Source organism: Schistocerca gregaria, unplaced genomic scaffold (assembly GCF_023897955.1).
Source record: "Schistocerca gregaria isolate iqSchGreg1 unplaced genomic scaffold, iqSchGreg1.2 ptg000178l, whole genome shotgun sequence".
In the NCBI taxonomy this organism is placed as follows: Eukaryota; Metazoa; Arthropoda; class Insecta; order Orthoptera; family Acrididae; genus Schistocerca; species Schistocerca gregaria.
In genome coordinates, this window is record NW_026061728.1 from 18,448,067 (window position 1) to 18,520,155 (window position 72,089).

Below are 72,089 nucleotides of genomic sequence, written 5' to 3' on the forward strand. Positions count from 1 at the left end.
TATGAAGGCCAAATACAGTTCGGAAATTGTGATCTTTTCACAACAGTCCCATAAAATGGTCGTCAGCAGGCAAAAATGCATACGAAGGAACAGCGACATCTTACAAGGAAATAAGCACTACAGGCAGTGCCAGAGATTGTGTAACAGTCCTACAGTTTACCATTGCCCCTTGTAACCTTCCTCTTGCACACTGAAGTCATGGTCCGATTTTAGGTTGTATTGCTCATGTGCACGATAATATTGCCATCTCCGCTATTAAGGTGTCTTTATGTAGCGCCATTCTACCACCCTCATCCAGAATATGCAGTCCTATTGATTTCGCTAACTTCATATCTCATGGCATTCTTCTCTAATTTTGTATATTTAACTAGTTTTTCGCGATTTTACGTATTTTATCGCTTTTCCCTCAATTTCAACGTATTTCACATCAGTATTTCGTGATGAAATCGGTAAAATTCGAGAAAAACCTCGTATAATGCGTTATTCAATTTTTCGTCAAAGTTTCCCATAGGTGTGGTCGTAGTGCTGACATCCCATGTACTGTCTGATATTCTACAAGAATATTTGCGTTTATTGTACACCAAACTATTAAAAATCCAAAGACTTGCCCTCTCCCTTATGGTCCACATGCATGAATTTTGGATACGCCTATCATTAAAAATATAGTAGCAGTCGATTAGTACCTGTATGAGACTCCACTACATCCATCATCTGCGCCAGCCGTTGAAAAACAATTCCGTGTGCTGATATGATCCATGAGAGAGGCTGTCTGCAGACTCATGTAGTGCAGCTCCCGTGGCTTTAGATATTGACTTGTCTTGTGCAACAAATCGCCTCCTTTGCTTTTTCTAATGTTTAGAATTAGCATTCAGTGTAATAGATAGTCTGAACACAAATCAAATGTGCTAATCAGACCCCTACTGCAAGTATCGAGTCTCAACATCTGCATCTCTTGTATATGCCCTGTGACACCGTTTGACGCTGATCCAAATCATCAACCTCCCTTCACTGGATATTTGTCTGCCGGCATTTACTTCTCACCATTCATAACTTTTAGACTGACCTTAAACCCCTGTCTTCCCTTCATCCTCTGTTAGGACACGACAACACTTAAATTCGTGCTGCTAAAGATCATACCACGTTCGATATAATTTATATTACCAATATTTGTGCAAGACATTTCCAGGGGCAGATTTGGACTCTGGCCACAATCTATTGGTTATGAAATGAAGATTAAAGCTAAAGAAATTGCAAAAAGGTGGGAATTTAAGGACATGAGACCTGGATAAACTGAAAGAACCAGAGGTTGTACAGAGTTTCAGGGAGAGCATAACAGAACAATTGACAGGAATGGGGGAAAGAAATACAGTAGAAGAAGAATGGGTAGCTTTGAGGGATGAAATAGTCAAGGCAGCAGAGGATCAAGTAGGTAAAAACACGAGGGCTAGTAGAAATCCTTGGGTAACAGAAGAAATACTCAATTTAACTGATGAAAGGAGAAAATATAAATGAAACAGGCAAAAAGGAATACAAACGTCTCAAAAATGAGATCGACAGCAAGTGGAAAATGACTAAGCAGGGATGGCTAGACGATAAATGTAAGGATATAGAGGCTTATCTCACTAGGGGTATGATAGATACTGTCTACATGCAGATTAAAGATACCTTTGGAGAAAGGAGAACCAATTGCATGGATATCAAGAGCTCAGATGGAATCCCAGTTCTAAGCATAGAAGGCAAAGCAGAAATGTGGTAGGAGTATATAGAGGGTCTATACAAGGGCAATGTACTTGAGGATAATATTATCGAAATCGAAGAGGATGTACGTGAAGTTGAAATAGGAGATATGATACTGCGTGAAGAGTTTGACAGAGCACTGAAAGACCTGAGTCGAAACAAGGCCCCGGGAGTAGACAAGATTCCATTAGAACTACTGACAGCCTTGGGAGAGTCAGTTCTGACAAAATTCTAGCATTTGGTATGAGACAGGCGAAATACCCTCATACTTCAAGAAAAATATAATAATTCCAGTCACAAAGAAATCAGGCGTGGACAGATGTGAAAATTAATTAACTATCCGTTTAATAAGTCACAGCTGTAAAATACTAACGCGCATTCTTTACAGACGAATGGAAAAACTTATAGAAGACGACCTCGGGGAAGATCACCTTGGATTCCATAGTAATGTTGGAACACGTGAGGCAATACCTACCCTACGACTTATCTTAGAAGAAAGATTAAGGAAAGGCAAATCTACGATTCTAGTATTTGTAGACTTAGAGAAAGCTTTTGACAATGTTGGTTGTAATACTCTCTTTCAAATTCTGGAGGTGGCAGGGGTAAAATACAGGGAGCGAAAGGCTATTTACAATCTGTACAGAAAGCAGTTGGCAGTTATAAGAGTCGGGGGGTATCAAAGGGATGCAGTGGTTGGGAAGGGAGTGAGACAGGGTTGTAGCCTGTCCCCGTTGTTATTCAATCTGCATATTGAGCAAGCAATGAAGGAAACAAAAGAAAAGTTCGGAGTAGATATTAAAATCCATGGAGAAGAAATAAAAACTTTGACAGAATTACAATGTCATCGGCGAACGTCAGAGACAGCAAAGGACTTGGAATAGCAGTTGAACAAAATGGACAGTGTCTTGAAAGGAGGGTATAAGATGAACATCAACAAAAGCAAAACGAGGCTGATGCTGAGGGATTTTGATTAGGAAATGAGACACTTAAAGTTGTAAAGAAGTTTTGCTATTTGGGGAGCAAAATAACTGATGATGGCCGAAGTAGAGAGGATATAAAATATAGAATGGCAATGGCAAGGAAAGCGTTTGTGAAGAAGAAAATTTTGTTAACATCGAGTATAGATTTAAATGTCAGGAAGTGGTTTCTTAAAATATTTCTATGGGGTGTAGCCATGTATGGAAGTGAAACATGGACGATAAATAGCTTAGACAAGAAGAGAATAGAAGCTTTCGAAATGAGGTTCTACAGAAGAGTGCTGAAGATTAGATGGGTAGATCACATACTTAATGAGGAGGTATTGAATAGAATTGGGGAGAAGAGGAGCCTGTGGCACAACTTGACTAGAAGAAGGGATCGGTTGGTAGGACATGTTCTGAGACACCGAGGGATCACCAATTTAGTATCGGAGGGCAGCTTTGAGGGTAAAAAACGTCGAGGGAGACCAAGAGATGAATACACTAAGCAGATTCAGAAGGATGTAGGTTGCAGTAGGTACTGGCAGATGATGAAGCTTGCACAGGATAGAGTAGCATGGAGAGCTGCATCAGACCAGTCTCAGGACTGAAGACCAAAACAACAACCAATATTGTCTAGATTCTCCAGTAATAATAAACATGCAAGGTGTACGATTGCTCCTATCACACCTCCTTTTATACTCTAAAAATCCACAGTGATGGCACATGATCACCCCAATGAAACTATTTTGTGAGCTGGATGTCCATTGTACTAATGCACCAATATCGCCAAGGAGGATGAAGCATTTTATGTGTTAATCTGTACCCAGTTATAAGGGGGATATTTCCAGAGTTAGTGTCGAATGTTATGAGATTAGGGCTGCAAGTGTAATATTTAATTCTAATTACAGCGATAAATAAATTTTGCTGGTTTCCTAGGACGACGCGGTTTCGAATGTGAGGCGTGTGCCAGAGGAGGCATGTGGCCAGAACAAATGGGCTTTTCTGGCAATCCGTGGTTACAACGAAAAGTTCCAGTAGGCCAGCTAGTCGGTTATTGCACACAGCTACAGGAGTAAGTCCCAGCCACAGTGCCCTTTCGATAGCTAAACAGTAAACTAATACACAGTGTGCATTGGGCTGTCTCTGTGATCGTATGTGTTGCATGTATTCCCCTTGGAAAATTGAGTCATTCAATATCGATAACTGCCAAGTGTTGGCAATGAACGTGTTGATAACATGCTAATTCCTACCACTCCCATCACTTCCAGACGCCCTCCACGTCAGGGTGGTGCACTCTGGCGGACACACGCGTCCACCAAACTGGCTACGGCCGTCCGACCTCTGAGCGTTGGCGCTGGTTGTTCATGAGGAGATTGTCGAGTGACGTGTGGACACTGGGCATGTGCATTTAAGCGATATCCAACATCTAGCCATGACAACTACTGCTACGGCCTGGATTGTGGTATTTTCTGTGTCTTTGTCCTATCCCCTAACACACCCTTTCTCCTTCTCCTCCTCCTCCTCCTTCCGAATGTAGTGGAGAGAACCAATTTAGGAATTCTATAAAGGTTTAAAAATCCAATCGCAATATCCAATCCCCGTTTAATCAATTTATTGTTGTTGCTTTATTGCGAGCACACATACCAGTCCAAAATCTCCACAGATTTTCTATGGACACAGCATGCAGCTGAGCTGAAATTTGAAATTTTCAGCTACCTCCAGCTTAATGGACTTTCTATAAATGACTTAACTGTATCAGTATACACCAATAGGAGGCAACGGGAATAAATAACAGTAGGGTTCGGAAATTGGGAAGCTGTAGGATCGAATCCCATCAAATATTCTAATCCTAGTAATCCACCAATAGAAAGCAACGGAAAACTGTCCCACACGAAGGGCATCGATTTAATTAATTAGACAATCAATCTGATGGAGATATTACCTCACTCTAAGAAATGCACAGGTGGGGTTTACTAGGTAAATGCTGCTTTGTGTGTGATTCGATCCGACCATGGCCAATGGTGCATGCAGTCCTAGCAGGGTTACACTACAGGACATGACCGGTTGTGAGGAGGGGGCGGTGGAGGGAGAGAGAGGGGGATAGGGGAAAGAGAGAGAGCGCATGTGCTTGAACAGGAATTTCTCAGCAATCAAATAATAAAGGACAGCCACCATCAGAAGCTCTTTTGTTTGGGGAATACTGCAACGTCTGCTCTCATAGTGGCCAGTCACGGACCTGAGCAGGGGTAGCGTGGCCTCCACATATAGTAATACGTGGAATGACAAGCCCAATGAAGTGATTGGGCGGGTGGGCTAAAAAAAAATTTCGAAGTTGTTTAATATTCCAAGTATCTTCTCACCCTCAAAGAATTTGTAGGGAATGGAATTTTGTCTATTTAAATATTTAAAGTAAATAAATGAACTATATGATATACACTGCCTTGTATCCCTTAAATTGTTTAAATAAAGAATCTTTCACACATTGTCTTGTGTATGAGAAACTTTTTAACCCTTTATTTGGCAAATGGTGAAAATTAAAAAAAATTAAGTGCTTATATCTATTTATTATACTTAAAGAAATACAATTCAGTCAGTTTTAGAAATTTTTGACAAAAATTATGAAAATTATGAAACGTTGCTTACAAGCAACATTGCCAGCAGTAGATCACACTTATACATATTATAGGAAAAAGGAGTTTGCCGATAACCTGAAGCAAAATGTTTGCCGTACGTGAATAATTTAATTTATAAACACATTTATGCATTCCTGCTGTGTAATAGAACTGTTTCATTTTCCCTTCTTGTTCTTCTTGCAATGGAATTTTTGGAAACAGTTCCTCTTTGGATCGAAGTACAATACTAGATTGCAATTGGAACACATGACTGTAGAATACTCAGACGGACAATAACGACAACGACCTTTGGGACCGTATACAGGCCAATGCTCCATATTATCAAATCGGACATCTTGTGTAACAGTCGGAGCTGTTGCCTTCCTCCTATTCTTTTATGGTGGTGGTTTGTCTGTTGAAGGTCTTCCTACTTTACTTTTACCTGAAAATATCAAACCATTGGCAGTATCTGCCCTAAATGACTTTGATGAGGTCTTCTTGTCCAGAGATTCTCTTCGAAAAATGCAGGAAAGCATTTAAAACACTCAGATCTAGAATAAATCCAAACCATCTCATGTACCATCGCCTAGTTTTCATTGGTACTCTGTAGAGCTCTATCAGCATACCAGCAAGATCAACTCCTCCCATGTGCTTGTTGTACTGACGTACAATACTGGGACAGGGCACATCAATTCTTTTTTGATTGCTGTCCCATCGTTTTCCTGTTGAGAGTAGTTGGACACCAAAAAACGAGCTTGCAAGTGTCACGATTTTATAGCCTGCCCACCTTACTAAAATGAGGTCTGAGTGACTGTCCTTCCTGTAGTCATAGCTGACTCGTCATTCAGTAACCGCTTCTCGTCATGTAGAGGACAGTTGTTTATTCAGTTCTTCCTTATGGTGCCCATGGACTCATTGTTTGATGTTTTGTAAGTATGTTTTAAGTTCAAGGCTGCAAAATAAATTGTCAAAATAAAAGTATTCCAATTCCATTATTTTCTCGTCATCAGCAAGATCAGTTATCATCCCCTTGCCAGTATAGGGAAGAAAATCATAGACAACTCTAGACACACCAGCACGAACAAAAATCTTAAAACGCCACTTGTGTGGCTTATTTGAATATCTTGACGCAAATTACCTGCTCTTGTACCTTTATATGCAACCATCTTCTCATCTGTAGAAAATGCCGACTCTTGTTTCTGCTCACGGCAGTTCTATACAATTGACTCAAGAACAGGTCTTATTTTCAAAAGTCTGTCAGAACAGTTCACAGCATTCTCATTGCTCGTAAAATGCAGGTATCGGCGGAGTTTCTGAAAGCGCTTCAAACTGAAAATGCTGGTGAATTTTTCACAGTTCATTGACTGAGACCAATAGTCAGTCTACTAAGACATAGAAACAAGACCCATGTATATCAGAACACCGAAAAATTGTTCTATTTAAATTAAATTGCTGTTTACTGACGTGTAGTTCGTTGGTCAGAGTTTAAGTTCGTTTCCTGCACAATTAGTTCTGAATCAAAGAATCTTCTGAAATAACCCAGTGGTGTATTGCCTTCATCAGAAAACACAGGAGAGAGACTTTCTGCCCTAGCAGTTGTATCTTCCTTTACCCACATGTAAGTGACTGCTTTTGTAATTTACTTTTTCACTTGACTGCCACTTTCATTAGAAGGATTCACTGCAGAAGGTCCTTGCACATGTTCAGCTTCTGAGATTTCACTTCCTAAATCAGAATCAGTGTCTGGTATAACTTGGTTATGGAACTGAGATTGACGCTCTGGAATATAGTCTGGATCATCATCACTACAGCCTGCAAAAACTTCGAGTGCAGTGTCTTCAGATTCACTTAGATCAGACAAAGTCGGGTTTTCTAGTGGAACTACTATTCCTCTAGCTTTTTTAATTCCATAAAATATTCTGGAATCCATTGCTAAAAAGCCCCTAAAAATAAAAACATCTTCTTTGTCACGCCGTAAACATGTGTAATATACTAATGTCACATGTCCTAACTATAGGCAATGTTGCTCACAGGCAACATAAAAGTTTTATACTACTTACGTATTTCAAAACAAAGATTGAAATATTACTGCTCTAAACACACCTCTGGGTATATCTTGCCAGTAATCATAGCAGTTTTTCTTCAATCTATTTAAATCCACTCTTTTAGAACCAAAATAAGACACCCCTGTTGCTCACACGAGGAGATCTCTGTAACACCACTGCACAAACTGCTATCTCGTGTGGAAAACCTTAAGCTATTACAAAAACTGGCGTTCGCAGTGTGTAAAGGAATGTTGCCTGGAGGCAGTAATGCCAGTGAAATGCACTGGGAAGAGTTTGTTGTCCCATAAGGCCAAGGTAAATTTGATGTTGCTTGAAAGCAACACTGCCAAATAAAGGGTTAAACAATATTCCGTACACTGAAATCAATTTTCCACCTGCTAGCCAATCAATTGAGTCTTTTTCCAGACAAATTCCTGGAGGGGGAGGGGAGGGGAGCTGCCGGGGGTGTCCCCGATAGGGAGGGGTTAATTAATTGGTCGATTTAATTAATTAGTCAAATAGGTCCATATCATAAGTGTGCTTGTATTGAGAGACAATTTCCAGAGTGGTGGTGGAGAAGGAGGAGAAGTGGGGAGTAGGAGAGGGAAGGGAGGAGTGTGGAGGGTTTCTTGGAATGACGGATTATCCTCAGATGGTCATAATCCACTTAGCAAAATAGTAAGTTAAGGACTCGTCAATCAAAAGAGTACAATAGGTTTTCCACTGAATGTATGCTTGCTCCTGATGTAGGCAACCTGCGCTAACAAAATGTGCGGATCCTTTCCTTACCCAACTGCTCCTGTTCACAGACAAATGTGAGTTCACTGGGGAGGGACTGTGTTCTGAATTCGCTAAACAGCCATGTCTGGCAGCCAAAAAGCCCCATGCGAAGCACATTCCGAGGCTTCGGTGCCTGTTGGATATTTGTTTGTTGGCAGGCATTCCAGACTGTCGTGTAACTGGGCCGTACCTCCTTCCACTCTAACTGGTCTTGCATATCTTATGTTTCTACAAAAGATATTGGGGCCGTTCTTGAAAGTTGTGCCACTGATTGCCCATCAGGAAATGTGGTTTAAGCATGATGATGCACCAACTCGCTTGTATCGTGCAGTTCGCAGACATCTGAACAAACGATATGGTGACAGATGGACAGGGCGAGGAGTCTTAACACAAACAAATGTGCTTAAGTGATAAACAGGTGTTCCGTTATGTTTCATTTCGAATTGTTTTGTATTGCCTTATGCGTAATTTAATCCCTCAAACAGAAGTGGATGAGTTAAAAATCGAAGTTGAAACCATTGTAGAACTGAAACGGTACATTCCTGGGCATGGGTTTGTACTCAAAATATTCTTTCCTGTCTCCCTTCTAAAAGTCCTAGAAGTTTGTCCGAACACCCAGCATTCAGATTTTTAGTTCGACTATCGATCGTTTATATGCTTGGACAGCGTTTTGTGTTTGTTCTTAGTTTTGACAATTATTAGCGAAAAGTGTTTTACCGTGGAACACACTTCAGACTTTCACACTTTAATAGACCTTTACTCCAGTTTGTTATTCTATTTTGAAATGACAGCATTCACTTTAGGAGTGGTGCACTTTCTTTCTGAAATTACAATTACTCTGGAAAAGTAAGATTTTTGACAAATGAGAGACTGTTCCAAGATACAACATGGTCATGTACCTAGGTACAAATATCAGTTCAGATCGTTGCAATCGAGAAAAAATTTTGTCAGTAGTCTATTTCTCTATGAGAAATGTCTTACGTTATTACTCTACTACACAAGAATAATCAGCAAGCGAAATCAATCGTTTTATCAAAAACCAGTTAGAAGTTAACAACGATCTGAAATAGAAGCTGTTGCAGCTATCACAAATTTCCCTTTTCGAGACAGGTAACTTCGTTAATACATTACATAAACTTACTTCTTTTGCAAATCTCATATACTCCATGGTGCAAGGTCTTCCGTTTGAAGGTACGAGATGGTTTGTGACTCACGAACTATAACTTATTCATCCACACGTTATGTAACTAGTCAAAATTTAACAATATTTTATTCACCACAAAATTCTTTAACCATAGAACAGACAGTATCCTCCAAATATCTTTAATATATTACACAACACTAAATATGTAGAACTCGTTATATTTGCAAACCCTGCAGAAAACAAAACCTCAGGCCCCACAACAGCAGCAGTCGAAAATGCCAGGAACTACTTACCGCGTCCTCTAGTACGCGTTGCTTCATATAGTTCTAAAATCGGTGACTAACTGAAACACCGACCAAGAAAGAAGATGTGTTTGTAGGTACACTATCCTATGCCCCCCCCCCCCCCCCCTATTCTCATATTGTCATAAATGGAGCACCAGAAACCGATATTGCTTACATACAGTTGTAGTCAGTTTCGTATTCTAGGATCCCAGTCACATTTCTTTGGAATAGTAAATAGCGTTTTCAGGAGCTCTTAATTTTAGTCTCTGAAAGTAGCGGTTCACATGCGATTAACTTTAATCTTCAGCATATACTCGACAAATGAAGATCAAGTACTTTCAACTAAATTCAGTCCTTCATACAATAAAGCAGCCGCCACAGTGGTATGGAATCAGCTCCCGTGGTCTCACTTCACCCCAATAGACCCCGTCAGACCTTTTTCGTTTTCGATTATAGTGCTTTGCGAAACTCCGGGTCAAAGTAACTTTCACATGTTGTGTCACTGTCAAGCAAAATAGAAATAATTGTTGCTGCATGGTACAGATGGTAACAAAGAAACATGCAATGATACGAACATAACTGACGTTTTTGTTCAAAGACAGTAGTCACATTGCAAAAGGCAGAACGTGTTCTCCATAAAGCATGTGATCACCAAACACAGCTATGCGTGCTCTGTAACCAGCTCCCAAGCTGGGCACGAGGTTGGTAAGGAAATGTGGTAGAGCGTTCCATTCCTCAACAAGTTTGACTGAGAACTCTGGATGGTCGGTGGAACATGTAGGCGAGCTGCGGTATGCATCCCCAATGCATAACGACGTGGCCCACGGGGTTTAAGTTTGCCGAACATCCACTCATTCAAAGACCTCCTACACCAGTGCTTTCGATGCGATCACGCATTGTCGTCCTTAAAAGTACAGTGACGGTCGCATACAGCCTGAAAAGATACGCATTGGAAACGAATGCAGTGTCACAATGCCGCTGACCTGCGAGTGTACCATGATCAATTTGCCCAACCAACGGTATGCCTCTCCAAAACATAACACGTGAGCGCATCGGAACGATTATATGGAGAATTCTCGTCGTACCCTCATATGGCCAGAAGTGGGAGCACGTAATGCACCCAGGAACGTCGCCGAATTTCAAGATCACTTACTGCCCTCCAGTTTTTGAGGGGCAAGACGACCCGCAAATAATAATTATAACCTCTTCTATTCGTAAGCTGTTCATCGCAAGGAGACGGTATTTTCGTTGTGCACAGCGATGAACGATCAGTTACTTAACACATTTCGCTCGTCTTGTATGATTATAGAGATCGTTTATTTATTGGCGGGAGATAGTAATTTCGATTTTCCCTTGGTTTGTATTGTTTCAAGATACAGAGATCACAGCTTCCGCAGCAAAAGGAGCAAAAAAGGTCATGGGGACATATGGCCGGAAATGCGTTCCCAGTGAGGTAGGCCATTTTGATGGCGAAGGTAAGAGATCATTATCAGAGAAGGTATCAATGACACTTGAGAGCGCACCAGACGAATGGGAATGTTCTGCCTCTATCAGTGTTCCAGCTGCACACTCTAGGGGGCGCAATGTTATCCACGAGGGCGGTGCACTCGCACTTTGTTATCAGGGGCAACGGCCGTGCACCGCAAAGTTATGTGCAGACTATGAACGTAACTATACAGCCGATTTTGGTAGGCTTTACGTTAGTCAAATATTCGAATCAGTTACATTTTTTGAAAATTTGAAGCAAGCCATGTTAATAAGCCAGTATCTTTCACTACTACCTCATTTATCGCTTTCGCCGGCCGTTGTGGCAAATCGTTTCTAGGCGCTTCAGTCCGGAACCGCGCTGCTGCTACGGTCGCAGGTTCGAATCCTGTCTCGGGCATGGATGTGTGTGCTGTCCTTAGAACTACTTAAACCTAACTACCCTAGGTCTATGGGACTGATGACCTCAGATGTTAAGTCCCATAGTACTCAGAGCTATTTGAACCATTTATCACTATCTCTGTTGGTGTCTCGTTGTTTACATTGACAATAATTCATTAAGATCTTAAGAAAGAACTAATTCATTGACCGGAGACTGTTGAATGACGGAAGTCTGTCACCTGTCATAATGTTTTTATTGTACACTAGCTGACAGCCGGCACTGCCGGTCGGGGTGTTCACTTTGCCAGTTTTCCACAACGAGGAACCTTGCACGCACACCTGCCAGTAGGCTCGGCGTGGGATGATGCGCTTGGCACAGCTACTTGGAGTATCTGCACGCCTCTGTGGCGAGGCCTACAACCGTTTGCGCCTCATAGTTGAAAGCTGCCAAAAGCGCTGCCTGGAGTCACTTTACTCGACTGCACGAGTGGCTCGGCAGTAAAGAGTCCTACAACGATGCATTCATGTAGGCGCATTCAGCGGCGTATGTCGATACCGTCAGCAAAATATGTTGCTAACAAAGTGAGCAGCAAGGATAAATATAAACATTAGGCACACTCCAGCAGTTCTTCACACATCTTGGTGTTCATGACGTCGGATCTCCCGAATTATGTGTGGCATCATGATATAATTTTGTATGTGCCTTTCGCTGCGAATGTCTGCGAAATTTGTTACGAATAGAGTTAGTAGTGCAGAAGCAAATTTCAACATCAGGCATGGTGCGGCTGATTTTCATGCATCTCATTGTTTATGATGCCGCACCTCCTGAATTATGATTGTTACCTGTCAGTAAGGGGTATGTGCACAAACTTTGGTCCATATCAGTCCAGTGGTCTAGGGGGAGATGTGCCACATACGTACATACATCAATTTTTTGTAATATGTGTGGGTTCTTTCCACGTAAACAGTGCAGTTACAATCGTCTACTGTGTGTATCTGAATAACCCAATTCCTTCTGTCCTTCACTTGAGACAGTTCCACACCACCAGTCAGAGACGTTAATCTCACCCACCGTTATCTAAGATTAACACAGCTATTTCATGGAGACTACGAAAATATTCAGATTTCGTAAGTCCCCCAAATAAAAAATAATAGTAGTCATAACAGTTATGAGAGAACTAGTTCTGTATTTGTTTTTCGCATTTACCACTACATATTTCCCGTGTGTCTTTCCTAAAATAAGCTCGTATAGCATATTGAAATAGTACTGTGTTTACGACACAATAAATTCTTTTAAAGCTGAGGGCCTCCTGAGCTAAATGAAGAAGAGAGTTTCAACTACAGGGTGAGGCATAATAAAGAGCGATTTTTGAAAAGCTGTTAAATAAAGACACTTTTTCTATTTCATAATCTTAAAATATACGAAAAAGTGTTTTCTGTAACAGTAAAACGTCAGTTACTTTTTCACCGAGCGAGGTGGCGCAGTGGTTACCACACTGGACTCGCATTCGGGAGGACGACGGTTCAATCCCGTCTCCGGCCGTCCAGCTTTAGGTTTTCCGTGATTTCCCTAAATCGCTTCAGGCAAATGTCGGGATGGTTCCTTTGAAGGGCACGGCCGATTTCCTTCTCCATACTTCCCTCACCCGAGCTGGCGCTCCGTCTCTAATGACCTCGTTGTCGACGCGACGTTAAACACTAATGTCCTCCTCCTCCTCAGTTACTTTTTCAAGATAACTGTCTTATTATGGCGTCCGCTTAGAAGCACGCATTCCTCCAGCCAGACCTTGTACTGGCTCATCACACTTCCTGTCGCATCCACTCTTTCAGGGCTTCAGTTGTTCGAGGTGGGTTATCTTGCTAAACTTTCCGCTTCAGACAACCCCAAAGAAAATGTCACAAACATGTGTCGTCCAGTGAACGAGAGGGCCATGCAATGTACCCATTTCGGGAGGCCATATCTTTGGAAAAAAACGACTGACTATATTCATGATTACTAGCGTATCTCTGCGAAGTCAGTGTTACAACTTAAAAATCGTTTGGCCTTATGATCCCTAATTGAAGACATTACGAACCACACAGTAACTTTTGCCCAGTGCAGTGGTTGCTGATGCAGTTCTCTAGTATTAACGTCACTGCAAAATCGAAAGTTCTGCTTGTTCACATAACTGGAGAGACGGAAGTGAGCTTCATCCCTCATCCACAAACGGTTTACAATGTCCTGGTCCCGAATAATCATGAAAAAACTTTTAATCAGAAGCGGCTGCGGATCACATAATCTATTCCCTTAAGGACCTGTACCGTTTAGATTTTGTAGGGGTGAAAGTGCAAATCCTGGGGTAAAATCCTTCCTACCGTTCTCTTTGAAATCCCAAGTTTAGCGCGCGTTTTTGCAACTTCACAGGTTCAAATGGGACCGCGCAAACTGCGACGCGACGCGACTGGGACGCGACACGCGCCTGCGCCAGGTCGCGCGGCTTTGTGGTAGCGGCGCAGTTTCTCGCGCCGCGCGTCACGCGGGTACTGACGGATGTGTGGGGCGGGGAGCGGGAGGGCAGTTCTGCCATATACTCACTTCGGCATGGCGCATACGGACAGTGGAAGTATTGTCCATCCGAAGAGTACGGCCTGTAATGTAAACTGAAGTTTTCTATCACTGAGCATTATTCTTTTTTTCGCTGTTTAAGCGCTCCGTCCATTTTCGTTAGCACGTAATTGTTTTCATTTACATACATATGTACAGTTCTTTTGTTTTGTTTATTCTTTGTCAAAAAACCCAATGCACAGTTCAATAACCGGTGAGCCATTAGCCACTGAAAGTATATCGTCTGCCTCCACAATTTTTTCACAACGTAAGAAGGGACAGACGATTTACCGTGAGGGTAGTGAATAAGGAAGTAAGGAATATTATAAAATCGTGTCATCTAGAAGCAAGACAGGAAAGTAAAACAAGGTTACCTACTTGCTGCCTCTTATGCTGAAGTATCTCTGCGATCCATTACAAAAAGTCGGGAAGGCATAATTTCCACAGGTATGACCCCTTTGCGCTCCTGGTAAAAAGCGTCCGTGATAGTAAAACTTACGTACTTCATATCATCATGTGGATATGGGTCTAATAAGAGACGTTAAACTTCGTACATGTGGACGTGACATTTCCATTGCAAGCCCGAAATAGTCGAGAAGCCCTCGTAAATAACGATGTTTTAATCGGCTCGTCGTGACGAGGAAAAGTATTTCAGTGGTTGCATACACGCTATCAGCATTAATAAACTAATTACACAACAGGCTACACAAAGGAATTAGTGGTCGGTACTATTATAAAAGTAGGAATATCCTGAAAGAGTGTGGTGATATGTAGAAATGTAATGGTGACAATGTTTTCGGAACGATGTGAACTCTTCCTCTCACAAAGCATACTTTCTGGCTTCCGCATTCCTGTCGCGCGATTTATTCCCAGCTGCTGACGATACACTGGCCATTGTGTTGTGCCACGTATCAGTTGTTTACTTTTCTCAGTAACAACTATTTTATTCGCGAACCACGGACTGTCAGTTTGGCAAGGCGTTGGTGAGGAACCGGCATCAGTAGTGTGCGTGGTATCCCTCCTGAAGACCACGCTCTTCATTACTTTGCTATTGCTCAGATGAAGGAAAGGAATAAAACTCTTTGGTAAGTTTCCATTTCAGTCGCTCGGTGTTAAAAATAAAATGGGTTGTGAGATTCAACAAAAATTCCAACAGAATTAGCGATTTATTTTCGTGTGAGTTGTTAACCTCGTCTCATTCGAAGATGCAATACCATTTGCGAGTAACGGCCACACTTCTCTTGTTGAAGGGTTTGAGAGCACTTCTTTTGCCAAAACACAATATGATTTGCATAAACTCATTTTTGCAGCAGTTATTGTGACACACTGTTTTAGAAATCTGTCTCATTAAACAAGAAACTGGCGACCAGAGAGACGAATATCTTATCAAAAAACTCATTGTGACGGTTTGTGGCAACATAAGAGAAGAAATTTCATGTTTACTTTCATATTAGGACACTCTTGTCTCACTAGCTGTCGATAACTCTAAAAAAATTAGACAGTGGAATGAAAAAAAATAAATAAATAGGGAATTGTAACTACTGATATACCGTGATAGATAAGAAAGCTCAGTGTGTTTACGACGTGGCAAAGTATGGTTCAAATGGCTCTGAACACTATGGGACTTACAATCTGAGGTCATCAGTCCCATAGAACTTAGAACTACTTAAACCTAACAAACCTAGGGGCATGACACACATCCATGCCCGAGGCAGGATTCGACCCTGCGATCGTAGCGGTCGCGCGGTTCCAGACTGAAGCGCCTAGAACCACTTGGCCACACCGGCCGGCGTGGCAAAGTACTCTCTTCCTTTTTTCATCATTAACCAAAATCTTGTTTCCATGTCTCGAGCGGTTTAGGAAATACCAGTGATGTAGGAATATTTCATTCCCGTGGCGTAAAATTCTGAGTGAATGCTCTACATGGGATCCATTTTCTCGAAATCGAAGACAGATGGAGACCTCCTCCTAAGTCTAAACAAAAATTTAATATGTTAGCTGAATTTCATACTCATAAACATATGGTGTAATACGCACCAAACGCTAAATCATAGCGCCCTCTATTTTTCATTGCAAACTTTTTGAGTTTTGCGTAGTGACTTACTAAAATGTGTAGATCACAGTAAGCATGACTATTAGCCAGATAATAGGCACTTGGCCAAGAAGTTCACACGTAAAGCCACAAGTACGGAAAAAAATCAAATATTTTCAGTGAATAGTTTCTGTAAATTATTAGAGAAAGATAAAAAGGTGCGCGCGCTTCGGTTCTGTCAGCGCAGAGCGTCGCCAGTCGGCGCGTGCTAAGTACGGTGTACGTGTCGCAATATGCACTGCAGCCGCGCGACTCGTGCGGCACGTGCGTGTCGCGCTGTAGTGTCGTGTCAAATCACACGTGCTATACGCGTTTCATTTGGCGTACACGTTCGATGTTTTTCAGGCGAGCGCACAGTTTTTGGTCTCCCAGTTGGCGCCGTCTCCTCAATGTTCCCCAGCTACTTTCTAATCGCCCAGGCAGGTGCACCGGCCGATTTCGATTAACGCTGAAGTGGTTGCGGATTGCACGACGTGCTAGCTGGTACGAACTACCGTTTTGATAAAAATGCTTTGCCAGTCTACGCTCCATTATGACTAAATGCTATTTCGCGTCAAACGTAACTGAAGCTATCCCCTCCACCTCTATCCGACGCAGCTTGATTCACTCGCTTTTTAAAATCGCTAAATATTATATCTCACTGTGCATAAAACTATAAAAAGGTAGCACGTGCAAGAATGTAATGAATCATGAAGAAATCCCAAGAAAGATCATCGAAATGCCAGCAAGATTATTACCGAAGTAGACGCCTTGTGATTAACCGAAGAACCTTAACTTGGAAGCCACGGTCACATTATTTGCTACTTGTGGATGTCTGCTCATGTCCGAGAAAAGTGAACTAATAATACAAATTAAGCCCATAATACTGAAGTAGCCAGATCAGTTATTCATGTTTTCCGAGTGAGCTACGTGGTGTGCTTACAATTTAAAGCCACAGTGGCCACAAGACGGCAGCCTTTTCTGATGAACGGAGTGCTCCAGTATTCATCTACAGACAAGAAAACGAAGTAAACGCGCTCTCATACGGCTTCTATTTGACTTTCTCTGCAGGAAAGCCACAACAAACGACAAGACTAAAGAAATACTTGCATTTAGGTCTATGTCCATTCTGTTTGAATGTTTTTTGTTTTGTCATATTTTGCCTGATAAAGAGGTGATAGCTCGAAACGCGTTGCAATATTAAATAATTTAAGTAAGTGAACTGGTAGGAATTTCTGAAAAACCTGTTTGTAAAGTCCTGTGATAATATTCTTTTGTACTCGCTTCGAAAGATGTATTCGAATCCAGACCGATTGCTTCGGTTTACGCTTTCGACGACACCACCTCAGAATGAGTTTTTGATGTCGCCGTAGAGAACGTCACAACTACTTCTCACCTCAGTTGTGTACAAAACGGTGGGACCCGAGTGAGTAAACAAAAGAGTTACTATAACGGATTCAGTTTTTAGACTACAATAACGCACCGATAACTGATTACCGCCCGAATGCACGGTTATTAACGCAAAAGATAACAGCAGGAACGAATCGCCTTACGTAACAGGTTAAAGAGTGACTGATACGGCGCACTCGGAGTGTCTCTTAAAAACAGTGTAAATTACCAGTCTGTGTGAGAGGATCTCTTGAAAAATACTCAGCCAGTAAGCAACTACGTCGTTCTACTATACGAAAGGTATCGACTGCCTTTATTACCTAATTCTGCCTCAAGTAAAACGTGTGAAAATGTAATTTTATTTACGTTTTGTACTCCTAACACAAAGTACCTCTTAGAAAGCCACCAAATGATTTTATACAATAACGGCAACAAAATATATTAGGAAAATACTTTAATCGGTCTTCATGATCAACTCCATTAGCCACGATACACTTCTGGCTACATTTATAAAGCTGGAACTGTTTTTCGGACAGATTGAAGCATTACCGCCACACTACTTCGGATGTCTGTTCGGATACCAACCACACAGCTATACCCAACTACCGTAAAGGCTACCTAAACCGTTCTGGATTGAACTATTAGTACTACGTTTTTTTGAGGATCAACCTCAATAACCACGAGGCTAACGATGTAGCTTGGATTCTTATGGGAAACCATTTCGATAAGGGAGAAACCACGAATAGATCTTACATCAAACCTCCTCCATCCTTTCTGGTGCGATAGAAACGCTTTCATATAATTTTATATGCAGGGAACAAAACCAGATCTAGACATAGGGTGGAAAAAAGTTAGCATAAATCAGGAGAACCACCCACAACGTTAATAAATATTGACGGCATCTTATGTTCGTCACTCTTCTTTCAACCTGTAGTGCAAAGTGTCGAATATTTCGAGAGGTGGGGCTGTCCACCAAAACAAGAAAAAAAAATCCATTACACGTTGTAACATTACAGGACATATTGGGACATATTGAAGTATTCGATACTGTAGACTTTTAGGGGATGTCGATACAGATATGCAAAATGTAAAGGGAAACTTTGGTGATGTTTAAATATTGTGCTGTGTCAATATTAGGACTTTTGCACAGAAAGAACAAAAATAGAATTAATGTAAATATATATTAGTGTTAGTAATCTATTTTCATTCAATTTTGTAATTATATTTCATTTTGTAAAAGAAAGACTCACTGTTTGCTGTAGCTCTGATTAATTGTATAAATTATCAGTTTTGAGCTAAATTATTTCGTATAATATGGACAAGATACTTTTAAAAACTCTCCAGCTAACGAGAAAGTCTGTAAATGAACGTTTAATGCACACTTCTGGAACTTTCAATGGAGAAATTCTATATTATGATCGCAAAAATACGAAAACTTGTGAAAACTGTTTCATAACCTAATTTCGAAAGACGATTTGTATCAAGAAATATTGCTAAAAAGATTTATTTACGTTTTGAAACACGATTTAAATCATTTTACATATAAATAGTTGTTCTAAATCACTCAAGAAATATCCAGAATCAAATGTCAAAATATTTCTGGAAACACCGGTACAAATCTGGTGAAGGTTATCCAGAAGCTGGTAGAAAAATGTTATGAAATCTATTTGTAAATAATGCTTGTAAGAATTTATATGTACTGATCCTCTTCCTTACTTTAATCTGTACTAAAATTCTGTAATGTCTAATTTAGTTTTAAGTCGTGAATTGCTATCGTGTTCTAAACAAAACATTGCAAAGACTCTCATTGTTTGGAAAGATATTAATACACCTAGGAGTTATCAGTTGCCAGTTCGGATATGCAGTGCGGTTAGCTCGGAGAGTCAGTTGTTGAGTCTGTGAAGTCTGTCAGTTCTGTTTGTATATAAACGTCTGTAACGAAGAATTACTTGTTGTCGTCAATATGAACTCAAGACCTTTTGCACAAAGCAGACACCTCCTAATGCAACGTTTTAACTTGGTGTTGAGGAGCTGAAATGTTATAATTTGGTGCAGAAAGTCCTGGGACGTTATAATTTGGTTGAGGAAGCTGGGATGTCATAATTTGGTGGAGGCGCTGGAGCTGGGATATTTTAATTTGGTGGAGGAAGCAGACGATTTGACGACCACCCAGTGATTCTTCTAAATAAAATACGTCTCTTCTGGGATCACAAGAAGTAAATACGTCGATTCTGGGGTCACAAGAAGAGGAGTGAATCAACCGAGTGAAACCATCCTGGAATTGAAGAAATTTCGCAAAACACGGACACCAACGACCGCCGACGGACACTAAGATAAGTAACTGCTTCCTAAAATAATGGAAAAAGACGCAGATTTCAGTACTGACAGCGGTGTAGCGAGTACACCTATTAGGGAAAGTGCTTCTGACAGTGTAATAATGTTGGAAATGTTAAAACAAATGTTTTCAGAGTTAAACTCGAAGATGGACGATTCTCGTGCCGAATTACGTCAACAAATTGAACAGACACAACAACAGATGGACAGGTCGATTTCGAAGGCTGTGTGTGATTTAAAATCAGAAATAAACTCAAATACAGAACAGATTGCTCACACTAATCAGGTTCTCGAAGAATGGCGAATTACTTTTGAGTCAAACCAAAAAGAACTTAGTTGTCGTGTGGACACGGTTGAGTTCAAAATTTCTGTCCTTCAAACTGATTTAAGTAACAAAATTTCAAATAACCAGTCAAAACTTAAAAAAGTTGTTGATTTTGTAAATGAGGAAAATTCTCAATTGAGAAATGAATTTGACCAGACAAAACGATTTTTTGAAAACGAAATTGAATCTTTCAAATCTGATACGGAATCTCATACGGACAAAAAAGTCACAGAAATTTGTAGTAGAGTAGGTAATGTCGAAAAAACTGTAGACAGAAAATTTGTAGAAATACAAGAAACTATGTTTCAAAAAGGTTTTAGTAATAGTTGTAATGGGATATGGGGAAATTTTCCAAATAAAACTTATCCCGGTGACAAGAATATACACCCAAAAGACTTCATGCTATTCTGCAAGGAGCAGTTCACGTCCATAATGACAGATAGTGTTAAGATAAAATTTGTAAAGAAATTACTTGATGGTGAGGCGCTTTCGTGGGCCAATCAGAATTGTTATGCGGAAATGTCCTTTGAAGGTTTCGAAAAAATGTTTTCTAACCAAATTTTGGTCTGAAACTGAGCAAGCTCGAATCAAAAGTGAATTCTTGAATGGTCCTAGTTACAGAGAATCTGATGGGTCAATGAAAGCCTATTGTGAGAAACAGTTGCAAAAATTAGTGCATCTGGATAAGCCATTTGATGAGCTAACTCAAATTGATGCACTAAACCGGAGACTTCCGAAAAGAGTACAATGGGGTTTAGTTTATGGTCCAGATGAGTCCATAGAACAATTCTTGAAATATGTGGACAAACTTGATAGAGCCTTTGAACAAAACAACACATTCAACGACTTTGTAGGTTCAGCACACAGAGGGTGGGAACCGAACCGTGCTAATAATAACAGTAATAGTGAACGAAGAAACTTTAACAACAACAGGGATAATTATAATAGCAATGACAGAAGAAATTTTGGTAGGAATGATCAGCACTTTAATTCAAACAGAGAATGGGAAAATCGAAACAGGTCCTGGGGTAATGACATGAGAGAAGGTAACCCGAGGCAGGGAAACGACAGACATAGGCCTTTAAACGACTAAATGCTCCACTGGGAGTCTGTCAGTTTGAGGCAAGGAATTTTCAAAATCAGGCTAATTTCACCCGGAACAGACAGCACTATAATCAGAGACCTAACCAGTATAGACAGTATGCTATGATCGATCTGTAGATAGAGGTAATGAAAAAATTAAATTTGACAGGAAATTTTGGAATGTCATCAGAGAAAATACTAGAAACAACTGTAATAGGAACCAGGCTACCGTTGATGAAGTAGGCCTAGAAGATGATATAATTGCAAATTTATATAATCAAGAAGAAGCACCTAATGCTGAAATGAAAGGTAAGAATAACTTTGATAATTTTGGATTGTACAAACTTATGTGTGGTGATGTTTTAGATGTAAGTTGTCATAATGATGTTCGTACTGAAGTTTCTGGAGAGTCTGATATTCATGTGGATGTGGTTGGTGAAGATGGTGTTGTGAGTAATGTTGGTGATACTAGTAGTGTTTGTAGAGTAATCTCAGGCAATTATGATGATAATGTTGATGTTAAGGCTAATGGTGATTATGTACTAGAAGATTTTGATGGTGAATTGGATGGAATAGTTTATGTTGAGGTTAAGGAGGATGTTATAAGCAATAGTGTTGAGAATAGTTGTGCCAGGAACTCTAACTACATTCCACATGAGAATCAGATTGTGCCAGTTCAGCTTAGTAATACATCGGGAGACAGGGGGGTTGATTGTGCTGATGCATCTGTGATTATTTTGAAATTTGTTTGGGACAAATTTAAAGATTACAGTGATGACAATGATGTTAAGATCAAATTAAGGGAAATTTGTGAACCAGTTTCTGCTTTTAAGCCTAATGAAATCATCAAACGGGGTACTAGTCAGGATGTGAGTGAGTTAAATAGTAATCCAGACATTCCAGTAAATTCCAGTAGACCTAGAAGTTTGAAGAAAGTATTGCCTAATAAAGAAAACCTAAATATGGAACAGAGGTATGATGAGATAGCAGAAGATCTTTTGTATGAAGAACAGGAAGAAAGGGAAAACACCACTATGGGTTGTCCATACATAAAAATTAAAGCTGCAGGTTGGGAAGGGTATTGTTTGATTGACACATGGAGTCCAATTAGTGCCATTTCAAGCAAATGAAGAGATATAATTAACCATGATCCTGACTTTGTTGAATTACCAGTTGTTGGAATAAAAATTAGAGGCATTACTGGCAAACTGAGCAAAATTGTTAATAGACAGATGTTGTTGTCCTTCAGTATAAATGATGTACAGTTTACTCGAGGATGTCCTGTAATAAGTAACCTAAATGAGAATGTACTGTTGGGTATGGACTGGATATTAAAAGCTAATGCAGCATTTGATTGGGAAAAGAGTTTGTTTACCTTTATTGATCCTAAGACGAGAGTATGTTCCAGTACTGACATGTCGGTTCAAAACTGTGCTGATAAGGGAATTGAAATTAGGGACGTTACATTTTCTAAAGACAGTGGTTATTGTGTAGAGGAAATTACTGAGGATTATGATGATGGAGAATATGGGGATATAGTTCAAGAAAAATTATGGGAATCAGATAATTTGAACCAAGAACAGAAGGTAGAGTTAGAAAGATTATTTTGGAATTACTGTGATGTTTTTGATGATAGACCTGGCAGAGTAAATAATTACCAATGTAAACTCAGGTTAAAACCACATGAGCCATTCTTTATAAAACCTTATAGTGTACCCATTGCAAAGAGAAAAGATGTAGAAAAGGAACTTCAAAAGATGGAAGAGTGGGGCATCATTGAGAGAAGTAAGAGCCAATACAATAATCCTTTGGTAGTGGTTGCAAAACGTGATGGCAGTGTCAGGCTTGTACTAGATTCAAGACACCTAAATAAGTATGTGGAAAGAGAGACCGATCATCTCGAGAATATAGACGAACTACTTCATAAATTTGAAAGAATGAAATACATGACCAGTTTAGATCTCACACCAGGATTTCACCAAGTAGAATTAGAAAATGATTCCAAAAAGTATACTGCCTTTTTGTATGGGGGAAGATGTTACCAGTATTGTGTGGTACCATTTGGGCTGAATGTCTCAGTAGCCGAATTCATTAGAGCAATTGACTTTGTTTTGGGAAAAGATCTTTTATCAAAATTAACTGTGTATGTAGATGACATTTTGATCACTGGAGAAACTTGGGAAGAACATGTTAATACTTTGAGGGAGGTTTGCAATAGATTAAGGAAAGGGGGAATGTCACTTAAATTATCTAAATGTAAGTTTGGTATGAAAAAATTGAAGTTTCTGGGGCACAGTATTTCTGAGGAAGGTATTTTGCCAGATCCTGAAAAACTCAAGGCAATTGCAAAATTCCCAATTCCAAAAACCAAGAAACAACTCAAGTCAATTTTCGGGATGTGCGGTTACTACAGAAAGTTCATTAGTACCCAAGCTCTAAATGCTCCAAGTCTTAACAGATTGCTCAAGAAAAACGCAATGTGGGTTTGGGATCAGGAATGTGAAGCTGCTTTTGAAGAAATAAAAACACAGTTATGTAACAGTCAAATTTTGTACCGTCCTGATTTAAGTTTACCTTTTTGCATTATGGCAGATAGTAGTGATTATGGCCTAGGTGCTCACCTTTTCCAAGAAGTAAATATAAATGGGAAAATAGAACACAGGTCTATTGCTTTTGCTAGTCGAACCTTGAAAAAACATGAGAGGCAATACACTGTTACCGAGAAAGAGCTTTCGGCCATTTACTGGGCATTTTCTAAATTCAGAAATTGTTTATTGGGAAACCAGGTAGTTGTCTACACAGACCATAAGGCATTAATTTATATTGAAGAATGTAGGTTGCATCATGGAAGGATTACCAGGTGGGCACTCTTGTTACAACAATTTAATTACTCAATAAAATATCTTAGAGGACCCGATAATGTAGTTGCTGATGCTTTATCTAGCCTACCTGTGGGGGCTGACTTTGAAGATGACAGTGGGGAATGTGAAAAAGAATTCAAAATTATGTATTTAAGAGGGGTGAACAATGAACAAGAAATCAGAGACATTTGTAATGACATCCGACAGAATCAGAAACACGATGAGAACTGTAAACTGGTCAAAAGTTATTTAGGGAAAAAGGGACATGAAAAAGTGGGAGATTATTACAAAATCTACAAAGGGATTCTATTCAAGAGAAACAGTGTAGATAGCGATGTATGGAAATTATGTTGGCCTGAACAGTACATCAATGTACTCATCAAGTACATTCATGAAAGTTTTGGTCATTGTGGGATTCAAAAGTGTATCCAGAAAATCCAAGAAAATGTGTACTTTAACAACATAGCCAGGAGGGTTAGAAAAATTTTAACGGGTTGTGACAGGTGCCAAAGAGTAAAAGTATCCAACCAAACTTGTCGAGGATTGATGCAAAACATCTTACCGAAAGAACAACACGAGTTTGTCGCTGGCGACTTATATGGACCATTACCAAAGACCAGAGGAGGCTATTGCTACATTTTTGTTATGGTTGATGTTTTTTTCAAAATTCATTAAGTCATACCCTCTTCGCAAGGCAAACAGTAAGAGCATTATTTCAAAAATCAGAGGAGACTATTTTGGCAGGGTTGGAAAACCTCAGAAAATCTTATCAGACAATGGGACTCAATTTACTTCTGGAGTATGGAAAGCTTTTGTTGAAGATGAAAATATAAGTCACATTCTTATTTCAGCTTATCATCTGTCAGGAAACCCTTCAGAGAGATACATGAGGGAAATTGGGCGATTCTTTAGAACCTACTGCAATACTGATCATGCTAGTTGGATTGACTATGTTGAGAAATTCGAAGATGTTGTGAACAGCCTACAGCATTAGTGTTTTCGCCGTATGAAATACAGTATAATAGCAAACCACCACATCCAATTAGTGATTTCATTGATTTTCCAGTCTGCAAACCATTAAGTACTCAAGAGAGAGAGGAAATAGTGAGAAAGACCATGAAATCTCAAGGTGATAAGAGGAAATGTAGACATGACAAAAGATTGAAGCCTACTCAATTTAAAATTGAAGACTTGGTCCTTGTTGAAACACAAGAGAAGTCTAAAGCCATCAGTGGTGAATTAAAAAAGTTTTTTGACATATATATTGGACTTTTCAAGATTCAGGACAATCCTCATCCGAATGCTTACCGTCTAGTCTACCCAAATTCTGGCAGACTGTTTGACTTACGAAACGTGACCGAACTGAAATTGTACAAAAAAATGTAAAAAAGTATTTTAGATAATAGATGTTTATAGACTTTTATATGTAATCTTACCAGGATATTTTTGTATACTTTGTTATGTTGTATTTATCTGATTCCTCAGGGGAGCATACATTCTTTGTATGCTAAGTGTTTGGCGAGCACTAGGTCCCCTAGCTATGCAATTGTCATATTTCATGTTCGTATTCTGGCATTGCATCTTACACTTATTCTGTGATCCTGTATAATCAATTTTCTCCACCTGTCAGTCTATCCTCTCTTAGCTTTAAGAAATTATTTATAGTTAATTTTCTTGAGTAATTAGACTTTAGAGAATTCAAATTTCTGTGTCCTTAAAAACCGGTGCACCGACTATTAAATGCTTTTGCTAATGTTTAACTGGGTTTGACCACTGTGTGCTGTATATTCATAGCGGACTGTGCTATTGCAGCCTGTGATAGCATGCAGTGTATATGGAAACCATACGGACTGTGAAGATGAGACTGAAATACAGTGTGCGGCATTGAGGTACACCGACATTTAAGGAAGAAGATCACCGACCTTCAAGAAAGAAGATCACCGGTCTTCAAGAAAGAAGACACCAAAGATATGTGTAAAACTTTTCTGTTTTGTAATGTAAGGACATCAACCCTTCCGTGTTTCACATGGAAGTGCTGATGGCGGGGTTGTGTAACATTACAGGACATATTGGGACATATTGAAGTATTCGATACTGTAGACTTTTAGGGGATGTCGATACAGATATGCAAAATGTAAAGGGAAACTTTGGTGATGTTTAAATATTGTGCTGTGTCAATATTAGGACATTTTGCACAGAAAGAACAAAAATAGAATTAATGTAAATATATATTAGTGTTAGTAACCTATTTTCATTCAATTTTGTAATTATATTTCATTTTGTAATAGAAAGACTCACTGTTTGCTGTAGCTCTGATTAATTGTATAAATTATCAGTTTTGAGCTAAATTATTTCGTATAATATGGACAAGATACATTTAAAAACTCACCAGCTAAAGAGAAAGTCTGGAAATGAACGTTTAATGCACACTTCTCTAACTTTCTATGGAGAAATTCTATATTATGATCGCAAAAATACGAAAACTTGTGAAAACTGTTTCATAACCTGATTTCGAAAAACGATTTGTATCAAGAAATAGTGCTAAAAAGATTTATTTACGTTTTGAAACACGATTTAAATCATTTTACATATAAATAGTTGTTCTAAATCACTCAAGAAATATCCAGAATCAAATGTCAAGATATTTCTGGAAACACCGGTACAAATCTGGTGAAGGTTATCCAGAAGCTGGTAGAAAAATGTTATAAAATCTATTTGGAAATTATGCTTGTAAGAATTTATATGTACTGATCCTTTTACTTAATCTGTACTAAAATTCTGTAATGTCTAATTTAGTTTTAAGTCGTGAATTGCTATCGTATTGTAAACAAAACATTGTCAAAGACTCTCATTGTTTGGAAAGATATTAATACACCTAGGAGTTGTCAGTTGCCAGTTCGGATATGCAGTGCGGTTAGCTCGGAGAGTCAGTTATTGAGTTTGTGAAGTCTGTCAGTTCTGTTTGTAAATAAACGTCTGTAATGAAGAATTACTTGTTGTCGTCAATATGAACTCAAGACCTTTTGCACGAAGCAGACACCTCCTAATGCAACGTTTTAACTTGGTGTTGAGGAGCTGAAATGTTATAATTTGGTGCAGAAAGTCCTGGGACGTTATAATTTGGTTGAGGAAGCTGGGATGTTATAACGTGGATCGGGAAATGCATACTTTCTGTGATCTGTACACTTGTCCATACGAGCCGTCCATCCTGATATCCGTTAATGACATTTCTCATATGAGGTGCTCAACGTGACGTTCCTCCAATGGAAATGTATCGCTCTGATCCTCAGCTTAAGAGATCACGCACTCTCCGAAATACGCTTGCTCGTTGTTGCGTCGAAGACGCGATCCTGTAGTGTCTGGGTATCATTGACCGGCGTGGCGTCGGCTGAAATGTTACAAGCAATCTGGGTTGCTCCATCCATTGATAAAATAACACCACCCACTCCTTATGACGGAGAAATGCTGGAACACGATTCTCATCACTTTATTAAACTCTCATTAATATACTTGATTTTCACTATTGTGCCTGATAAAAATTCCAGAGGTTGTGTGTCTTAACTTACATCACTTCAGCTGAGAGAATTCGTGGGAACCTCGGAGTTCGTTTCCCCAAGAGTTGTAGAACGTACGAGGCACACAACAATGGGAATAAGGGAGGGACAGCCTGCTCACCGCTCAGAGCATTGAGTCCCCGGTTAGAAGTCCGGCAGGGCAGCTACATTGGGGCCCGCAGGGGTCACGCGCCGTTTGGAGGAGGGTGGGATCTTTGGTGTTGCGTGCGCTACTGGCGGCTAGCAGGTTTGAGTCTCAAGACCCGGCGTTAATTCCTTAGCTTTCTGGGATTGTGACTCGCGACGTCGCGCCAAAGGTACCCAGAGCTGCCGCTAGGTGTCACACTCAGCGAGTCGGCACCAGAGAGGGAGAGAGAGAGAGAGGGAGGCCAACGCCGCGACTGTGCGGCAACCGGGTTTCTCTCCAAAAATGTAGCGGAACATACGAATGGATGACAGCCAAGCGCAAACTCTGTTGTTGTACCTCTGACACTGAGGCAAGAACGTAAGATCAAATTGCGGAAAATGAGGTAGTAAACGAGTTTTGAAGTATTGTACGCTTACTGAATCTATAATGCACCTCCCTAGCGCTATTTACGCTAACAGTGTATACAGTTCTGTACAGACAAAGTAAAAATGTACATACATCAAAAAAGTTTCGCATCACCTGGGCTCCAAGAGCTCCGGAACCTGTACACAAAATTGGAATTGAGATCAACATGAATATCCTTTGCACCCTTTTTATTGCTAATGAAAGTCAGGCATTGCATCTTGTACCACCATACAGGGACACCTTCGGAGGTGGTGGTCAACATTGCTGTACACACCTCTCCCTCTAATAGCCAGTAGCACGTCCTATTGCATTGATTCGTGCCTGTATTCGTAGTGGCATTTTAGCCATAAGTTCATCAAGGCACTGTTGGTCAAGATTGTCCCACTTATCAACGGCGATTGGGCGTAGATCCCTGAGAGGGTTGGTGTGTCACGTCTTCCATAAACAGCCCTTTTCAATCTATCCCAGACATGTTCTATAGCGTTCATGTCTGGAGAAGATGCTGGCCACCCTAGTCGAGCGATGTCGTTATCCTGAAGGAAGTCATTCACAGGATGTGCACGATGGGGGCGCGAACTGTCGTCCATGAAGACGAATGCCTCGCCAATATGCTGCCGACATGGTAGTACTATCGGTCGGAAGGTGGTATTCACGTATCGTACAGCCGTTACGGCGCCTTCCATGACCACCAGCGGCGTACGTCCACCCTCCATAATGCCATCCCAAAAGAGAAGGGAACCTCCACCTTGCTGCACTCGCTGGACAGTGTATCTTGAGGCGTTCATCCTGACCGGGTTGCTTCCAAACACGTCTCCGACGATTGTCTGGTTGAAGGCATATGCGACACTCATCGGTGGATAGAACTTGATGCCAATCCTCAGCGGTCCATTCTGCGTGTTGTTGGGCCCACCTGTACCGAGCTGCAAAATGTCGTGGTTGCAAAGATCGGCTTCGCCATGGATGTCGGAAGTGAAGTTGCGCATCATGCAGCCTGTAGCGCAAAGTTTGAGTCGTAACAAGACGTCCTGTGGCTGCACGAAAAGCATTATTCAACACGGTGGCGTTGCTGTCAGAGTTCCTCCGAGCCATAATCCGTAGGATACGGTCATCCACTGCAGTAGTAGTCCTTGGACGGTCTGAACGAGGCATGTCATCGACATTTCCTCTCTCTGTGTGTATCTCCTCCATACCCGAACAACATAGCTTTGGTTCACTCCGAGACGCCTGACCCCTCCCTTCTTGAGAAACCTTCTTGGCACAAAGTAACAATGCGGACGCGATAGAATACGGTATTGACCGTCTAGGCATGGTTGAATTACAGATAAGACGAGCCGTGTACCTCCTTACTCGTGGAATGACTGGAACTGATCTGCTGTGGGATTTCCAGCTATTTTGGTGGAACGAATTATGTTTGCAGAAACAAAATAATATAGTCACATAAAACTCTCAGAGTTCATGTGAATAAAGTGAAAGAGCAAATAAATATCGTGATAAGCATCCTTCACAGAAATAGATTATAGTACTTAAAAATTCAAAAGGATAGACTGTATCTGCAGAACGATCTGCTGGTCAACTGCAAATGTGTATTGATTGCCCTTTTTGTACATACTCTAGTCACTGTGAATGTCGAGTAATTCTTTTTTCTCCATTACATGGAGAAACGAACATATAAAGCGCACCAGTATTACTGATGGAACCTTCTGGCAGATTATTCTAGTTCTGAGAGGACGTTTCATCGCAGCGCACTCTCTGCTGCAGAGTGATATTCTTTCTGGGAGTTTTATTAGTATAGACAAGTCATTTCACATGTCTGAATCAAATTTTAATTTATTTGATTTGACTCAAATAAAATCGTATTTTCATTAGAATATTATAATTCAGTATTTCCAGTTGACAAAAAAATACAATATTAATACAATTAAAGAAACTGCTGAAAATGAGGTTCTAACCTCGAGACTGTTTCAATATGAAACTCAAATAGTTACGAACAGATTTGTATTTAAGTGAGCCGGAAAAATATCTCCCTTTTTTAGAATTAACACTTTTGAGTTTTACAAAATTGTCACGTTGTTTTAGTAAACTGATGTCTGGGCACAGATTTTCGAATTACATAAATGTACGTAAAGGAAATCGAACAGGGCCAGTCCACAAGCTCCGCTAGCCACATAACAACGTATATATACGCTCACAAGCGTAAAATCTATACCAGCTGCTGTCTGAGCAGGGTGAAAGCACATACAGAGCGCATAACAAATCCGGCAATAACTCACGCATTACAGTCATTTTCACGCCTTGAAGAAGAAAGTTTTTCCGAGTCTGACATCCAGTGGCACACATAGTGACGTCCCGAGTCACGACCCCAGGAAGCTCAGAATTTGACGCTGAGTGTCTTACCCGGTAACATCTGGAGAGAACTGACCAGTTCTTGACGAGGAGCGGCCTGCTGCTGTGTGAACCTGACCTGGTGGGGTTCCAGCGGCGTTTGCTTGGCTTGTTGGAAATTCTGAGTTGTTTATACAAGGCTCTGTTCCGTCTGCTGTCATTGGACAGAAGTACATAACGTTTTACCTGACATGCTTGTTGCCATGACGGCCCAAACTGAGGAGTTGAATGTGGATGATCGAACACTCTTGGGTCGATCGTCGTAGAGGAGACTTCTCGTGCTCGATCGCTGAGGGGAGGCGAACATTCTGGTGTTCTGCACTAGGAAGTCGTCCCGACAACTTAGCTCGGTCCACAAGTTCCATGGGGGCGCAGATCTCGTGTTGACGCACACATCTTAGTGTTGCAGGCCCTTTGCTGTTCCTTATACGTATAAACGATTTGCGAGACAATCTGAGCAGTCGCTTAGGTTGTTTGCTGATGACGCTGTCGGTTATCGACTAATAAAGTCATCAGAAGATCAAAACACATTGCAAAGAAATAGATAAATGGCTCTGAGCACTATTGGACTTAACATCTGTGGTCATCAGTCCCCTAGAACTTAGAACTACTTAAACCTAACTATCTTAGGGACATCACACATATCCATGCCCGAGGCAGGATTCGAACCTGAGATCGTAGCGGTCACGTGGTTCCAGACTGTAGCGCCTAGAACTGCTCGGCCACACCGACCGGCAAACAAATTGCAACGACCATAAGTAACGAAAAGTGTGAGGTCATCCACATGAGTGCTAAAAGTAATCCGTTCAACTCCCGTCACACGATAAATCAGTCAAATCTAAAGGCCATACATTCAACTAAATACCTAGTAATTACATTTATGAACAACTTAAATTGTAAGGAACACACAGAAAATCATGTGGGGAAGGCTAACCCAACACTGCGTTTTTAGCAGGTACATCGAAAAAGTGCAAAGATGGTAGCATGTTTTGCATCAACGCGAAATAGGGGGGAGAGTGTCACTGAAATGATGGAGGATTTGTGATGGAGATTATTAAAACAAAGGCATTTTTCGTTGCGGAGCAATCTTCTCACGAAATTCCAGTCACCAGCTTTCTCCTCTGAATGCGAAAATATTTTGTTGACGCCGATCTAGATAGGAAGAAACGATCACTAGGATAAAATAAGGGAAGTCAGAGCTCGTACAGCCGGTCGTTGTGGCCAACCGGTTCTAGGCGCTTCGGTCTGGAACGGCGCTTCTGCTACGGTCGCAGGTTCGAATCCTGCCGCGGGCATGGATGTGTGTGTGGTTAGGTTCGTTAATGTTTAAGTAATTCTAAGTCCAGGGGACTGATGACCTCAGATGTTAAGTACCATAGAGCTTAGAGGCATTTGAACCATTTGAAGAGCTCGTACGAAAAAGATGTAGGTGTTTGTTATTTCCGCGCGCTATACGACATTTGGAGAATAGAGAATTTTGAAGGTGGTTCGAAGAACCCTCTGCAAGGCACTTCAACGTAATTAGCAGAGTATCGATGTAGATGTGGATGTAGATCGAGATGGCTAGTGATTGGTGAGCACATTGTAGCGGCACCAATTTGTCTGGGAGATTACCATTTTATAGTTGTACACCACCGCAGTACCGTAAGATTCCGGATACGAAGAGAGGTTCTTTTCATTTTAGTCCCGACAAGGAACCACTACATAGTAAAATTCAGATTCGTAGGGTTTATTCACATTGTAATGACACATTCCGACGCAGAGACATACAACACCTCAAAGGCTGCGCCAAAGATCAAATTGAGAGGGATGTAGAATATAATCTCTGTAATGTTCATATTGGATTCGCTTTTGTTTCATACTCCAAGAAGGAGCTAAGAGACACTTTCGATTGTTGCCTTGTGAAGGACGGACGTAATTTCGGACTGTGCGGAAAGGCAGCCATGTTGTTAGTAATCATGATTTGTGCGACGAGCAGAGCAAGTCTTATTGTCTTGTGAATAAATAATTTTCGTAACACTTCGATACTTCTCACTATTTTTTAAAGTGACGTAGCATTGTATTTCCTTGGTTTCCACCGTCTACGTGAAGTGAACCGATGCCGACTTAGGAAGGTACACAAGGTCAACAAAGAGAAGAACATCGAGGGCGACTAAAGAATTAATATTGTAGCAGAAGGACTAATTCTACGTCTAAGGTGAGAACTCTGATTAAATCAACAGTGACGTAGAATTCAAAAATGTAATTAATCGGAATGGTAAATTATATTACAGGCATATTTCACGCAGCACTGAATTTGTCCGCATTCAAGCTGGTCAATACATCTCGTAAAAAAAGAAAGGCCTTTCAAAAATTCTGAAGTTACAATTCCATGTCCACAATTTTTCCTCTTTACAAAAAAATAAGAAATTTAATTTTATTATTTATTTCGCCTCAACATCGTGGAGGGAATGTGCAGCATGAACACATTATCCTTCCCTGGACATTATGCTTTTGCTGATTGTCAGTATTAGTCTAACATGATAGACAGTTAGTCTATTGGTTTTCTTGTGTACGAAGAAGACTTTTTGCAATAAATCACCAGTTCATTTTTTACTTGAATTTCATTTAAAGAATGTAGTGTTCCTTTCATTCGATTTGCATTGTTAATTGTTTTTAAAATACAGTTATTAAGTAATTTTATACAAATTGTTCACCCTAGGACCTCATGTAAGGGCCAAATTTCAAGTAGCATATTTCCATTGTATTATGTATATCAAAACTGTATCTAAAGGGATTTGTCAGAGTCTAAATAGTCTCCGACTCTGGTAACGATTTCTAATTTCACATACATGTGGTACTGCAAGACTAACGCATTGAACTGTTCCCATAACCAAAACTACAGAGGACTGAAGTCGAGGGAACAGGGGACCAAGGTGTGCCCCCTCCGCCCCAACCATTCCAAAAGACATGAAGCGTCAGCATCCGATATTCACACACATTGCAGATGAAATGTGACATAATGCATAAACCACATCGGTAGTCTTTACTGATGTGGTACCTCCTCAGACAAGGTAAGCAAAATGTTAACAAGAAGTTGACGATAATGAGCTCCATTAAATGTTTGGAGTAGGATATATGGCCCTAGTAACTTATCACCAAGAATGTCTATCCATTAGTTGACGGAGAAATGAGGTTGATGTACTCTTTGTACAGCAGCATAGGGGTTTTCATAAGCCCACACGTGCTGAGTATGGAAGTTCACAGCACGACCCTTTGTGAACCGCACAGGATCAGAGAAATAAATTCTTCGTCGAAAACAGTGGACCTGCAGCACGCTTCTGTATGGGCCAATGACACAACTATGATAGGCTATCGTGGTCCTCTGGAATTAGTACCTGGATGTGTTGAAGGTGTTACGGATACAGCAATAGCTCAAGCAGTACCAGCCGGACAACAGGATGACTTATGCCTTCTGTTGGTGTCAATCGCCAAATCTCCACACTGCTGTTGCACGTCTTTCGTCCAGCAAATCTGGTATGTCCTCCTGCATCTTAGGTGTGTGAACTGACTCATGCCGTCCACTACTCGTCTTTTGGAAGCTAGAAAATCCGTGTCCTTAAGAAGCAGAAAACTTTGGGTCAACAACTTATCGCATGGTACTCTGCAACGTGGGTATTTTTCTGCGTAGTGGGAACGTGCTTACGGGCTATTTTCAATTGCTAACCCATAGCAGATAATTATATCCGTCATGTCACTTTAGGAGTAGTACGCTTCCATTGTTAACAAGCAGAAGAGAAATGGAAAATTTACCAACCCATTCGTGCACAGTGCATTACAAATATCACAGTGACAGTAAACATTGCGATATGACTTACACGGACTAGATGTTTGTCTGTGAACACATGTAATATAGAATAGCGTGATACAATTCTGAAATGTACTTAAATGCCATACTCCGAATAAATAAATGCGATACATACCCATAGTTGCAGGCAATTTACTACAAAATAACACACACTAACAACGCTAAAACTATAGTACATGCAACACAACTGCCTGTAGATTACCCAGTGCTCAGACTTGTGTGCACTGGAGTACGTCAGTACGGAAAGACACGTACAGTAGTGAACGCTATTGACGGATCATGGGTTGGGGTTCGGTTGTTTGGGGAAGGAGAGCTGACAGTGAGGTCATCGGTCTCATCGGATTAGGGAAGAACGGGGAAGATAGTCGGCCGTGCCCTTTCAAAGGAACCATCCCGGCATTTGCCTGGAGTGATTTAGGGAAACCACGGAAAACCTAAATCAGGATGGACGGACGCGGGATTGAACCGTCGTCCTCCCGAATGCGGGTCCAGTGTGCAAGCCACTGCGTCACCTCGCTCGGTTCACGGATCATGGGGGCAGCACCTGTGGCCATACATCACTTGTTTATTTAATATCTACCTTGTGTGTCAGGCGGACATATTCACACCCGAACGTCTTCAGCCACTATGGACAAGTGTAGAGATCTCACAAAGTATGCATTTCCAGACCCACGTTCAAGGTATTTTTTTTCTTGTTCTTGTGGTTGGTATCACCTATCAAAATATTTGCCACTATTTCTCCAATATCCTGTGTAGGTATTCCACCCAAGAGTCTTCAGGCGCATTTGCTCTGGTGTTCCGACAGATATTTTCGATTTCGTTTTTGGAATGTGTAGGTGGAGTGAGTCGAAATTAATACTGTTCATTACGCCTGTCATGATGTGCCACTGTCGCCGCAAAGCGTCGGTTTGTTCCCCGTTAAAAAAAAAAAATAATTTATTTTCAAAGCGGAATTTCACGTACCCATTCGGATGGAAGGGCCACAAACTAGTCTACAACGTTTTTCGCTTCATCCATTTGTATTAACAGGAGCGGGAAAACTCTAAGAATAACCGATACTCTAACAGCGACAACAAGGCCCTGGCCCAAATTGATAGCTACCGCCACTCTCCGTTCTCCAGTTTTCCTGCTAATACGTATCGCTAAAACGAATACCAATCTGGACTAATCTCGGGCCGCTCTAACGAATGAGAATGTAAAATTCCGCTTCAAACAGCATTTCGCGTGTAACGGAAACAAACCGAAGCTTTCCGTCGACGTGATGACCAGTACACGTTTGGACTGACTGCATCTACACATTTAAAATATCTACTGAAAAACCAGAAGAAATGTGCCTGAAGACTTTTAAGAGAGACATCCGGTACATTTATACACTGAAGTAGCAAAAGTCACGGAGCACGTCGTAGCATCGTGTCGGACCTCGTTTCACCCAGTACAGAGCATCATCTCCGTGTGGCGTGTACTCAAAAAGTCGATAGAAGTCCCTTGCAGAAATATTGCACGCTGCCTCTGTAGCCACACATAGTTACGAAACACTGCCTCACCTGTAATAGAACACAGGCAGATGCAGCTCAAGTGCGTTCTGGGTACTGATACTCTAATAGAGGTGGTGATATCTGGCATAAAAGCTGAAACCTTACTGCCTGCAGCCTCCTGTAACAAATCGTCCCGTGTGCTGGATTTTTCCACGTGTAGAACATTCGCACTTACCTTGCTCAGAGATCCGTCCTGTTCCGCACCATTCTGTCGCGAGAGTTCCCGCCACTCATTGTCGTTAAGTGGATTATGTTGTGGATCAGCGGGTTCGATTTTCTCCAACTGTGGTGGTCCCGCCAAGGCATTCCTATTCTGCTCACGGTCCCCTCATGAGCAGTCTCTGCTTTCGTGGTGTAACGTTCTCTGGCAGCATGCATCCAAAGTGAAAGTTAAAAGAACATTTCGATGTATAATGTTCATTGCAACAAATAATTTATATGTATTTCTGTTAATTGTATTTCAAAAGGACATTTAAAAGATAATTATGAACTTTGCTATTATAAATGATTATTCAAAGACTGTTAAATACTATCTGTGGCGGAGGATGTGAAAACCGCTACAGAAGAAAGGATATGTTATCAAAAACGACAAAGACTGTACAAAAATTAGGTAAGATATAAATTGGCAATATATTGTAGTAGAATCGCTTGCCTTCTGCACAGACTGAATGGGAGAGGAACCCGTAACGTTGCATTAGGCTCTTACGTAGTCTTCATTTGTCATAAGTCGATGATCGACGCCATTTGTAGCTGGGATTGTAAACGGTGTGTAAAGATTTTAATTGTTTCTGTTAAAATATATTTATCTAGTAAAATCTGTTTGTCACAATTACTGCAAAGTTCGCACCGGACATTACCCATTTTATTTTAGAATTTCCAGCATTTTATTGGATATCGCTGGCAGTACGGAGCTGCACCGTGAGCGAGCATTCTGGAACAGCGGCAGATTAAAATATACCATCGCAATAACGACCACATCCTAAAAAGGGTACAGGTAGAGGTGAACGAAAATAAAAACGTGTTTCTTTTCACAGCATTCCATAGGCAGAATACAAAGAGATAGTAGATTTTATCTTGTGCATTCACAGGTGGATACAAGCTGCAGCTCTTTTAAATTTTCATTCAAAAAGTGATAAATTCTGAACATAACGTGAAGTGTATTTAAAAGTGGATAATTCTTCAGGAGAGCTTAGAAATATAAAAAAGAATTCATAAAGTAAAGATAGTCTTATGCTTCAAAGCTAGTCGGGCTATATCCAGTAAACAAAAATCCAGTGCAACGTGAAAATCTTTGCTAAGTTCGATGGAAAATTATATTTTCATTCTTGTACAAACAGCTGTAGTCCTTGAATAAAAATAAAACTTGAATCATTATTTTGGGAACATTCAAAGAAATTCGTTTTTATTAATCTGCAATAGAATATTTCATATGTAAAGTAATAATCATAGATGAAAAATTTATTGCAACCTTTGAAACCTCCCTTTAGAAAAATTTATGAATGATTGTGCTGATAATCTCCTTTACGTTATTTGATTTTCAAACAGCTGAGCAAAACTCAACGTACTCAGACATTTCTCTTTACTTACTCTGATCATCACTAAACGGACTCACAATATTTTAGCGCAACGCAATCTGACTTATATAATCCCCACAAAAGAATGGCCCCGACTAACAATAACCTATACCTTTCACGAATCACTAACCTCATAAAAATCTTCCTTACTCGAACTACTGCAATATAGCGAGCGCCAGTACTGCCAGCTACATAAAAGATTCTAACTATTGAAGGCACTAACTAGAAATCCAGTCCTACAAATTTACTCTGATGGACACACGTCCAGATCATCCGCTCTCAAAACTCTTGTCATCTCTCTCCCCACATCCAACACTGCTGGCGGCTCACCTCCAACTGCGCTACGCTAAGCGCTGTTCACATCCAACTGCCCAACACTACAATAGCGAATATTTCAACAATGCCAACCAGCCACAGACTGCACACAGCACAATCAGTGATTTTCATACAGAGCGCTATGTGGCGTTACCAACATAAAAACCTAAACAGCCTACTTACACCTTTCATTTCTCATGTCCATCCATGTATATGTTAAGTTTAATCTCAACGGTTTCCCAATCAAATTAAACGCAGAAAACAAAGTTTAAAACCAAACGGTCAGCTCCCGAATAATTAAATAGACAGAAAGGCATTAAAGTGGTTTCTGATCCCACTGCTTCCAGGGTTTTGTGATTGCGTTCGCGTGTCTCTTCATTCCTGTACTGATTTGCCCTATCTTTTTCTATTCCCCAGTTGTTCCCAAATTACCGCCACCCGTTATTGCTATCACCACTCAGCTGATTCAAGCCCCGTAATCGAACTCACTACGACCGCCCGTTGTTGTCGCTACTACATCTACATTTATATTGCGCAAGCCACCCAAAGGTGTGAGGCGGAGGGCACTTTACGTGCCACTCTCATTACCTCCCTTTTCTGTTCCTGTCGCGTATGGTTCGCAGGAAGAACGATTGCCGGAAAGCCTCCGTGCGCGATCGAATCTCTCTAATTTTACATTCGTGATCTCCTCGGGAGGTATAAGCGGGGGGAAGCAATATATTCGATACCTCATCCAGAAACGCACCCTCTCAAAACCTGGACAGCAAGCTACACAGTGATGCACAGCGCCTCTCTTGTAGAGTCTGCCACTTGAGTTTGCTAAACATCTCCGTAACGCTATCACGCTTAATAACCCTGTGACGAAACGCGCCGCTCTTCTTCGGATCTTCTCTATCTCCTCCGTCAACCCAATCTGGTACGGATCCCACACTGATGAGCAATATTCAAATATAGGTCGAACGAGTGTTTTGTAAGCTACCTCCTTTGTTGATGGACTACATTTTCTAAGGACTCTCCCAATGAATCTCAACCTGGTGACCGCCTTACCAAAAATTAATTTTATATGATCATTCCACTTCAAATCGTTCCGCACGCACACTCCCAGATATTTTACAGACAGAAATGCATAAAAATGGTTTTTGATCCCACTGCTTCCAGGGTTCTCGTGACCGCGTACGTGTGCCCCTTCATTCGTGTACTGATTTACCCTACGTTTTTCTATTCCCCAGTTGTTCCCAAAGGAACTAGGGTGGCCGCGTACGGTCAGTCACTCTGGTCTAGGTTTTCGACAGCGCCCGCAACTGGAATCGTGCGTTTGCGTACCGCGTGACTAGATCGTATACTTAGACACATAGTCCCCCAAATCGTACTCGAACTCTTATTGCGCCGCTTTAAATGCTTCCACATCATCCTTTCATTTTGCAAAACGATGAGGTATCAGTCCCCTATAACTTAGAACTACTTAAACCTAACTAACCAAATGACATCACACTGAAGCGCCTAGAACCGGCCGGCTGCATTTGGCAGCTGGGATGATGTGACACATGTGGGTTGGCATTATAGTCAGGCAAATACTGATCAGCTCTGCTGCTCCGAACGTATAAAATAAAAATTGATTAGCCTGTACCATGTGTTCGAGCAAACGGGCGGCGCTCGTAAATCCAGAATATTTAAGGAAGAGTATTACTATAGTGTTGTGTGGGCTCGTGCAGCCTCCGACTAGTAGGCTGAAATGAATGTGTGTGAGTGAATTCCTAAAGTACCAAACTGCTGAGATCATCACTTACACTAACCCCACCTAAGAACAACACACAACCCATGCAAGAGACAGGACTCGAACCTCCGGCAGGAAGGGCTCTCAATCCGTGACATGGCGCCTCAAACCTCGTGGCTACTCCGCCCGGCGCTGAAAGGAAAGCCTGCCGAAATTCCCTTACTGTCTCACAACGCCGCTATCTGGTCCTCATTGGCATGGCAGGTTCCCCTGCTAAGAAACAACGCACGAATTCAGTTGTGTGTGCTGGGCCACACTGGGGAAAGCACAAATTCGAACAGTTCCGACCAGGCATAGGGTGAATTCAGTTAACCGAGTTCAGGAACAACTCAAACTAACGTAGTGAAAGGAAATGCTTAAAACAGAAGCTTTGCTTTTCTCTCGCGAAGGTCTGTCCTCCGCCGCGAGAACCTCCCGCAACATTGCTTTCCCTGTAATCGCACTTATCCTCGCGTTCCGAGTCCCTCTTTGCACTTTATTCCCTGAGGCTCCAACTCCATCAGCCCCTATACATCTACATTTACATGGATACTCTGCAAATTATATTTAAGTGGCTGGCAGAGGGTTCATCGAACATCGCGCGACCGTTACGGTTGCAGGTTCGAATCCTGCCTCGGGCATGGATGTGTGCGATGTCCTTAGGTTAGTTAGGTTTAAGTAGTTCTAAGTTCTAGGGGACTGATGACCTCAGATGTTGAGTCCCATAGTGCTCAGAGCCATTTGAGCCATTTCGTCGAACAACCTTCACAATTCCCTATTATTCCAATCTCGTATAGAGCGCAGAAGAAACGAACATATATATCTTTCAATGCTAGGTCTGGTTTCCCTTATTTTATTATGCTGGTCGTTTCTTCCTATGTTGGTCTCCGTCAGCAGAATGTTTTAGCATTCGGAGGAGAACGTTGGTGATTGAAATTTCGTAGGAAGCTTCCTCTGCAACGAAAAACGCCTTTGTTTTAATGATCTCCATCCCAAAGCCTCCAACATTTCAGTGACACTCTCTCCCCTATATCGTGACAATACACTTTTTCGATGCACCCCGTCAGTCCTATGTGGTAAGGATCCCACACCGCACAGCAGTATTCTAAAAGATAACGGACAAGCATAGTGTAGGCATTCTCCTTAGCAAATGTATTACACTTCCTAAGTCTCCTGCCAGTAAAATGCAGTCTTGGGTTAGCCTTCCCCAGAACATACTCTGTGTGTTACTTACAATTTAAGTTGTTCGTAATAATAATTCCTAGGTATTTACGGCCTTTAGATTTTCTGATTTATCGTGTAACCGAAGTTTAACGGATTACGTTTAGCACTCATGTGGATTACCTCACACTTTCCGTTATTTAGGGTCGATTGCCAATTTTCGCACCATCCAGATACCTTTTCTAAATGGCTTTGCAATTTGTTTTGAACTTCTGATGACTTTATTAGCCGATAAACGACAGGGTCATCTGCAAACAATCAAACTCGTTTATACAGATGAGGAACAGCAAAGGACCCTGGAGAACGCCAGGAATCACTTCTGTTTTACTCGATGACTTGCACCACCAAACTCTGATAGGAACCTAATTGGTATACACTCTGGGCCAGAAGACGTGCCTTTATTAAGTAATTCATGTTGCTTCACTACTCCAAGGATATCTACTTCGACGTTACTCATGTTGGCACCTGATCTTGTTTCGAATTCTTGAATATTTACTTCGTGTTCCTTTGTGAAGGCATTTCGGATGACTGTGTTTAGTAGCACTGTTTTGGCAGCACTGTCTTCGATAGTATCTCCATTGCTATTGCGCAGAGAAGGCATTGATTGTGTCTTGCTGCTAGCATACTTCACATACGAACAGAATCTGTCTGAATTTTCTTCCAGGTTTGGAGATAAAGTTTCGTTGTGAAAACTATTATAAGCATGTCGCATTGAAATCAGCGCTAAATTTCGAGTCTCTTTAAAAGATCGCCAATGTTGGAGATTTTGTTTCCGTTTAAATTTGGCATGTTTGTTTCGTTGTTTCTGCAACAGTGTTTTGACGCGTTTGGCGTACCAATGAGGATGAACTGCGTCGTTTGTTAATTTATTTGGTGTAAATCTCTGAATTGCCGCCGATACTATTTCTTTGCATTCAAGTCACATCTGGCCTGCAGTGACATTATTAATGTGGAAGGAGTGGAGGAAGATGTTATGTGAATTTTTATGTGCTTTTTTGAACAGGTATATATTTCGTTTATTTGTGGAGGACTTGGGGATCTGGGTACGTTCAATAATACCAGTATACGTTTTAATCCTCGTTACTAGTTCAGGATTATTCCTTGTTGATCTGGGTACGTTCAATAATACCAGTATACGTTTTAATCCTCTTTACTAGTTCAGGATTATTCCTTGTTAACAGGTAAAGCGCGGTTTTCACAACCTTTTTCTATTCATGAAGTAACTGCTCGAAATAGTTGTCGGAGAAAGCGTTTAGCAAAATTTCGGATGATGTTTTATGCGTACCTCCGGAATTAAACATGTATTTTCACTAACATATCGAGGATAGATTAAAGGCACCACGAACTATATTTGTATGAGTCGGGTACGCGTTTGAAATTAAACTCAACTCGTCTTTGAACCTTTCAGCTACTGTATCATCTGAATTGGGAGGTCTGTAAAAGGATCCAGTTATTATTTGATTCCGGTTGCCAAGAATGTCCTCTGTGCATACTAATTCGCAGGAACTGTCTACTTCAATTTCGGGACAACCTGCTTTGAGGTGAGCCACACGTTTCTTCAAGTCACGAGCTACGTATCGTCCCCTCCGGACCAAACCTGGGTGTTGCTCACAGTAGCCGGCAGTCTGTTGCTTTATCGCCACCGCCTGCGGCCGAACTGGTGCTCGCCGTCTCTGCGACGTTAACTCCCGGCTCTCGGCAGCTCTTTGGAACAGGAACTCGGGCGCAGCAAAAGACGGAGTACGTATCGCGCTGATTCTCTGCTCTGCCTGACCCTTCGTGGCTTCCAAACGCCCGGCAGCCGCTCTCTCAGCTCGGGACAGTAGCTCTACGCGTTCACTTTGGGACAGCCACGAACGTCGCCATAACCCTGCTCTCCTGTTCTTCGAGCACTCTGTTTAGCGGCAACTGCTCGCTTTCAGCTTCACAGACGCTTCTCGACGACCCTCGACGTTTTCGCTAACTCGATCGCTATTTCATCCTGTAGCATCTTCTAAAGTCATTCGCTTTACTTTCCACGTTCCGTTCAATCTTAAGATTCGCAGCTTCTAAGTCATCAAATAGCTTTTCATTCACTTTCCTCGGCTCATTAAATTTCTCTTCAGTCCCTTCGTGAGTTCACCAACTGGCACAGAGGTTGTTTGAGCATAGTGGAAAAAAAATTTGCATGCAGTTAATGCAATACTAAATCTAACCATAGTACATAACATCGTTAAATGAACCTGTATAATTAATCAATGGATTGTGAATTTGGCACATTAGTTCTACTCATTCCTCTCTCTGGGTACTTCGTTATCACTGTCTTTTTGTGCAGCATATAAAAATCAGGCTAATATTTCAAAGAAAGAAGCCGTTAAGAGCATCGAGTTGCAAGTCTGGCAGCTATTTGGTGCGTTCTGAAGTAGTTAGAGGACACACGATTTGAGTTTTCATGAAACACATTTATTCAAAAATAGCCACAAAGAATTATGGGTGGACATTCTGTAGATATACTTAAGTTGTGCCTGAACACGAAATAAACTAATCTGATCTGGCAAGAAGAAATTACATAGCGCAATTTAACTATGCATACGTGAGGGAAAAGAGAGGAAAGGGAACAGGAACATATGACTTCAGTTATCCAATCAAGCTTCACACGAAAACGACGAAATTCAGAGGAACATTACCTGCATTGCCTGCATGCACTATCATCAAAGGGGTTTACACCGATTGAAACATCTTGTTACAGCAAATACACCACCTGAGAATTCACGCAAGCATCATGAAAAGAAGTCACCTGAGTTGCACATCCAACTGTTTCAAACAGATGTGAGTGAAAATCGCTAAATGTATAAATCAATGAGAGTACACCACTGTAAGAACGAATAGATCATGAATCACGCCGAATTCATAATAAAACCATCAAGGCGGAAGGCCCCAATGATTCGAGAAACATATGGCCCCCATTAAACAAAGGCAGCTGCTACACGTTCCCACAAAACACGGAAATGCAGTAACGCAAATATTCACCCATCACTTATCAGTTCAAATAACACGGACCAACTATTGAGATTCAGTAATAGAGCGCAACGCTCACAGAATAAAGACAACTCGAGATCACAGCAGAAAATAGAACATGCGATAAACTACAATACATAAAAAGAAATATCGCACATACACGAAAACACAAGTTCTGTCATATTCACAAAGCTTTAAAGCACATTAACTCAGGCTAACCATATCCCGTAGAGCGCATTGACACCACAATAGTAGAAAGGAACAAAGCAAACTCCGGACACTGACAAAATCATAGACTCAAGCATTGCCTATCAAGAGCAATATAAAGCAAGAAGTAATCGAAACACTTCATTCAGGCCAAGAGGTTTTCCGAACGGCTCCACGCATGAAGACCGCGTTTGAAGCTACGACCTATCTCATCACTGGCAGGAGAGGGCTCACTTAAGAGCACAGCTACATCCACCGAGTTCAGTCCGGAACCGCGCGACTGCTACGGTTGCAGGTTCGAATCCTGCCTCGGACATGGATGTGTGTGATGTCCTTAGGTTAGTTAGGTTTAAGTAGTTCTAAGTTCTTGGGGACTGATGACCTCAGATGTTACGTCCCATAGCGCTCAGAGCCATACATCCACCGACAGCCACCGCTCGGCTCGGAGCGCATGGAAAGCCCACACGGGAAACGGACAATACCAACTTGACAACCACGAAGCTGTCGAACAGCACCGATAGACCTCTTTGCCCACGTAAGAGGTACAAAATTGGTTATCCTGTGCTTCTAGCAGACGAAAAGCAGCTCAAGTACCAAACCCAAGACAAACCTGAAAAGACACATAAAAAGACCTGGTCACACAAGGTAGGCTAATGGACGAACTTTATAAATATGGGGCTAGATTACACATGGAATATTAATGGATCACTTAAAGTACTGACATACTGATGCGCAGAACGAGTTGCTTGCACTTAACGTCAGATTATCACTGAAACTTCTCAGTCCTTCTGGGAGGGTTAGTAGAACCAACTGCAGACAAACAGAATCAAACAGGGCAACAGTCTTATGAAGCGACTCTACACAGACATTTCAACATATCATAAACACACTAATTATAATCCTTCATGCAGTGATTTTTGCGTTTTCTCCTGTGGAGTTACGGGGTACTTTTATTGATATGAGCGTCCACTGTCTACATCTATATCTCCATGGGTAGACTGCAAATCACACTTAAGTGCATGGCAGAGGGTTTATCGAACCACCTTCACAATAATTCTCTATTATTCCAATCTCGAACAGCGTGGTGGAATAACTAACACGTATATCTGTCAGTGCGTGCTCTTATTTCCCTTATTTTATTATGATGATCGTTTCTCCCTATGTAGGTCAGCGTTAACAAAATATTTTCACGTTCGGAGAAGAAAGTTAATGACTGAAATTCCGTGAGAAGATTCCGCCGCAACGAAAAACGCCTTCGTTTTGATGACGTCCTCCCCTAACTGTGTATCATGCAGTGACACTCTCTCCCCTATTCCATATTAATACAAAACGAGCAGCGCTTCTTTGAAGTTTCTCGATGTACTCCGTTAATTCCATCTGGTAACAATCCCACACCGCGCAGCAGTACTTCGAAAGGAGACGGACAAGCACAGTGTAGCTAGACTCATCAGTAGATCTGTTACATATTCTAACTGTTCCGCCAAAAAAACGCTGTCTTTGGTTTGTCTTCCCCGCATCATTTTCTCTCTCTTCTTTCCACTTAAGTAGTTCGTAACTGTAATTTTTAGGTATTAATTTAAAATTACGGCTTTTAGATTTGATTTATCGTGTAGCCGATGTTTAACGGATTCCTAGTAGCACTCTTGCGGATAACCCCACACTTTTCATAACTTTGCGCTAATTGCCAACTGCCAACTTTCGAACCATACAGATATCTTTACTAAATCGTTTTGCAACCGATTTCGATCTTCTAATGACTTTACTAGACATTACCTACAAACAGTGATCGTAGATGGCAACTACTCATGATCGCAACAGAGTTTCACTGGACACGGGGAGAAGAACATTTTTCCATAACACATCCGTCAGTAGTTCTCTTTGATGAACAGGATGTGCTTCACTTCAGCAACTGCTTCATTTCTGCACTACAATAGGGTGTCTCACGGAGACCTAGGAGCTATAAAGGGCTTGGAAAATCTCTGTCGGCTAGTCTCATAGTCTTTAAACCGGAGATGCTTATTTTGCTGTAATTGGTTTTGTGGAACCGAGAATTCATTGAGATCTTCTCTTGCAATGCTGCGTGGTGATTGCCCTTTAATCGCCTTAATGAGCTCCGGTCTTATTGCCAAAGGTAATTCAAACTGAGTTCGAGGATGTTATAAATGCATAAGATCCAAAGTTGATGAGATGTAGATTGTTTACATAGGAAAGTATCACTTTGCTTATGTCACCGAGAAATACTGGCAATGAGTGTTGTGTATAGAGTGACTAACTTATACTTCTCCACAGTACTGCTTGTGAGTCAGGTAGATCTGTGGTACATCTACATCTACATCTACATCTACATGACTACTCTGCAATTCACATTTAAGTGCTTGGCAGAGGGTTCATCGAACCACAATCATACTATCTCTCTACTATTCCACTCGCGAACAGCGAGCGGGAAAAACGAACACCTAAACCTTTCTGTTCGAGCTCTGATTTCTCTTATTTTATTTTGATGATCATTCCTACCTATGTAGGTTGGGCTCAACAAAATATTTTCGCATTCGGAAGAGAAAGATGTTGACTGAAATTTCGTAAAAAGGTCTCGCCGCGACGAAAAACGTCTGTGCTGTAATGACTTCCATCCCAACTCGTGTATCATATCTGCCACACTCTCTCCCCTATAACGTGATAATACAAAACGAGCTGCCCTTTTTTGCACCCTTTCGATGTCCTCCGTCAATCCCACCTGGTAAGGATCCCACACCGCGCAGCAATATTCTAACAGAGGACGAACGAGTGTAGTGTAAGCTGTCTCTTTAGTGGACTTGTTGCATCTTCTAAGTGTCCTGCCAATGAAACGCAACCTTTGGCTCGCCTTCCCGACAATATTATCTATGTGGTCCTTCCAACTGAAGTTGTTCGTAATTTTAACACCCAGGTACTTAGTTGAATTGACAGCCTTGAGAATTGTACTATTAATCGAGTAATCGAATTCCAACGGATTTCTTTTGGAATTCATGTGGATCATCTCACACTTTTCGTTATTTAGCGCCAACTGCCACCTGACACACCATACAGCAATCTTTTCTAAATCGCTTTGCAACTGATACTGGTCTTCGGATGACCTTACTACATGGTAAATTACAGCATCATCTGCGAACAGTCTAAGAGGACTGCTCAGATTGTCACCCAGGTCATTTATATAGATCAGGAACAGTAGAGGTCCCAGTACGCTTCCCTGGGGAACACCTGATATCACTTCAATTTTACTCAATGATTTGCCGTCTATTACAAAGAACTGCGACCTTCCTGACAGGAAATCACGAATCCAGTCGCACAACTGAGACGATACCCCATAGCTCCGCAGCTGGATTAGAAGTCGCTTGTGAGGAACGGTGTCAAAAGCTTTCCGGAAATCTAGAAATACGGAATCAACTTGAGATCCCCTGTCGATAGCGGCCATTACTTCGTGCGAATAAAGAGCTAGCTGCGTTGCACAAGAGCGATGTTTTCTGAAGCCATGCTGATTACGTGTCAATAGATCGTTCCCTTCGAGGTGATTCATAATGTTTGAATACAGTATATGCTCCAAAACCCTACTGCAAACCGACGTCAATGATATAGGTCTGTAGTTAAATGGATTACTCCTACTACCCTTCTTGAACACTGGTGCGACCTGCGCAATTTTCCAATCTGTAGGTACAGATCTATCGGTGAGCGAGCGGTTGTATATGAGTGCTAAGTAGGGAGCTATAGTATCAGCGTAATCTGAAAGGAACCTAATCGGTATACAATCTGGACCTGAAGACTTGCCCGTAACAAGCGATTTGAGTTGCTTCGCAACCCCTAAGGTATCTACTTCTAAGAGACTCATGCTAGCAGATGTTCGTGTTTCAAATTCTGGAATACCCCATTCGTCTTCCTTGGTGAAGGAAGATCGGAAAACTGCGTTCAATAACTCCGCTTTAGCGGCACAGTCGTCGATAACAGTACCATCGGCACTGCGCAGCGAAGGTATTGACTGCGTCTTGCGGCTTGTGTACTTTACATACGACCAGAATTTCTTCGGATTTTCTACCAAATTTCGAGACAAAGTTTCGTTGTGGAACCTATTAAAGGCATCTCGCATCGAAGTACGTGCCAAATTTCGCGCGTCTGTAAATATTAGCCCATCTTCGGGATTTCGCGTTCTTCTGAACTTCGCATGCTTTTTCCGTTGCCTCTGCAACAGCGTTCGGACCTTTTTTGTGTACCACGGGGGATCCGTTCCATCTCTTACCAATTTATGAGGTATAAATATCTCAATTGCTGTTGCTACTATATCTTTGAATGTGAGCCACATCTCGTCTACATTCGCATAGTCAGTTCGGAAGGAATGGAAATTGTCTGTTAGGAAGGCTTCTAGTGGCACTTTATCCGCTTTTTTAAATAAAATTATTTTGCGTTTGTTTCTGATGGATTTGGAAGAAATGGTATTGAGCCTAGCTACAATGACCTTGTGATCACTAATCCCTGTATCAGTCATGATGTTCTCTATCAGCTCTGGATTGTTTGTGGCTAAGAGGTCAAGTGTGTTTTCGCAACCATTTACAATTCGCCTGGGTTCGTGGACTAACTGCTCGAAATAATTTTCGGAGAAAGCATTTAGGACAATCTCGGCAGACGTTTTCTGCCTACCACCGGTTTTGAACAAGTATTTTTGCCAACATACCAACTATAACCGTATGAGTGGGGTATTTATTTGTTACGAGACTCAAACTTTCTCTGAACTGTTCCGCAACTGTATCATCGGAGTCTGGGGGTCGGTAGAAGGAGCCAGTTATTAACTTAATTCGGCTGTTATGTATAACCTCCACAGACACCAATTCGCACGGAGTATCTACTTCGACTTCACTACAAGATAAACCACTACTGACAGACACAAACACTCCACCACCAATTCTGCCTGATCTATCTTTCCTGAACACCGTCTGAGACTTCGTAAAAATTTCTGCGGAACTTATTTCAGGCTTTAGCCATCTTTCTGTACCTATAACGATATCAGCTTCTCTGCTTTCTATTATCGCTTGAAGCTCAGGGACTTTTCCAGCGCAACTACAACAATTTACAACTATAATTCCGACTGTTCCTTGATCCAAGCACGTCCTGTATTTGCCAAGCACCCTTTGACATTGCAGCCCATCCCGCACTTTCCCGAGGCCATCTAACCTAAAAAACCGCCCAGTCCACGCCACACAGCCTCTGCTACCCATGTAGCCGCCAGATGAGTGTAGTGAACTCCTGACCTATTCAGCGCAACCCGAAACCCCACCAACCTATGGCGCAAGTCAAGGAATCTGCAGCCAATACGGTCGCCAAACCGTCTGAGCCTCTGATTCAGACCCTCCACCCGGCTCTGCACCAAAGATCCGCAGTCGTTTCTGTCAACGATGCTGCTGATGGTGAGCTCTGCCTTCATCTCGTAAGCAAGACCGGCAGCCTTCACCAAATCAGATAGCCGCTGGAATCCAGAGAGAATTTCCTCAGATCCAAAGCGACACACGTCATTAGTGCCGACATGTGCCACCACCTGCAGCTGGCTGCACCCTCTGCTCTTCATGGCATCCGGAAGGACCCTTTCCACATCAGGAATGACTCCTCCCGGAATGCACACGGAGTGCACACTGGATTTCTTCCCCTCCTTAGCCGCCGTATCCCTAAGGGGCCCCATTACGCGCCTAACATTGGAGCTCCCAACTACCAGTAAGCCCACCCTCTGCGATTGCCCGGACCTTGAAGGCTGACAATGATCCTCTGAAATAGGGCAGGCAGCTGCATCTGGCTCAGCCAGAGACAGTGCCTGAAACCGGTTTGTCAGACACACCGGGGAGGCTTTCTGATCAGCCTCCGGGGACGCCTTTCGCTGCCTGCCAGGCCTTGGAACGACCTCCCAATCAACCACAGGCGAGGGCTCAGCCCCACTGCGGGCGGCAACCGGGGCAACCACAGCGGCAGACCAATAACTTAGGTTATCTGAACATGAGAGAAACTACAGATTAAGAAAGAAAGGTTAAACCTTTGCTAATTATCTGATAACAGAAAACTAATCGCTCAAATTATGTTGATTGTAAGATTTTACATTCTGTAAAGAGTATCAAAAGGATGATCCACCTGGAAATACTTGAAATGAAGAAACATATGACTCAGAATGCCATGTTAGTATTAAATGTCAAAACTCAGTTTCCTTGGGTCTCTGAGTGGAGGACCATCCTGCAGGTGATGTGCTGTTCATTAGGTAGGTTTGTTGCAGATACTGCTCACCTCTCCAGAGGCATATTTTGTAGTGCTGTTGTACAAACACAGTAGCTTTGATTGGAAGCATCAAAATATCGCTATGACATCACACAATCTGACGATGTATTTGGTATTTATGTATCACAGTGTGGTATTTGTTATACATAGAATATCTTTGGTTAGAAATTCTTTATTATGTATTAGACGAGACGTCACTATTTCTACCAATTTCTTCATTTCTAACACTATGACGTAACACACACACTAGTAATGGAGTGGTGGCTTAGCAGTGATCCGTAAATCGGAACCACGCTGGACTGTGATTGGCAGATAGAGTCACAATGGCGACGTGACGCCGGGAAAAGTGTGGTGGAAAATACGTAAAATTGTGGAAAATCTGGTAGCAATAAGAAAAAGAAAGAAAAATACGTAAAACTGAGGAATACACAAAAAAATATGAAAATGGGTGAAAACTACAAAAAATATGGAATAATGAGAGTACTTCCTGGATGCGGCATCTGCTGGTGCCTCTAATTATATAATACTGGTATTAACAAATATAACTCAAGTGACATGACTTAACGTAATTCGTTACAAACAAATAGCCATTGGCTGATCCCCCCCCCCCCCCCCCCCCCCCAGTGCTTTACAGCTCTGGAGTAACCCCTCGCACTCAAGTTTCCCAGTTATAAAAGAGGGGAGGAGGTAATGCTTGATCCTCATTGATTAGAGGGGAGAGTAAGTGAGCCGGTTGTCGTCACCTTTGTCACATGACAAAGTTGCCTCGATGACTACTCTGGGGACTTTAATCAATTCTCACTGGTTCTCGGGGAATAGGGTGGAAGGGGGGGGGTGTTTACCAAGCATTCCCAAGTTGGTAACCTGACACCTAATGTAAGATATTTGCAGATTCAACACACCTATCCTGCAGTCCTCCATTGCCTCAATAGACATCTCTGCTGGCCAACGTCCCGTACTGAACAGAAAGACTTGCTATGTGGGTCCCATTAAATAATGTAGACGGCATTAGCACATCTGCATCTTAGCAGGATGACCAACTGAAAATAGAATGTTTGCAGTGGTGCACATGTACATTTAGATTGGAGATCTGCATCTCAAGATTGCACATAGACCGAGTATTGGGGACTGAAGACGCCAAATAAACTGTTTCAGCGCAGTGGCTCCGGGGTAAACTGACCTTATGGCATCTTCCTCAACCGAATCAGTGCATGGCAGCTAGGAGAGAAGGAGCGCAACGTCAAACTGATAAATGGGCTCATACTGTCAAGTTCTTTGTAACTTGACATGATTATGTAATCACTGAAATAGCGTCACACATGCAGTAACCACTCACAGACAGCAAGTGCAGCTCTAGCAGTGGAGGGTGTACGCATAGCGTGTCAGGGGACGCGGAAAACGGTGCAGTCGTTGATAGGAAAAGGAGAAACTGAATTGGCGACCAAAAGGGCACGACAATTGTTTTTCGAGCCAGGGATAGAAAGGGCTAAGTTTAAAAATTGTTCGCTGTCACCGTGGCTGAAGCATGAAGTCAACGGTAAGACGGCGCTAACCAAACCTGGCGCCAGTGGAAGTTTAGTGCAGCGCGCCCCACAGATGACAGGAGTGAATGATGGCTGTGGAGACGTGTACGGCCGAAGAGACGAGCAGCTGTTGAGCAGCTGGCCGCCCATCTTAGCCGAGGGGCTGCCGACTGCGTCTCCTCAGCGGCCGTTCACCACACGTTGCTGTGTCTGAACCTCTACAGCAGGCGCCCGCTTCAGGTCAGCATGCTGACCGCTGTTCGTCGTCGACAGAGGCTGGAATTCGCAGCCCAGTACCGTAATTGGACGTCCACCCAGTGGCAACAGATGGCCTCATCACGTGGTTCCCGTTTTTATGGTCCACTAGACTGACGGCTGCTGGCGCGTTTGGCTAGAAACATCTAAAAGAAAACACCCGGCAACAGTCGTCAGAAGAGTCCAGGCCAGAGGCGGGAGCGTTGTGGTATTGGGAACGTTTTCATGGCAAACCCTGAACAGTTTTGTGAACGAAACGGCATTCGTCATCTAACAAGTGCTCCGTTTCACCCGCAGACCAGCGGACAAGCAGATCGCTTCATACGGACTTGCAAACAACAGTGGCCAAGCTTCTCACCACCTACACATTTACTATAATACAGAATAAAATCTGATTAATAGTTTAAATTAAAAACCTCGGAATGGTGTTTTATTGTTAAATTATTAAGATTCTAATTCGGAACAGGCGCTGCAACTCTTTTCCACCTCCTATCGCTCACACCCACGAGACGGACCATCACTGCCGGAACTTCTGCACGGCCGCAGCCATAGGTCAGTGCTTCACTTGCTACACCCACCACAGCACCCGGTGCCGCGAATGGGCCTTAGGTACCGCTTCGTGCCGCGTAATCTTGTTTTTTTTTTGTACTGTTTATGGCAACAGTGAGCGCTGGTGCAAGAGGCGTGGTTCAGGAACGCATTGGCTCTTTACATATTTGATTGCAGCTCCGAATGGTTTGCACCGCCGCCATCAGAACCAAATTCGTGCGTGTCATCTCTCCACCATTCTGCTGCTTTCCTTCCCCCACGTTCACTGCCTCACAGGGGCGCACGGCCATCGCAGATGCCCGCTGGTGCCACCAAGGAACAGATGGACGATACGCCCTCGCCCTGACCGTACCCGCTCGCCGACCCAACGGAGGTGGACATGGCATCAGCATCGCCGTCGCCCTCGTCGCCCCAGGACACGCCCTTAGGCCTGGATGTGCGGCCTGGCAGCAGTTTTCTGGAGTGCGTTGCTGTTGCCTCACAAGCCACAAGGCAGGGTACAGCCAGAAGCACGCCATTCTCCACAGCTACGGCTCCTCGCTCATCTCTACGTCCAGCATCGTGCCTCCCTCCCTATTGTCATTAACTGCCTCACTACACGGCAACGGTGTGCCATTTCGGGGGGAGGGGGGGGGAGGTAATGTGCTGGCATAAGATCTCGCCAGCACAGCAGGTGACACAGAGGTTGTGAGAAGATTGATTGTAGTCACCGGAGCAAGCGAGCCTATCGGGAGAGAGGCCAAAGACACACTCGCAAACAATGCGCCGCCAGCGCCCTCTCGACCTCCAGTATTTAGATCGCCACCGCAGATTTGGGGTGGAGAGGGGGGTAGTCAGCAGGCGTCCAGTGAGTCAACGAACTGAGTCATCAGTCACAGCCTAATGGGAGTCGAAATCGCAGTTAGCTCAGCCTCTAGCTCACAGTCAGTACCTAGCCATCAGAATAGTGTGCATAGTCCAGGTCTTGTGTGAAGTAAAAGTCGGCCATCTTAAGTAACTTCTTGTTCTTATAAGTAAAGAACCCTGTTAATACACCCATGCACTTTTTGTTATAGAAGAGGATACTGGCCACCAAACAACATGCTCTCCTTGCTTCCCACAATACAAGTCTACAGTGACAACAAGACGACACAAAATTCCTTGAATGATCTTGTCATTCTGGAAACCACAGTGGATCAACACAAATATGCGTCGATGTCAACCTCTACATGCAGTTTGTTTTTCCTAAGCGCGATGGCATCTACCAGCAGGACAATGCAACGAGTCACACAGCTCACAGTGTACGAGTGGTTTCAAAGAGTGGCTGGATGGGGCTGCTCGTTCCATGCTTGCTCAGCTGAGACAAGTAGCCAGGCTGGCCACGGCTGTAGACTTGGCACGGCTCCACATCCCTGCCGGTACCTTCCAGAAACTCAGCGACTCTCTTCCCACGCGTCTCCCAGCACTCTTAGCCGTAAAGTCATCCGACAGATGTTCACATTAATGTGAGTGCACATTGGAAGTCACAGGCAGCACTGCAGCCCTGCACGCCTTAGAGCTGAAGAGTGGGAAGCAATCAGGGCGCCATGGTTCTCAGACTCTTCGTACCTCCTGTAAACCTCCAGAGGCAAAGAAGTAAGGAAGGCTGCATAGCACTGGCGTAACGGGATATTAAAGTTTGTGTTGGGATAGCAACTTTCTAACGAAATACGACACAATTAAATAAGAAACACCTCGAATATATCGCTCTTGAATATCATAAGAATTCTCTTCATTATTAAGTACCGTACAAAAAATTTATTACCATTAACGTATTCACTGGCATTGAAATGCATAGTGTAAAGGCCTTGTCCATGTATGTGTGTAATGTCCATAGAACTACTTAAACCCAACTAACCCAAGTTCTAAGGGACTGATGACCTCAGATGTTAAGTCCCACAGTGCTCAGAGCCATTTCGTAGAGGCCTGTAAGCGTAAAATCGTTAGTTCCAATTTCGCTATTAGCATCCACTTTTACTTTTATTTAAATACCGAATTTGTGATGATATGGAAACGTTTCTTATCAAGTATCGAATCACATTTTTTAATAAAAATAACGTCCTTTTTAAAATTTATTGGGTACAAAAATGCGAAACATCAGATACAAAATAAACCCTATTTTCATTTCTAGAGATTGAACTACGTTGTTGATGTACAACTTTCTTATTTAATAAACGCATTTCGCCTCTCTATATCAAATTTTTACGCGGTCAGTAATTCGAAATGGAGAGATTTTATTATCATTAAAGACTATGAGATAATGTCAGTTAATAACATTTTCATTTGTTAATAAATGTGAAACATAAATACTAAAAATAGACATTGCTACTAGCAAGATTCGAATCACAGCTACGCTCCTTTTTACTTTTCCCATTTAGCTCCGTCTTACGCTCACCATAAAAGAATTCCTAAGTTGATGGAGGCTTGTAGCTCGTAACGGTATTTTCCTCACAGGATTCGACCTGATTCCTCTTCCAGAATGCTTAAGTAACCCTCTCAAAACTATAACCTGGTCTTTGTACAAGGTGAGCTGCTTCGTGAAAAGCAGAGAAACAACTTCTTCATACAAAAGAATGGAATAAACTGTGAAGTAACACTCCTCATCGCAAAATTGTTAAACATCGTCACGCGAAGAAAGGAAGTTATAACAAATTACTCTGGAAGACAACAAGAAAAAGGCTCCTCTTCACAGGAAAAACAAGCAATAACAACTCTTCTTAAAAAAACAATCAAAATACATGTACAGCGGGCATTAATCTATTTTACTGGGAGAAATTTCTAGAAAATTGCAGGAAAATTATTTCTATTTCTGTTGTAAGTTGGTTATTAAAACTACTGTTGCATATTTAAGTAGTCACTAACGCCCGTTGTGTCTCTCGTTGAAGTGAGTATGTAAGGGACAATGTGAGTCACGTACCACACGCAAATGTTATGTTAGAACTGCCAATCCGATGGTAATATACACTGAAGAGCCAAAGAAACTGGTACACCTGCCTAATATCGTGTAGGTCCCCCACGAACACACAAGTGCCGCAACACGACGTGGCATGGACTCGACTAACGTCTGAAGTAATGCCGTACAGAACTGACGCTGTGAATCCAGCAGGGCTGTCCATAAATCCATAAGAATACGAGGGGGTGGAGATCTCTTCTGAACAGCACGTAGCAAGGCATCCCAGATATGCTCAATAATTTTCGTGGCTGCGCACCTTGGTGGCCAACGTAAGTGTTTAAATTCAGAAAAGTGTTCCTGGAGCCACTCTGAGGCAATTCTGGACGTGTAGGGTGTCGCACTGTCCTGCTGAAATTGCCCACGTCCGTCGGAAAGCACAATGAAAGTGAACGGATGCAGGTGATCAGACAGGATGCTTAGGAACGTGTCAGAGTAGTATCTAGACGTATCAGGGGTCCCATATCACTCCAACTGCACTGAAATTTGCAGCAATTTTCGAAAGGACTGCACTTCTGTCACATTGAACGATTCTCTTCGGTCGTCGTTGGTCCCGTTCTTGCCGAATATTTTTCCGGCCACAGCGATGTCGGGAATTATATGTTTTGCCGGATTTCTGAAATTCACGGTACCCTCGTGAAATCCTCGTACGGGAAAATCCCCAATTCTTCGCTACCTCGGAGATGCTGTGTCCCATCGCTCGTGCGTGGACAGTAACATCCCGTTCAAACTCACAATCATGACCTATTGTAGCAGCCTTGACAGGTCTAACGACTGCGCGAAACACTTGTCTTACGTAGGCGTTGCCGACCGCAGCGCCGTATTCTCCCTGTTTACATACCTCTCTGTTTGAATACGCATGCCTATACCAGTTTCTTTGGTGCTTCAGTCTATTTTCTAGCGGTATGGTTGAAGGCGCCGTGTGCGTGACACGGGCCAATCATTTCGCTGCACACTCACTTGCGGAGGAATATATTAAGAAGATAACTATAAGAGTTCTGTGAAGGTTACAGAACTTCCGAGTATATTAAGCAAAGGCGATATTTCAACCTTTTTTGAGAACTGTGTCGTACTATACGTACGCAAGGAAGTACACGTGCGACACTGACCTTGAACAGCGGTAGGTATGAAGGAAGTGGCAGAGGTCAATTCAGCAAGGTCCTCTCTTCTGCCCCAGAGCAGGTTACAGCAACGGAGCGTATCCGGTATCGGGACATCATTGTCGTTTCTTTCGTGTCAGAAGCGCTACTTGAAATTTCTCTATAGAGCGTAAGAACACGTTTGCAAGAAATTGTTGGTCCACTTTATCAGTTTTGATGCAATTTTTGTGATGGCGTAGTGGCGCTATCGCAGGTCAAAAACGACACACTCAGAAAATGTTCGTTAAAAGAAATCGTTAGTAATGCGAGCAATATCGTTTCTTTTTTGCGAGTTAGTAGTATATCGGTCAAATATAGTAATGGAAATCCTAATCACTTACAGTCTTGACCAGTAACCCTCGCAATACTTGCATTACCAGGGGGGGGGGGGGGGGGGCGGGGGGTACTTTGTACCCACCTTTTGAAAATATTGAAATCTAGTCGGGTACTTTATTTTCTTAAGTTTTGTAAAAATTGTTTGTTGTCTTTGATGAAATCTTCTTACAGATTTTATGATTGTTTTACATTTTTCGTTTAAGATTAATCCGAAATTTTAAGTTGAAGGGAGGTGGTCATAATGTCTTACCCCCTTGGTAGTAGATGAGACTTCCCACAATGTTTGTCTTACTCCACAAATAACAGCATTATATGACCTTAGAACACATGGAAATTATATTTCTCTGGACTGATAGCAACAATAGTCCCAACAATGATTCATTTCCCTTTGTTTCTTTATTGTTTCCTGTTCAGTGGCACTTAGTTCAGTCTTAATACAACTGTGCTTCAAAACTTGTCGACATTCACTTACTGATGGAGAAATATCACAGATTTTGGAAGAAGCTACGGCTTCTCAAATGGAATCTGATCAAACTGAAGCTGTAGTGAGTGGACCTGAAGAGGATTGTGTTGTGCGCTAGGATGTGGACAGTGATAGAGCACTTACAGAAGCTGATGATGAACTCTGGGTACCTGAAACTGATGACGTCGCAGTTTGCGAGGTTAGTGACAAGGATATTACAAGCACTGGAAAAATTTATACCTCCAAACCACCTCAAATTAGAGAACGATTAGCAGAAAACACAGTGAAAGAAAGAGAAGGCATAAGAGACGAAGGTAAACTAGGAACAATAACAGACATATCTGAAGAGTTTTTGTCTCCAGAAATTGTCAACATCATAATAAAGCATACCAATCAAGATGCATTGAGGCAGAAAATACCCAAGACAGACCGACAGACAGACAGACAGACCTGCGTTCATGGCGTATATAGGACTATTTATTATAATGGGGAAGGAAAGCGACAGTAAGTCATCATTTACAGATTTATGGTTCTTTACTTAAGGAACGTTTGTTTATACTGCTACAAGTCGTACCAGATTGGAGCAGCTTACTAAAGTAGTAAGATTTGATCACAGAGAGTCACGAAGCGATCGCAATAAACGTGATAAGTTTGCTGCAATACAAGAAGTTTTTGATAAAAAGAATGAATTTTGTCCAAAATATTATTCTGTTGGGATGCACACTGTTATTGATAAAAAGTTTCCATTGTTCCGTGGCAGGTGTCCCGTCAAGGTCTTCGTGAAGGAAAAGCATGGTAAATACGGTGTACTTACACGCATGCTCACAGACGCTAAAACCAGATATGTTATCTGCACGGAGCCTTATGCTGGGAAAAGAAATAATGGTACACAGCACTCAAATTCCGCTGCAGCTGTGGTCAAACGCCTGAAAGTTCCTATACATAATTCAGTGAGAAAGGTCACCACATATAGATATTACACTTCAATTGATTTGGCCGAAGATCTATAGAGGAATCACAAGCTGACTCTCGTGGGAACATTACAAGCTAATTGGAAACACATACCTCAAGAACTGAGAGACATCTCAAGACGACAATTACATATTAGTGTTGGAAATATTCCAATAACAATTGTATCCCCCGTAAAAAACCCAAAAGAAATCTGCTATTTCTATCATCTGATCATAAATTTATACTATAATGAGACTAAAGGTGGCGTTGACACGATAGATCCAATGGTGAGGAAATATTCAACTAAGAGAGCTACAAGAAGGTGGGCGCTATCTCTTTTCTGTACTCTTGTGTACATAGCAGTGGTGAATAGGTCTACACTATTTTTGTTGAACTTGCCGGACTGGGATAAGAAGAACCTAGTAAGTGACGACTTATTCTTCAAGAACTTGGACTACAGCTCGCGAAACCATACACTGAAGAAAGGGCTAAAAATATTTCTGGACTGCCAAAGCCTGTAGTTTCAAGAATGGAGGGTATTCTCAGAGGAAAATCCAGCAGGACTACGGTGCAAAGGAAGCTCATGGAGGTAAAGGTAGATGTATTTTGTGTGTTAGTGAAAGCCTTTCAAAAGCAGAAAAGTACAACAAAGTGAACAAAACAATAATAGTCTGCCACAATTGTAAGAGGTACATATGTGCAAAACAGCAAAAAACTGTTGTATGTTCCAAGCCCAAGAAAGTCGTGAATAATTACTCTCACGACACTATGTTATGTACATAACATATATTTCTATATTACGTCAGGTATTTGTAACTATTTTAATTATAGTAAAGTGCACTTCAATAGTATTATAACGACTTTTATTACTAATTTTTCTCAAGATAATTAGACTTACTTAACTTAGAAGTGAAGTAAGTGAAAGGTTAAAACTGTTTTCAAAAATGCATTTTATAAGACATATTGAGGTACTGGATCCTGATTATGTTCATAACGCAATGTAAAAACAAGTAATGAAACGTTTTTATTTTATAAATTCTTTACGGTGGGTACAAAGTAGCCCCCCGCCGCCCTCTCTTTGGTAATACACGTTACTGAAAATGGCTTGGTATTGAGAGTGTTAAAACTGCACTGGAAGGAGAGTAAATAACTAAATCTTCTCACTGTGTACTTCACACAAATTATATACATGTTTGTATGTATATGTGTGTGTATGTATGTATGTTCGTTCCACACCTCTGCCTAAACCACAGGACGAATTTCAACCAAACTTGGTGCACGTATCATTTACTGAGTGGAAAGGAGCACTGTGGTGGTAAGGACCACAAGCGTTGGGGGTGGGGGGTGGGAGTGCAAAACCAGCGCAGCCCACGAGCGAGAACACCCACTCTTCAGTCATCCAGCATTTGTAGCTCAGATCACTTACAGACTTGCAATAAACTTGACACATAATTTCAAATCTTTAGGAAACTTTTTCTTTCTCATAACACCAAAAAATGATGAAAACAAAAAAAATGTCGCTTACTACAGTGTTGCTGTTCACTTGGCAAGTGACGTTTTAATTAATTGGGTATTTGTTGCTAACGTTGTCGTGGAAAATTTTTTATGCAGACAGTATTCGCCTATAGCTCTGAATGTAGCAGAAAATTACATCGTGGAACGACATTTACACTCCTGGAAATTGAAATAAGAACACCATGAATTCATTGTCCCAGGAAGGGGAAACTTTATTGACACATTCCTGGGGTCAGATACATCACATGATCACACTGACAGAACCACAGGCACATCGACACAGGCAACAGAGCTTGCACAATGTCGGCACTAGTACAGTGTATATCCACCTTTCGCAGCAATGCAGGCTGCTATTCTCCCATGGAGACGATCGTAGAGATGCTGGATGTAGTCCTGTGGAACGGCTTGCCATGCCATTTCCACCTGGCGCCTCAATTGGACCAGCGTTCGTGCTGGAGGTGCAGACCGCGTGAGACGACGCTTCATCCAGTCCCAAACATGCTCAATGGGGAACAGATCCGGAGATCTTGCTGGCCAGGGTAGTTCACTTACACCTTCTAGAGTACGTTGGGTGGATCGGGATACATGCGGACGTGCATTGTCCTGTTGGAACAGCAAGTTCCCTTGCCGGGCTAGGAATGGCAGAACGATGGGTTCGATGACGGTTTGGATGTACTGTGCAATATTCAGTGTCCCCTCGACTATCACCAGAGGTGTACGGCCAGTGTAGGAGATCGCTCCCCACACCATGATGCCGGGTGTTGGCCCTGTGTGCCTCGGTCGTATGCAGTCCTGATTGTGGCGCTCACCTGTACGGCGCCAAACACGCATACGACCATCATTGGCACCAAGGCAGAAGCGACTCTCATCGCAGAAGACGACACGTCTCCATTCGTCCCTCCATTCACGCCTGTCGTGACACCACTGGAGGCGGGCTGCACGATGTTGGGGCGTGAGCGGATGACGGCCTAACAGTGTGCGGGACCGTAGCCCAGCTTCGTGGAGACGGTTGCGATTGGTCCTCGCCGATACCCCAGGAGCAACAGTGTCCCTAATTTGCTTGGAAGTGGCGGTGCGGTCCCCTACGGCACTGCGTAGGGTCCTACGGTCTTGGCGTGCATCCGTGCGTCGCTGCGGTCCGGTCCCATGTCGACGGGCACGTGCACCTTCCGCCGACCACTGGCAACAACATCGATGTACCGTGGAGACCTCACGCCCCACGTGTTGAGCAATTCGGCGGTACGTCCACCCGGCCTCCCGCATGCCCACTATACGCCCTCGCTCAAAGTCCGTCAACTGCACATACGGTTCACGTCCACGCTGTCGCGGCATGCTACCAGTGTTAAAGACTGCGATGGAGCTCCGTATGCCACGGCAAAATGGCTGACACTGACGGCGGCGGTGCACAAATGCGGCGCAGCTAGCGCCATTCGACGGCCAACACCGCGGTTCCTGGTGTGTCCGCTGTGCCGTGCGTGTGATCATTGCTTGTACAGCCCTCTCACAGTGTCCGGAGCAAGTATGGTGGGTGTGACACACCGGTGTCAATGTGTTCTTTTTTTCATTTCCAGGAGTGTAGTTTAGGCGACAAGACTTCATAAACACTGACTGCGTGGAAAACTACCATATCATGCAAGACGTTTAAATCTATTACTTAGTTGCTACTTATTCTATTCGCAACATTTTTTACAGACAATATCCACATTTGTCTCTGAATGTACCTACAATATATAATTCTACAACTCATCTCAGTATTTGACATGTCTCCTGAACCATGAGTGAAAAACGTTCAGATTATGCATGACGTTTTAATTTATCACTTATTTGAAACCAACTCTAGTCGCAAACATCATCCATATATGCCGCTCAACGTAACTACAAAAATATATAAGTATATAACAAATAGTTCAAGAGATATTACGTCATAAACAGTGAGATGCGCGAGAAACTGTCAGATGATGTGTGACGTTTTAATTTATTACTTCTTTACTGCCAACTGTGTTCACAACGCATTACGCAGATAGTGGCCACGTATACTGCTGGATGTACCTGGAAAATTATCTTTTTGTACAACACATATTTCAGGATATACGACGTCATAAACATTTAGCTATATGAAAACACAACAGCAGGGTGAAAATTCGCTAGGCATACAGGTGAAATATGTATACAAATATGATCGAAATTTGTCTGAAATTAGGTGACGTGTACGTATACGAGCAAACTAGCGGTAAAATGCTCATCCTAATCCTTCGAACGACTTCAGTCATATTTGGCACACATATTAGTCGCTGTCTAGAATGAAGAGCTAAAAACCACCAGCTTCCTGCTGGGGTGAGCGTGATAGCGTGGAGAGAGACGAGGGGAGGAGGAGGAGGACATGGACAGCAGAAGAGAGGAAATGGACAGAGAGAGGGGAGGGGACGAGATGGCAAGAGACAGGGGAGGTGTGGAGGCCGTGGATAAAGGAGGGACGGGAGAGAAGAGTGGATAAAGAGAGAGAGAGGATGGCTAGAGAAAGGGGGGAAGAAGGTGGACAGAGTGAAGCGGGAGGAAGAGATGGAATAACGGAAGACTAGAAGAAATAAATACTTGCTCAATGCCTGGTTTCTCTTCTAGTTAGAGTACTTAATTTTTTGTTCATTCAGGCTTCGAAAATTAATAGACAGTGAAGCTACATCAGGCAGTGACAAGCGGCAGCACATCGAGTCGAACTAAGCTCGTGTGACAGACAGGGGTGCCGCGAGGCATTCCACGCTGATACGACTCTGTATCGTACTGAATGGAGGGTGGTGATCCGCCACACAGAATACCAAAATATCACAAGAGTAGCGACTATGTTAAGGTACGGTCGCAGAAACCGACACTAGCGCTCCAAATGACCTGGCGGTGAACTTTGAATTCGGGGAAATATGACGTGATAATCTGTATTCTTGCTCTGCAAAATGCGAGTACTATATGATAATATTTTTCATTTATATGAGTGTGTCTGGTGCCAAAGTGCATTTATTTTAAAACCCAATAATGCAATTTCTACCGCTTGGCTGTAATCGAGTTGAAATTATGTTCCCGATTAAGACATCTCTACCGCGCGACCGCTACGGTGGCAGGTTCGAATCCTGCCTCGGGCATGGATGTGTGTGATGGCCTTAGGCTGGTTAGGTTTAAGTAGTTTTAGGAGACTGGTCACCTCAGATGTTAAGTCCCATAGTGCTCACAGCCATTCAAACCACTTGAGGACCTCTCTATGTGTATTGCAGTCTTTGAATTGCATTGCAAATACGTTGCTCGTACTCTGTTTAATTTTTGCTGACATCCGTATTATAGGGTGAACTAAATGCTTCTGTATTTGTTTTTGTTGCATGCTAAAGGACGCTGGTTTTGTCTCGCGGTGTTCTGCAGACTCACGTATTTTTGTTACAGCTTAAGAACCTCGATTGAAATCCATTGTTAGTGTACTCTTCGTATCCTTTGTTATTTTTGTTCCCATTCGTTTTTCGTACTCCACCAAAATTTTCATTGACTTCTGCTAAAATGCACTATCTGCACTGCCTGTTAATAACGTGTGAAAACATTTGCTAGTTACTGAGACTACGAAACAGACATCTACACCTACATCGACACTCTTCGAGCCATTGTGAAACGCATGGCATCCAGTGACGAGAAGCAACAGCACTCAATGCAGAATTAGATACAAGTTCCGCAACAGATGTAATAATGTGGAATAGCAATACTGTCGACACCCGCTAAGATGGAGTTCTTCATTAAAAGCGTGAAAGTACAGGGCACGTATGTAAACAGATATAAAGTGTTGTGTTGGCAGAAGAGCCAACACCGTGTTACAAGAGGAGGCCGAAATGCACGCGTTTTAGCTCACGCAGGCTGGCGTGAGGAGGAAAGAACTATACTGACGTCAGATCTGGAACATGACAAGGAATTAGAATTCAGAAAGCCGACGTAATTATTTTGATACTTAACTTTAATCCATTAATGATGAACGTCGCTCTTGACGGTACATGATTCACAATATTATCTGTTCAGAATACATTCATATTAACTGAATATGGCGCCTTGCTAGGTCGTAGCAAATGACGTAGCTGAAGGCTATGCTAAACTGTTGCCTCTGTAAATGAGAGCGTATGTAGACAGTGAACCATCGCTAGCAAAGTCGGCTGTACAACTGGGGCGAGTGCTAGGGAGTCTCTAGACTATACCTGCCGTGTGGCGGCGCTCGGTAAGCAATCACTGATAGTGGCGACACGCGGGTCCGACGTATACTACCGGACCGCGGCCGATTTAAAGGCTACCACCTAGCAAGTGTGGTGTCTGGCGGTGACACCACATAAAGTATAATAAAAGCGGCGTTCTTAACAATTGTCTAAATCGCGTAGTTAACACACAGATTCGTAAGTGGTAACAAAAATCATAAATCTCAGAACATCATGTGAAGAAACTAACTTCTGTTTTATAGGAACAACAACCAAATATGGAATCATTTACCCGACCCAGTATTACTGATGTCAACAGAGCTCAATCAGAATATGAGAAACATACTTACAACGTAACTCAAAGAGTGCAAAGCACACAATAAGGAATGAGAAGCAGAATGATTTGAAACGAGCTTCTGTTAAGTTCCGTTCACTACGGAACGAAAACAAACACAGAACCTAAAGATCATCCAATAAGAAAGCGACATGATGCATTAATAAACTTGCAGCACTGCAAGTGGCCTGACAGCGAACCGAAGTCGTGTTACGTGTAGCCCCTACAGGGGTGCAACCCCCTGTTGTGGCTGTCTCTGCACAGTTCGTAGCCAGTGTTTCTGGTGTCTGTTTAAAGCAACAGTCTGGAACGCTCTGTATCGACGCAAAGAGGATTATATACTGAGCATGGTGGCGCAGTGGTTACCACACTGGACTCTAGTTAGGGAGAACGACGGTTCAAACCCATTCCGCCATCCTGATTTAGGTTTTCGGTGATTTCCCCAAATCGCTTCAGGCAAATGCCGGGATGGTTCCTTTGAAAGGGCATAGCCACCTTCCTTCCCCATCCTTCCATAATGTGAGGGACCGATGGCCTTGCTGTTTGGTGCCCTCCAACAATTCAACCAACCAACAGTGGATTACATGTACCGAAATCCTGGCCAAAATTATTTTTGATAGTTTCAAACCTTTAAAGCACTCCCTTTCACTACTAGGTTAACTGTAGTTGTGAATACCCCTAAACTACTCCACTGCCGTCCATAGAGATGGGCCTGGGATGACTCGGCATGCATTTGTTAGTTTGTCTGCCTGTCTTTCAGTTTGTACCATGCCACTTTCCACTAGTTCTTAACCTTTTGTACTTGAAAATTTCAAAGTAGATTCGTGTGATACCCTTAATTTGCTGTACCGATTTTACTGGTGACGTGATGACAGGACTGCTTCTACTAGGGCACCGAATTGCTCGTCACGTGTGTGATTGTTCCATATGTAGTTAGTTTGCCATACTTTTCTCGCAATTTTTAAATGCGCCTTCAAACTAATTATAGCTATGTACTGTGTTATATATGTGCGTATTGAGAAGTGTATGTTAGTGTGTGTAATCTAGGTTGGTTCTGCTACGTTCACTTGTCTAATGTTACCGATCACAGCAGGTGATTGTCCCAGGCCTCTCGCAAAGTTCTTTTCAATTGCACGTTAGTTTATTCTCTTACTTCTCGCAGTTCACAGCCTGATGCGATAGATGGTGCTGCATGCAGCGCTAGATTGCAAGCAAAATCTATCTACGTAGGGGGGCAACACATCTGTATGCTCCACCGTGACGTAATCCAGCAAATCAGATGCCTTCCTATGAGTATGAAAGAGGGAACCTTGCCAGTTCACGACAGTCAGTTTTAGTCCCTGACGACGATGGTGGAGGGTATCATCGAAAGCGTGGAATTTTCTGAAAATTTGACGAGGCAAGTGAACCGAGAACCTTTCATGTACTTGCTACAATAGTTGACCAAACGTCCATTTTTGCCATTTGGCCATAATTTCGGTAAATATACTCCGGTGTGCGGCACAGGTCAGCACAGCATGGGAAACATGCGATGTTGGTGTAATGTGTTGAAAGATAATGTCACGAAGATCTCGGAGAAGGGTCATAGCCACCGTCCTTAAGGCGCCAGAAATGTGATAGGTACAGTCCAAATTACCATCTGTGTGGACAAGACGCGATCATCTTATTTACCCAGTGGTACCCCATACCAACAAGTCAGATGATGAGCCCATGAGAAGATGACGAAAGCAGTCTGGCAACGTTCGTCCTCCTCAGAGCTTGCATGCATGGATACGTCCAATGTGATGTTGTACACAGGACTGGGACTCGTCTGCAATGACGACATAGTGCCACTTTGGTATGTCCAGTCTCCTTGTTGGGAGTTCCACTGTCGGCCGCCTCGGTCTCCTGCCGCGTCGATGTGGGCTTCGACAGCAGTTGTCGCTGGACGTCGCCGCACTGTCCGTGAGGGCGCTCTTCTGGCCACCAGTGAGCTCGCTGCGTTCCATGACACAGGGAACCTGGTGTGTCTGTGTGGTCCTGCACAGCCAACCAAACAGCACGTCGAGCCTCTCAGGCGCTAGTCACGTAGGGCCATTAACAGCCTACGTGACCCTCGCGAACCGATGGGCACCGTATTCACGTGACAGCGCGAGCAGCGTAACGACAAACTGCAGTCTCGGACTTTGGTAAGTGCTGGTAGACGTTTCCCCTTCGTACACAAGGTGTCACACAGTCTTCCCACAAACAAACAACACTCAAATGCGATTTCTGAACGACAAACCCGCTGTAAAATCTTTACTTACATACAGAGCATAGTGGCAGCTGTGGAAAATCACTGGTCCACATCTACCCTATACCTTGCAAGCCGTGTAATATGCTGTGGCAGATGGTGGAATCCGTGCTGGATACAGTGGCCGATGCGCAGGGAACAGTTACTGAGCGATTTAATTTGTTTCTTTAGGCGGGGCCGACCTTGTCTGGCCACTTCCAGCCGGCTGGCGACACACTGCGATGGCAGAAGCGAGCCACACGCCCTGCGTTCTTCCTCAAACGATTTTACAGACACTATTCCGTAAAAAAAAAAAAAATCTTTTTTCCCTACTTATAGCTTTATATGCCAGCTTCGTGTCACGTGCCCATCATTTCGTTAATGGTGACAGTTATTATGGTACTTTGATTTAAGTAAGATATTGCATGAAATATGAAAAAGTTTAAAATAGAAAATAGGGGTTGCTAAGATTTTGCGTTTGGTACACATTACATAATATGTTGCCGCGTATAAAATTCAGCTGAGATAATGAATTTTTCTTTAGACTTTGGTGGAAGTCTCAGTCACCAATGACGGAAAAATTAATCTGATGTAGCGCACTCATCTGCAACCGTCCGAGCCAGCGAAAAAGCCAGAATGAGATATTCTCAACATTCCTCACATCTCAAACGGTTTGAGATATGGAAACAAGATTTTCGCAAATGACAGCACGCAAAGAGAAGAGTGCTTTGCCGTATGGTTAACATGCAAAACTTAATTATTGACCGCATTATACGATGAAACAATGTAATTATTAAGGGGCATCGATAGCTGGTGAAACGAGACATACTGTGGGATATAGTACAACGTAAGTGAAGACATTACAAGCTCATTTTTGAATCGGCGATGTGCTTTTTCATAAACGTTTCCTCCCTATTTTTCCTCAGTTTCTCACTTAAAAAACTTCATAACCACTGTCCATTTTCAATTTCTCGCGGTGTAATGAACAGTCCATTAAATTTTGGGCACGCAGCCGCGCAAATAAAATTTCCTCCGCTGATATTTCGGCCGCGTATCGTCCGGCCATCCTCAGAGTGAGTCATAAGACTGACGACAAGATGCCAAGCGCGGCCTTAGATGCTCCACCGCGGCGGTACTGCGCATGCGATTGAGAGATGTTGGTCGGCGGCAAAGAAATACGCTTATACATGCACCGCCTGTGGCGAAGGCGTACAGACATTCGATTCGCTTATCGATGTATGATCGGCGGCGGTGACACCGTGACGACTTCTCTGCAGTTTAATTACCCCAAGAGCCGGATTCCATGCTTTGCCCAAATTAAAACAATTATCTCTGTTTATTAAATTATTAGCTGCTCTCATCTCGATACCTTGACGGCAGATTCCCAAAAGGAAGACGTGGATGTTAAAATATTCACATCACTGTAATTCATGGAATGACCTGTACCAAGACAATGTTCGGCCACAGCTGACTTGTCTGGCTGTAATAAGCGTTTGTATCTTCGATGCTCTACACATCTCTCATGAACGGTGCGTGTTGTTTGATCTCTGTACGATTTCTCACAATTTCCGCTATAAATCTGATACACACCCGCTTTTCGAAGCTGTAAATCGTCCTTCACAGAGTAAAGCTGCAGCAGTCTTCGTTGGGGGGGGATGGGGGGGGGGGGGTGAAAGACCACCACAACACAGAATTTCTCAAGAATACACCCACATCGGCAAAAAAGTACTAGATTTGAAAGAATTACTATCTTCTTCCTAGGTTTTACATTGAATGCTCTACAAATTTGTTGCGGAGAAAATCCATTCGATTTAAAAATGCTCTTAAGGTATGTGAGCTCTTGTTGCAAATTGTCTTTATCGGAAATACAGTGTGCCCTATGCACTAAGGTCTTAAGAACACATACGGTCTGTGAAGGGTGATGGCAGCTACTGGCATGAACATTTAGATTTGTATACGTTGGTTTCCGGTATACGGCGTGTCCTAATGTGCCATCAACTTTACGGCGAGCGACAACATCCAAAAATGGGAGGTAGACTTTTTTTTATATTTCCATAGTAAATTTGATACTAGAATGGATGGAATTCTAATGCTCAAGAAATCGATGTAATTCATTCATCCCGTGCGTCGATACCACAAATGTGTCGTCCACGTACCTCCAGAAGACCGTTGGTTTAAAACTTGCTGAGTGCAGTGCCTTGTCCTCGAAGTCTTCCATGAATAAATTAGCTACCAGAGGGTAGAGGGGGCGTCCCATGACAACACCATCGATCTTGTATGAATGCATGGTTTCTCGGCGATATGAATTAATAAAATATTCTCAGGCTTCCAGCGGTTAAAATCGCACGAGCTTCCGACCGAGCTCTCCCCGGTCATTGTCAAGTGGTAAGACTGACTGCTGTGTCGACGTGGCCGCGTCGTTATACAGCCGCACTGCTAGCTGTGACGTCACTGGTGCTCTCTTCCTCGACAAACAGGGTGTTGCAGAAAGGTACGGCAAACTTTCAGGAAACATTCCTCACACAAATAAAGAAAAGATGTTATGTGGACATGTGTCCGGAAACGCTTAACTCCATGTTAGAGCTCATTTTATTACTTCTCTTCAAATCACTACGGAACGAAAACAAACACAGAACCTAAAGATCATCCAATAAGAAAGCGACATGATGCATTAATAAACTTGCAGCACTGCAAGTGGCCTGACAGCGAACCGAAGTCGTGTTACGTGTAGCCCCTACACGGGTGCAACCCCCTGTTGTGGCTGTCTCTGCACAGTTCGTAGCCAGTGTTTCTGGTGTCTGTTTAAAGCAACAGTCTGGAACGCTCTGTATCGACGCAAAGAGGATTATATACTGAGCATGGTGGCGCAGTGGTTACCACACTGGACTCTAGTTAGGGAGAACGACGGTTCAAACCCATTCCGCCATCCTGATTTAGGTTTTCGGTGATTTCCCCAAATCGCTTCAGGCAAATGCCGGGATGGTTCCTTTGAAAGGGCATAGCCACCTTCCTTCCCCATCCTTCCATAATGTGAGGGACCGATGGCCTTGCTGTTTGGTGCCCTCCAACAATTCAACCAACCAACAGTGGATTACATGTACCGAAATCCTGGCCAAAATTATTTTTGATAGTTTCAAACCTTTAAAGCACTCCCTTTCACTACTAGGTTAACTGTAGTTGTGAATACCCCTAAACTACTCCACTGCCGTCCATAGAGATGGGCCTGGGATGACTCGGCATGCATTTGTTAGTTTGTCTGCCTGTCTTTCAGTTTGTACCATGCCACTTTCCACTAGTTCTTAACCTTTTGTACTTGAAAATTTCAAAGTAGATTCGTGTGATACCCTTAATTTGCTGTACCGATTTTACTGGTGACGTGATGACAGGACTGCTTCTACTAGGGCACCGAATTGCTCGTCACGTGTGTGATTGTTCCATATGTAGTTAGTTTGCCATACTTTTCTCGCAATTTTTAAATGCGCCTTCAAACTAATTATAGCTATGTACTGTGTTATATATGTGCGTATTGAGAAGTGTATGTTAGTGTGTGTAATCTAGGTTGGTTCTGCTACGTTCACTTGTCTAATGTTACCGATCACAGCAGGTGATTGTCCCAGGCCTCTCGCAAAGTTCTTTTCAATTGCACGTTAGTTTATTCTCTTACTTCTCGCAGTTCACAGCCTGATGCGATAGATGGTGCTGCATGCAGCGCTAGATTGCAAGCAAAATCTATCTACGTAGGGGGGCAACACATCTGTATGCTCCACCGTGACGTAATCCAGCAAATCAGATGCCTTCCTATGAGTATGAAAGAGGGAACCTTGCCAGTTCACGACAGTCAGTTTTAGTCCCTGACGACGATGGTGGAGGGTATCATCGAAAGCGTGGAATTTTCTGAAAATTTGACGAGGCAAGTGAACCGAGAACCTTTCATGTACTTGCTACAATAGTTGACCAAACGTCCATTTTTGCCATTTGGCCATAATTTCGGTAAATATACTCCGGTGTGCGGCACAGGTCAGCACAGCATGGGAAACATGCGATGTTGGTGTAATGTGTTGAAAGATAATGTCACGAAGATCTCGGAGAAGGGTCATAGCCACCGTCCTTAAGGCGCCAGAAATGTGATAGGTACAGTCCAAATTACCATCTGTGTGGACAAGACGCGATCATCTTATTTACCCAGTGGTACCCCATACCAACAAGTCAGATGATGAGCCCATGAGAAGATGACGAAAGCAGTCTGGCAACGTTCGTCCTCCTCAGAGCTTGCATGCATGGATACGTCCAATGTGATGTTGTACACAGGACTGGGACTCGTCTGCAATGACGACATAGTGCCACTTTGGTATGTCCAGTCTCCTTGTTGGGAGTTCCACTGTCGGCCGCCTCGGTCTCCTGCCGCGTCGATGTGGGCTTCGACAGCAGTTGTCGCTGGACGTCGCCGCACTGTCCGTGAGGGCGCTCTTCTGGCCACCAGTGAGCTCGCTGCGTTCCATGACACAGGGAACCTGGTGTGTCTGTGTGGTCCTGCACAGCCAACCAAACAGCACGTCGAGCCTCTCAGGCGCTAGTCACGTAGGGCCATTAACAGCCTACGTGACCCTCGCGAACCGATGGGCACCGTATTCACGTGACAGCGCGAGCAGCGTAACGACAAACTGCAGTCTCGGACTTTGGTAAGTGCTGGTAGACGTTTCCCCTTCGTACACAAGGTGTCACACAGTCTTCCCACAAACAAACAACACTCAAATGCGATTTCTGAACGACAAACCCGCTGTAAAATCTTTACTTACATACAGAGCATAGTGGCAGCTGTGGAAAATCACTGGTCCACATCTACCCTATACCTTGCAAGCCGTGTAATATGCTGTGGCAGATGGTGGAATCCGTGCTGGATACAGTGGCCGATGCGCAGGGAACAGTTACTGAGCGATTTAATTTGTTTCTTTAGGCGGGGCCGACCTTGTCTGGCCACTTCCAGCCGGCTGGCGACACACTGCGATGGCAGAAGCGAGCCACACGCCCTGCGTTCTTCCTCAAACGATTTTACAGACACTATTCCGTAAAAAAAAAAAAAATCTTTTTTCCCTACTTATAGCTTTATATGCCAGCTTCGTGTCACGTGCCCATCATTTCGTTAATGGTGACAGTTATTATGGTACTTTGATTTAAGTAAGATATTGCATGAAATATGAAAAAGTTTAAAATAGAAAATAGGGGTTGCTAAGATTTTGCGTTTGGTACACATTACATAATATGTTGCCGCGTATAAAATTCAGCTGAGATAATGAATTTTTCTTTAG